The following is a 72,089-nucleotide window of genomic DNA, read 5'->3' as shown; positions in this document are numbered from 1 at the left end:
AGCGACCCTGTCTACAATGAGATAACTACAGAGCATAGCAGTCACGAGTCTTCCAGTTATTATCAGTATTAATCAACATTATATTCATTATTTCTTTGCTAATCATTTGCTCATTTTTGGCAATAGCTCGTTTGGAGGAATGCAAGCAGTAATACATACAGAACACAATGTAGGGCCACATTGAATACATAAACAAAGGAAGAAGAGTAATCCAATGATCATACACAGAATAGTTAATAGTTTCCAACCCCAGGTGCTAAGCAAAGTCCAGAACCAATTTGAGAATGTCCATGGACCATTTTCAGGATGGATTTCAGCAGCGATTTTGTGCAATTTAGAAATGGCATCATACACAGAAGGTGAATTATCTGGGACGTATACACAGCAACTACTACCGATAATGCGACATGCACCCCCACGATCAGCTAATACTACGTCCAAAACCATTCGGTTCTGGAGCGTTACAATCCTAGTAATTTGGAGTTCCTCAGTCAAGTTCCCTAAGGCAGAGGCAGTTTTGTTAGCAACAGCTTCCACAACACGTGCTAGCCGTCTTATTTTTCTGCTATTTAAGGCAGCACCTACAAATGAAAATAGGCCTAAATTAAAATCTACATATTGCTGCAAAGAGGTGTCAGTCTGGTCAAAGTTATCAATCTCCAATGCTCTCTTTACCCTATTTAATATAAAATCATGATATAACACAAAATCGTTATGATACATTGGCGGGGCAATAAATACAGGGGGTAGTACAAAGGATATGTAACAAGTTCCTAGCCATCCAATGGGAAGACGGTGGTAGCCCTTATTTCCACAAATAAAGTAAGTATTTCGTGAGGCTACAAAGGCAATACCATTCGGTGTGTCAAATGTGAGAGTAGTATTACATTCACTTTTCCCTACCGGTATAGTACCTTTATTTCGTACACATAGGTCAGCCTTGGTATCAATAACTGTAATCACATATAAACTAGACATATTTGCAATTCTTTGATTAGTGAAAATACGAGGTGAAGATATATTGTCCGGTCGATATTCTTCCCACTCAAATTTAGTTCCTTCTGCCTGTGGGTAACCATCTCTGTCGTTGTAACAAACTTTATTAAGCCGGAAAAGTAGTCCACCTTTTGTTGGCCATCTCAAGGTAAAAAGAAGAGTGTACCAAGCATTACAAGAACCATTATGAGAGAACGGAAGAGGAATAAGTGGAATTCCTCCTTTCTTTTGATGTCCAGGCAACATTCCACATACCCAACAGTTCGAAGTGTTCGTCATATTATGGGTATGATGTAGAATTTGAATGAAGCTGTTATTCAAATAAGTCTGTCTATGTCTCTCTTCATGATAAGGCAGAGTGAAATGAAAATGTTCAGATGGGATTGGAGTGGTAGGCAGTAAATATTCTCTCGCCGGAATCAATCGTTCTACGATCCAAGCTATTACTGCTATTACCACTATAGTCGTAACAAAAAGCACGGCACCAAGAATTTTTTTGTTTCTCATCGCAGTAGGTGCCATAGTTTCAAAAACAAAATATTCAAAATAAAGCTAAAAATAAAATGAGTGCTGAGCTCCGAGGTAGCCGCTGGTTTCTTCTCCAAGATTCAAGACGGGTGTCGCTACACTGGACAGAACTGATCCCCCCCCCTTGATATTCTCGGCTTCCGTTTCCACTAACCTCAGAACGGTAACTCAACCAGTCTCGCACAAAACAACTGCTTTTCTTGACCGTAAATTATACTTCGTTGTACCAGAAACAGTGTGGTCCGGGAAGGCTCCCTCCGATTCGCTAGGCGTAGTAGCTGGGCTCTTTTCTGCATCCAAGATATCTCGATAATCTGACAGCATAGCAGGATTCACCAGATCCGGAGAGACACGACGACAATGAGTGGAATGCACCCACCGCTTCTTGTTCGTGACTCGCACGGCCGTCCGAGTTGCCAGCAACACTTGTTCAGGGCCACGCCACCTTGGCTCTAAGCTGCTGGATCTCTCGAACGATCGGATCATCACATGATCCCCAGGACGAAGATCATGAGCCTCTCCAATAGAGTTATCTGGGAGCGCTTCTCGAACCTGCTGATGAATAGAAAGTAAACCATTTGTTAATCGTGCCAAATAATCGTTCATCATTATACAAGGCACATCATGTACTAAGCGAGGCTTAGGGACTCCCCAGATATTCATGGGTCTTCCAAACACCACTTCATAAGGTGTGAGGCCAGATCGGGAATGCGGCACTGATCTAATAGACAGCAATGCTAAGGGCAAGGCGTCCGGCCATTTCAAAGACGTAGATGCCACGATCTTTGCTAGCTTCAGTTTCAAAGTAGCATTATATCTTTCTACCAGACCTGCTGACTGCGGGTGAAATACAGCATGGAACTTCTGCTTACTCCCCAATCCTTTCAGGACGTACTCCACTATTTTCCCAACAAAGTGGGGACCATTATCATTCCACAAAAATTTACAACACCAAATCGCGGGAAGTACTCCTTGAGTAACACCTTAGCTGTTGTCAATGCTGTATTATCCTTCGTGGGGTAGGCCTCGATCCATTTACTGAAGTCACACACCACCACTAAGACATACTTAAGATTGTTACAGCGCTCAAGCTGGATGTAATCCATTTGCAGTTCTTCGAATGGTGCAGTAGGTGGAACGAACCCTCCTTTAGGAGTATAAGTCCCTTTGGCAGGATTGTACTGTAAGCATATCCGACACGTCTGCACTACTCTTTTAGCCCGGCTGGCAATCTCAGGATGCTCCCAATCTCGTATAAGCAATTTAGTAATTGCAAGAGCTCCAACATGTGCCAGCCCATGTGTCATTCGAACCATTGCTTGCAAATAAGCGGCAGGCAATTTCCATTTCTCCATATCCTTGCTACGCCAACAACCCTCATCATCCAACACTCCCTCTGTTGCCCAGGTTGCAAGTTCTGCTTCAGATGCCGATTTCTGTATGTCTAATATTTCCTCTCTGGCATCATGCCATCGCTCAGCCTGTGATTTCACCACATACATAGGAGAGACGTTTTGTAACATTGCAGTCTCTCTCGCTATGCGATCTGCAAAAGAATTTCCTTGTCCTATTTTATCTGTCACCTTCTTATGTGCACTACATTTGACTATCGCCACTTTCTTTGGACATAATAGTGCATTCAAAAGATCACGTACCAACTCTCCATGCATGATGTGTACTCCCTGCGAGGTCAGGAACCCTCGTTCCTTCCAGAGTAGGCCGAAATTGTGCACTACTCCAAAAGCATAACGACTATCAGTGTAGATATTCACACATAATCCAGCACTTAACTCGCATGCTTTCGTTAAAGCTATCAATTCAGCTGCTTGGGCCGATTTTTGCGGTATCCGTGCTGTTTCTACCACTGTTTTAAGTGTCGTGATTGCATAGGCTGAGGAAGTCGTACCATCTGGCAACTTTAAACATGATCCATCAACCCACAGTTCCCCATCTACATCTGGAAGTGGCGTATCCTGTAAGTCGATACGACCCTTTGTTTGTTCTTCAGTCAGACAAACACAATCATGGTGTTCTTCCTTCTGGGTCTCAGCAACAGGATATGGCAATAAAGTAGCAGGGTTCAAAGTGGCACACCTCTTCAGTGTAATATGTGGCGCCAACAGCGTTAGCTCGTATCCTGTTAAACGAGCGCTAGTTAGATGCTGTGTTTTCGTTTGGTTCAATAAAACATCTACCGCATGGGGAACTAACACCAACAATTTGTGTGACAAAACTATTCCCTCACTCTGTCGTATAGCCACTGCTGTTGCTGCAACTGCTCGAAAACACCCAGGTAATCCTCGTGCCACAGGATCAAGTACTGCTGAGAAGTACGCACAAGGTCGCTGTTTATCTCCGTGTGTCTGCACTAAGACTGACAAAGCACACCCATCCTTCTCATGTACATATAATGTAAAGATCTTTGTATAATCTGGTGTACCTAACACTGGTGCAGAACAAAGGGCTTGTCTCAATTGTTCAAAAGCATTCTGACATTCATCTGTCCATTCAAGGGGAGTCAGTGTAGTTTTGGACAACAATGCTAACAAAGGTTTTATAATGTGTGAAAATCCTAATATCCACTGTCTACAAAAGGACGTCAGACCTATGAAAGCATGAACATCTTTCTGAGTGCAAGGGACTGGCGTATCTAATATCACTTGAATTCGATCTGATGTCAATGCACGTCCCTCCTTAGACAAAAGATGACCGAGGTAGGTCACCTTTGGTCTACAATATTGCAACTTCTTCCTCGAAACCTTGTGATTATTCTTGGCAAGAAAAGAAAGTAGGGAAAGAGTACTCTCCTCACATTGTTCCTGCGTGTCTGCTGCTAATAAAATGTCATCAACGGATGTATGACGTTACAACGCATACTTTTACCACGCATGCCTTTACAACGCGGTTTTTACACCGCAAACCTTTACAACGCATAGCGCTTAGAGGTGCTGGATAGTGGTAAGTATAATTTTCTATTCCAACTCCAGTCCCCGTGGACACTAGGGAAGGTGTTGGATAGAAAATTTAACTTATTTCCTATCCTAGAGCGCCCCCCAGCGCAATGCGTTGTAATGGTTTGCGTTGTAATGCCTGCGTTGTAATGGTAGTGCGTTGTAAAAGTTTCGTTGTAAACGTTGTTTACCGTCATCAACATATTGAATAAGAGCCACCCCAGACTGTAGTTCGAAACAATCAAGCTGCCTGGCTATAAATGCTAGGACTCTCTGTGTAACCTTGAGGAACCCGACAAAATCTATATGATTTGTTATTTAATGTGAAGCCGAAAAGATATCGGCTATCGGGATGAATGGGAATCGAGAAGAAAGCATTTTTCAAGTCGATAACAGTGAAGGTAGTGGATGTAGGTGGAATCAAAGTAAGTAAGGTGGTAATGTCTGACACCACCGGATACTGGGGCACTACTATCTTATTAATTTCCCTCAAATCAATAATAAAACGATAGATCTTAGTGTCTGTGTCTTTCTTTAGGATCGGAAGAATTGGACTGTTACAAACATTATAGGGGACTTCCTCCACCACCCCTGCAATAATCAAGTCATTTATGATATGTGTCAAGGCAACTTCACCTTCCCTGGAAATTTTGTACTGTGGTACGCGAGGCAAAGACACTCCCTCCTTTACAGTAATACGTACGGAAGGGATAATCATCTGTCCTACATCAGTATCGGAAGTAGCCCACAGAGTACTTGGAAGAGAGGCTAACGCATCGGCCTCCTGCAGGAGGCACGATCTCTCAACCTCTGGGTAATTCTCATTCAAAAGGACCCGCACCCCTTCAGGGGCGCAGCGTATAGTCGCTCGAATATGTTTAAGCATATCCAGTCCCACAATATTATCTGGTGTGTTTGGAGACAATAAAAATGGACATGGGGCAGTAAACTTATCAATGTGAAATGTAAGGGGTTGAGACAATGGGCTAGGAGAAGGTGTTCCATCGAACCCTATTGATGTAATCATTTCGCCAGACAGGGGAGCCCTTGGAACCAAGTGTTTGGACAGAGCGCTACGAGTAGCTCCCGTATCAACCAGGAATTGATCAGTAGAACCCAAAACATGCGCTGATATATATGGACCCCTTTGATCTACTGGTACTTCAACCGATTCCACACCCCATCCTACGCAATCCTATGCATATGTATTATCCTGAGACTCAGAAGACTCACCCTCAGCTATCTGATACTGATTCCGTCGATCAAAAGTATTATGATCAACCTGACCACGACCCCTAGCTTCAAACCTACCACGATCATTCGCTCCACCCCTCGACCCTGAATAATTATTCCGAGACCTTCCATTCCCTCGACCACGCTGATTACGCTGTTCTCGAAGCACCGGACAATCTGAAGCGCAATGTCCAAACTGTTTACAATATGCACACTGATCCTCGGAAATATCGGAACGAACTGAAGACGTACCATACGATCCACGTCTACCCCTATCATTCCCTCTCGATTGCGTAGCGTAAACCTGAGCCAACATCACCTTCGTCTTCAAATCCTTCGCTTTCTTATCACTACTTTCCTTAGCCTCCACTTCCTGCCGTTCATAATACTGAGCCATAGTCAATAAAGAAGCAGGGGTTTCCGTGGTCCATGAACTTTCACTAGTCTTTAAACGTTTTGCAATCTCCGGTAGGAGATTAGCCACATACTTATCAACGAACAAATGCCTGCCCATGTCCTCTGTTAATAATTGACCACTGTAATCATGAAACGCTTCCTCGAAACGTGAAAAAAAGTCAGAGACCGATTCATCCGGCTTCTGTTTGCAAGAAGCCAACATCGTCCAATCAATTTTCTTAGGGGGAACAAGCGTTTTTAATTTATTCAAAATAGCCACCGGGAGATCTAAAATCAATTGACATGGCTTACATGCGGGTTCTCTATCCAAATCAGCTCGGGCTAATTCCTTCCAATCTGCACCTAAAACCGTTCAATCATCAAACTTACGAATCGCTCTCCACATATCAGCAGGCAATATTAACCCAAAGAAAAGATCAATATCAACTAATGTCATAACACACGAAGAAATAGCGCCTTCCACTCCTTCATAGAAAGATGCTGGATTTTTGCGGGGGTCAGGCAAAGCATTCTTAAGCGCCATAACATCTGTTCTATTCCAAGGAGTATAAACCCAATTATATATAAAATAACCCTTCGCATCCGCAGACAACTTATTATCATCTGTACCTTGCCCTTTAGGAGGGACATACAAAGGCGCAGCTTCTCGCATAGGCATAATATGAACTGAAGCACTCTTATCTGCTCCAAAGATAGGACACTCTTTGGACTCATCCTTCGATCCAGACGCAGTCGAACCCGATGTCTTTTTCGCCGCCCGTAGTCTTAACGTCTCATCCCATAGCTGAACCAAACGCTGGAAAAAACTATCCGCATCTATAAGAATGAAAACACCTTTACGTAAATTATCACGACCAACTGATATATCCTTAGATTCCAACTCAGATGAATATTTTCTAAACCGTTCAACAACTTCGTCTCCAAAATGTTCTAGAAAATACAATCGTTCTTTTTCAGACCACTTACGCTTAAGTTCATTAATCTCTGAAATAGTAATAACATTAACATTAAGTTTACGAGCCAACCCGCGTAATTCCGCAGATCGTTCAACACTAATCCTGGAACGAGTATCCCTCTGATCATCCTCGCCTGAGTCCTCATCCGGGGCCGTAGGCGGAACATACGGAGGCGGGCAATGATCTAGCAATGAAAAATCATCAGATTCATTAGTAAGGACAGGATAAAGAGGACGTCGAATAGGAAACTGACCATTAAGTTGCAAATTACGTTCTCGAGTCTCCCTCTCTTTCTGTTCCTGCAATTCTTTCTCCTGCAACTGTAAAGCTTTGTCACGAGCAGCCTTTCGCTGCTCTTTGTCCGCCAAGGCTTGTTCACGCTTCATTCGTTCATGCACCGCTTTCTCCCACATACGCACACAATCAAACATATCCTGTCTAGACCTGCGCTGAAACAAACACTGCTCCACATATTGAACCTTTCGTAAATCAAACGACCCATGTAGTGGCCATTGCAATTCATGATCAGTTTTCATGTATTTGTGCCATAATGTACTATACATTATAGGGGGAAGGCCGAATTTTATGTACATTTCACGATTAGGTGTCCCCTCTGGGGGAGCCGGCTGAGATTCATTTAATCGATAACTGGTACCGTTTCCAAGACAGCACATTCCTCGAAGTGTGCTGAAAACAGGCATGTCAAATATATCACGAAAAACGCGATATTACATAAAATGGCACTAAATATGTTTTACGCATGGTGTGCCGTTCAAACAAATACAGAGTCAGAGAAATATCTCTACATTACCTGCCTATGTGAGGTGCACTCCACATATAATCCAAATCATAGATCCAAATGTTAGCTAACTCAAACAAATCCAAAAAGCCACAGTAAGTGTCAGTAGACTACCTTACCAATCAAAAGCTTACCAAATATTATCAAATGTCCAGGTTCCAACTGCAAAGTTCCTAAATTGAATCAGCCACACGGGCACTGCACGACAACCCAACCGATCAGGATCTCAGTCGAGGACCGGCGCCACCTGGAAGGTCAGGTCGGAAGGAAAGGAAAAAAAACACCGTGGATGCCAAGACTCGGGTCACTCAGTGGCAGCATACGCGTCCATGGCGAGTTTCCAATCCTGCGTCCCGACCACTCCTTCGGGCATCCGAGTCGTCGATGAGTCCCTTCGTGGTCGCCAATTTGTGGTATTGGGTTTCAACAGATCTACATACTCTGCAAAAAAACTCCTTCTCACCATAGAATAGAAGTTGGCACGGAAACTGAAAATGCAAAAGACAAGTTTATTAGGACCCCATGGGGTGGTGGTACCATCCTACAGCACCCTTCGGTAATGCAAGAAGTATCACACCGGACATCGGTGCGTGGCCTCTTTTCTACATTTTGACAGAAACTGAAAGGGTAGGCGGTATACCTTTCACACATTTTAGGTACATATAAGGGCCTTTCTGGAACACAGCCAACTTGTGGGAGGAGTTTAGCACCACTGGTCAGTTTGGAGAACATTCCTAAGCGGTGACCATTCACTAATAAAAAAGGCTCGAATACACATGCGCGAGCTTGACCATTGCTAAAAATAGCCAGTTGCTGGGCAAACTAAATGGTCATCAGGGAAGAGAAAGGACAAAAGAGCATGCTGACCACGAGGCAGCGCGTTCACTGAAAATGGAAGACAGGAATACAAAATGGCCTCCGCATACATGGTCAAGCTAACAGTGAAAAGTTCGTGTAGCTGAAGCAAATGCTAACCTGATCACTGCCAAATTACGACAATACCTTAGACTATTCACAATTTTTCCTTTAATCTTTTAGTTTATTTTCTATCTTATAGCCCTGTAACTTCACACACCCACACACACCCCCTTCATCTACCCCCTCATCTACTTACACCATCTGGTGGCCATCTTAGACTAGTCTTCCTCATTAACACTGACCATACCTTAGACTATTCGCAATTTTCCTTTTAATCTTTTAGTTTATTTTCTATCTTATATCCCTGTATCTTCACCCACCCACACACACTCTCCTTCATCTACCCCCTCATCTACCTACACCATCTCATTCTCAATTTCTCTTTTTATTTATTATCATTCTTATAGCTCTGTAACTTCACCCACCCACACACACCCCCCCCTCATCTACCCCCTCATCTACCTACACCATCTCTCCCAACATGGAACGCATGGGCAAGCACACATACACAATTAACTACCCACCCAAACTCACCAAAAAAAACGCCAAACACTTCAAACACAACTTCCTGAAGGCCCACCCTGAAACCCCGTTTGTGGACACCTACTTCTCACTAACCAATGGAGCCACGAGCACCGATATCATCTTCTACACTATTCGTAGAGCACAATGTAGGAAAGCGCTCCTCTCCCTTCTCACTATCTCCACCACCAGAAAATCCGCTCATGGTCTAACACTTTCTATCACACCCTCCCAACTCTTCCCAGGCAGAGCCACCATCACTATCTACAACAACGGGATCATCCTATCTCAATCCACAGACAGGAACCTTGACCTACTCCACAACCTGATCCCCACCCTCTTAGAACATATCTCCAACCGTTGTACCTCCACTCCTAACACCCAAGACTACACAACACCTTCCACCTCCTACAATCTATCTAACACTCCTAACCCAGCACAGCATCTGAACGTCACGCACCTCTCCCCTCCCCCCAGGGCTCTAGTCATTCACCCACCCGCGGTAACCTCATCACACCCCTCAATCATAGGCGTAGATCACTCCCCTTCATACATCCTCCACACCCCCATCCCCCCCACCCCCCACTTCACACCTCCTACGAGTCTCGCAGAACCCACCACCTCCCTAAACTTATCTCCCCCTCCCTGCGGCAGGACCATATCCCACTCTATCACCCCCCCCCCACTCTCACTCCCCATTACCCCACTCTCCCAACTAGGTTCTCAGAACACACCACCTCCCTTACCTTATCCCCTCCCCCTCTCTCCCCCCATTCACAGCCCCCACTACCTTATCTGCACTCCCACCGTCTCCAGCTTACACTCATCCCCCAACTCACCTTTGATGACTCCCACCAATACCCCCACCTATGCCATCAACCTACCCCCTACCTCATCCACACCCTGCACCCCTAAACTCTCTCACCTTCCGAACGCCATCCCACTTACTATTACCGCAGAGCCCTGCACCAACGCTAGCGCACCCCTCTCCCCCACTCCAGCTCCCTGTTTAACCAGCCCATGGCTCTCATCCCCAACACCATCCCCAATCCAACTCTGGACATGATTATGTCCACCCTCCTCCAACTCAAAGAAGATCTGCACACCATCAAAAACTTCTCTTCATACACCCCAGACACCCCCTACCTACCACCACTTCCTTGCCCAACAAGTCCCCCACCCTCCCCACAGACCCTCTCACTCAATACTCCCCTCATTGGCCCTCTATCCCCACTCGCAATCACACCAACCGCCCGACGCGCCCTTAATCCCCTTTCGGACCACGACATACACACCCTCCTCCGCTCATTTGTCCCAGGTCCCTTAAACCACTCAACCACCACAAACCTCCCCATACCCATGATTCTCTCAAATCCCCTTAGGCCCCCCACACAAAGCAACAGAAGTTCCGTCCCCAATAATCTCAGAAAAGTCACCCTCTCTCTAGAACACTCGACCACCCTTCTCACCCCCAGACTCAAATGCATCCTACTCAACTGCAGATTGGCCCCTAGACATTCCTCCGACATCGCGGATCTCATCATAACAATGGACCTTGACCTAGCCATTCTGACTGAAACCTGGCTAACTGAATCCTCCACACCTATAATGGACATTCTAGTCCCCCCCAACTACCACATCATTAGACTCGACAGGACAGGCAAGACGGGCGGGGGAATCGCATGCATTTTTAAGAGCAACCTCTCTGTTACTAAAGTCACCTCCCCCTCCCTCATCTCCTGTGAACTCATCTGCCTCGATATCACCAGCGAGGGCAAACCTGTATGCTCTTTACATGTCATCTACCACCCGCCCGGGGACAACCTCACCTTCACCCAACAACTCATAGACACGATTTCATCCAATGCCGGACGGCAGAACACTCAAATCTACCTGGGTGACTTCAATCTCCACTGGAACGATCATAATGACGCAGTGGTGAATAGTCTCAAAACTTTCCTTAATGCGCTTGACCTCACCCAAATCTGCAACAGCCCAACACATGACATAGGCTCTATCCTCGACCTTATCATTGCCAAAGAGGACTCTACCCAACTGGGAGCAATCCAACCCTGTGACTGGTCAGACCACCACATTATCACATTCTTCATCAACTAAAAAGTTAAACTTAACCCGGCTCAACCCACCAAATCCAAGATCTGGAAAAGGGACCTGAAGAAACTTAACCCCAAATCCTTGCCTTCTCACACCTGCAGTCTCCTCCTTCCCCCTTCGGGCGCCTCTGATGTACAATCTCTGACCGACCTCTACCTCAACTCTATGACCTCAATAATCAACGAAGCCGCCCCCCTGCAACGGAAGAGAGTCTCCACCAAGAACTCGAACCCATGGTATGATGGTAGACTCAATGATGACAGGCGTACCATGCGAATGGCAGAACGCACCTGGAGGTCAGACCCTTCAGCACTGCACCTTAAAACTCTTAAGAATAAGAGGAATGCCTACTTTAGGAAAATCAAGCGCTCGAAATCTGACTTCTTCAGCCTCCAGCTCGACCAAGCAAAAAACAGACCAGGAAAACTGTTCGAACTTGTCAAAACTCAAACCAAGGAACTACCTCTACAACCAAACAGCACAACAAGCGTTACACCATCCTGTGAAGACTTCTCTGCTTTCTTTAAGCTAAAGACCGATACTATAAGAAGTGATCTCCTCAATGATGTAAGCCGATACTCCAGCCCCACCAGCATAACTAACACTCAACCTAAAAACAACGCAGCATGGTCGTCCTTCGACACCTACTCTGAAGAAGAAATTAACAAACTGCTCGGCACCCTGAAACCCTCTAATCACCTCATAGACCCCTTACCTGCTAATGCGGTAAAGGACTTTACCCCCCTGCTCCTCCCACTCTGGACTAAAATCATTAACAGTTCCCTGCAACAAGGGCTCATCCCGGACTCCCTCAAGGTGGGGCAAGTCACGCCTATACTCAAGAAACCTACAGCTGACCCTGCTGACCTAAACAATTACCGCCCTATTACCAATATCCCCACCCTGGCCAAACTGCTGGAAAAATGCGTACAACTCCAACTGACAAAACACATTGATCGGTTTGACCTCCTCAACCCTCATCAATCAGGCTTCCGAGCAAGACACAGTACGGAAATTGCTATGACGCACATAATTGATGACGCCCTCCAAATCCTTGATCACAACGATTCCTGCCTCCTCATCCTACTTGATCTCTCCTCAGCATTTGACACTGTCAAACATGAGAATCTTCTGGAGCTGTTAAACACCAGAATGGGTTTATCCGGAACTGTTCTCAAATGGTTCACTTCCTTCCTATATAACCGGTCTCAGAAGTTCAAGTTCAACAACGTGTTGTCCTCATCTGTGCCTGTAACATTAGGCGTTCCACAAGGATCTTCCCTATCCCCCACATTGTTCAACCTGGTTATGGAACCACTCACCACCTTGCTTCAAGCATCTAATGTACACTTTCACATGTACGCCGATGACACTCAACTCTACCTCAAACTCCAATCCCTGGAAGACATCAAACTTCTGAACTCCACACTCAGAAACACCCAATCATGGTTGGCCGACAATCACCTCAAACTAAATGCTCTGAAAACTGAGTTCCTTCTGATCGCACCTCCTGCGAAAATCGCCATCTCCCAAACCTGGCTCAAACACCTTACTGCACTCAATGTCCAACCCACCATCGTGGACTCCACGAAATCCTTAGGCATCACACTTGACGCCAATCTCAACATGCAGCAGCACATTAGCAAAGCAACTAAAGGAGCTAATTTTCAAATCAACACTTTGAGGAAACTTAAACCCTTCCTCCCAGCTAAGGACTTCCAAACTGCTGTAAAAGCCCTTGTCATCCCACGCATAGACTACGGATATGTGGCTCTCAGCGGACTCCCCCTATCAACAACCGCACCCCTAAGAGCCTCCTTGAATGCTGCAGCGAGACTTATCACTGGATCAAGGAAACATTCGCACATATCCCCTGACTAAAATCACTGAACTGGCTGCCGTTTGAAGCCAGAATACAGCTGAAAATCACCTGCATGACACACTTGGCCGTACACCACAAGTCACCCGACTACCTCACTCAAAAGCTGACTATATCAGGAGGCTCCAGATCCAACAGAAGCACAAAAAATCTCCTCCTGAAACCTCGAAGATTCCGGAAGGAAAAAACATACAAACGCTCCTTCTCGGGAATGGCACCCAGGATCTGGAATGCACTCCCTCCTGAAACCAGACTTATCTCCTCCACGGCATTTTTTAAGAAAGAGGTAAAAGCCATCCTTATGGCTAAATTCACCTGAACTCTATATTTACTGGATTGAAGACTTAGCTCAGTTTTTTTTGTATTATTGGTTATTCTGATTATCTTTTTGTATTATGTTTTTATCTGATTGCTATCCTACTTTGTATTATGTTTTTAACTGATTGCTATCCTTTTTGTATTATGCTTTTTATCTGATTGCTATCCTATCTGGCTATTCACTTACTACCGACTACTATACTGTACCCAATAGTTTGTTTAATCACCCTTTTCTTTCCCTTAGCCCTTATTTTCTGTAAAGCGCTCTGATATCTGCAAAGATCTTGTTCGCGCTATATAAAACTTTGAAAATAAATAAAAAATAAATAAATAAATACAAGAGAAACTAGAGTGTGAAGAGGAGAAAAACGTGAACTCACTACCAGTAGGATTATGTAATCTCCATGCATCCACAAGATGATGAGATGAGCACATATTGAGCATATGCTTGTGCTCCCAAGGAGGTCAAAATTTAAAGGCAGAGTTTCTATCCAAAATAGGATCAAGGGGGGGATTAAAATCCTCTCCAACAATTGTTCTTGTATTCTATGGAATATCAGTGATATTTTTATTAAGAGTTCGCCAGAAGAGTGGATCATCAGTATTTTCGGCATATAAATTCATAATATATAGATCATCTGAAACATTAGTCAGACAAGTAAGTAACCATCTGCCACTAGTACCATGTTCAGCTGTAACTATGAACAAACCAGAGCTTCTAGGGATAAGGTTAATAACCCATTTCCTCTTCCCAGATGCCTCAGAACATGTAACATCAAGTACCCAATCTTTCCTCAAAAGAAGAGCCTATTTAAAGCCTATCTTATTTTCTTGAAGTAGAAACCTATCACCAGATAAACTCTTACTATAGTCCAAAATCTTAGCCCTCTTAATAGGGTGATTCAACCCCCTAACATCAAGGGAAACTACATTTAAGCCAGACATAGATATGTATGGAACAATAAGAGTGAATGCATCTGCTAAAAGAGAAAAGATAAGAAATAGAATAAAAAGTAGGATAAACAGGCCAAACAGAAAATAGAGTAAAAGGTAGAATAAAGCGAAGAAAAGAGAATAGAATATAAAATATAGGATACTTACCTATTTCAAAGAGATTATGGAAAGAAAAGTTAATAACAAGTCAAAAGAGTAAATAGAAACATACAATCGTACAGATTTATAGGGATGCCATCCCAAATAGGGCTAAATACAAAACAAAGAATTGCATAGTTCTGTTATCCAAAAATAATTTGAACAAGACAGTAATAACACATAAATACCAACCTATACATATTACAAATCCATCCATAAAATGTATACAAATAAGATCTAAGAAGGTACATATTATATATGTTATAAGAGACTTATAACGCGCACAACTACTCAGGAGTATCCTGGCGCGATATAACATAAATGGCCCACTGTAAAGCTGTGAGATAAAAATATTATGAACCATACCATTCAATTAGAACAAACAATATAAAATAATTAAATGAAGAGTCTGTCATAAAATATCATTTCATAAATTAAACATCATGACTATAGCATAAAACAATTCTGTAATTATCATGTCATTGGTGATCAATGATGTCATGAAATAGTATATCCCATGTAAATAGATTACCACCTAAAAAAACACTGAACAGAGAAAAGGCAGAACAAGAAGTAGAATACAAAGTTGAATAAGCAATAGAATAAGGTATTAAATACCTATCAATAGCAAAGGATTTAGAAAGGAGGAAACAATAGAAAGAATAGAAATGAGTAAGATAATAAATATATACAAACAGTAATTCAATTATAACAATATACCTGCAAAGGAATATATGAAGTCGGTCGACCAGCATTGGACAGAACAAAACTAGGGTTATAATCTTAAGTAGAACTAAATACAGTACAAAGAGTTGAATTGTCCAGCAGTGTCACAGTGCTCAAGAGAAAGCAGCCATCTCCACTGCGCGTCAAGCCACACCTCCCACAAATGTCTATATTAACTTAGAACCACCTTCAACATTTGGTGAGAAGGGAGTCCCGCCGTAAAATGTCAGTGCTCACGATCGCCAAACCTATTGTTCCTGGCCTCATTCACAGCTGGTAGAATCACAGGATATCTGGCCTTAGAGTTTTAGCTAGCTCCATTACTGGACTGCCAGGTCAGAGTGGCAATTGCACCAGGGGCGGCTCTAGGCTCATGGTGGCCCTGGGCAGGGAGCGTAGGTAGGGGGCCCTGGAAGAGGGGGCCCGGGGCGGAGCTCAGGAAGGTACCAGCGGGCCAGCAGTGGGTAGGGAAAAAAAGAAGCCAATCAGGAACCAGGAGCAACGCAGGCACGGAGGCCAGTGAAGAGGTAGGGGGGGTTGGAATCAGGGTGTTTGGAACTGGAACAGAGCCGGAGGCCGCCAAATCCCTGCCAGGGGCCGCCACGCAAATATGTATCCATCCTCAGAGGATTATTATATTGAGGATATATATTGGCATGGTGGCCCCCTAGGGTTTGGAGGCCCTGTGCAGGTGCACAGCTTGCACATGCCTAAGGCCGCCCCTGGTTGCGCCTCCCTCCTCCCCATTTAGAGTGGGGCACCTGTCACTGTATTCCCCTGTCCAGATCTACCATGCCAAGCACAGAAGATCCAAGAAGTGATTACAAACAATGGTATGGAAACATTTAGAAGGGAACACAAACTCTTTGCACATCAAAATCACTGCGGAATTTGTTTTAATAAACAAAATAGAATGCTGAGCTGTTCCAAACCAATAGGGGAGAGGATGTGGCCTTGCGGCTAGAGCCGGAACCGGGTTCGAGTCTCGGCAGGGTCACTCAACATCCTGTGATTCTGGGCAAATCACTTAATCTCCCCATGCCTTAAAATGAATGTATCCATCTGTAATGCAACTGTTGCTCATGTAAAGCACTCTGATACCTTCGGTTCAAGTTCGTGCTATATAAAACTCTGAAAAAAATATTTATACTGCATCCGCTAGGCATTGTACTCTATCGTCTGTGCATTTGCCACAGTGACAATAAGCACGAGGATAGTGGGATGTGGGTTAGTCTGTTTGAAAAGAATAACTCAAGCTTCTTCAACCACTTCACAAGTGTCTTTAAAAACACCAGCATTTTGCCGAGCTACTTAGTAAAATCCTCTTTCTCAAGGAATAACTGAAAAATAATGTTAGCTGATAAAAGGTAGCATTCGTTCACTTTCAGTAAGATATATATTTTCTTTTTCGAAAAATCCCCGGAAAAGTTGATTCCATTACTCAAAGAATAATTGCATTTTACATACTGTCTGGATTAATCGGTAATGAAAAGCACCACCCAGCAGTCTTGGGCTTAATTTTCAAGATGACCGCACTGGTCTCACATAAAGTGTTACACTCCTTTATATTAGTTACAGTGCATATACGTACAGCAATAAACTGAAAACCACCACGGAATATCAGTTTTAATATTTTTTACTCTTAAATGAGCACGAAATATTAGTTTTACTATTGTTTTCTCTTAAATGAGACACTTTTATCACTGTTATATAATGTACATAAAATGTGCCGTTACAAATACAATCTAAGAGGAGTCCATTTAGCACACGTGTTTGCTGCCACAAAATTAAATGTTGAGCTTGTAGTTATGCATCTGCACCATTCTGTCATGTAAATTATTGCTTTGCTGACACTCTCACTATATTTTCTCTTCCAAAATGATTTAGTGACGATTCTATTTCTAAATTCTACATACATTTTAAAAAATTGTTCTAAAAATAGCGAGCTGTCTGCTTGTATCTTTTTTAATAATAGCCACCCTCTGCTAAAAATGGTGGCTTCATTTTAGAAACTTGCATGGAAAATTCGATGTATTTATCTGACATTGTCATGCATTTTCACATTTAGAATTAGGTAGTTTGCACCTGCCCAGTCAAGGACCACCCCATGCGCCAGAACAGGCCCTCCATCAACCGATGGTCTCACATTATGATATAATTGTAGCTGGTAGTGTACCTTCTTGTGCTCCGCCCTACAAGTAAGTGCACATCTTCAGGGACTCACTCAAGGTCAAGATAATAGCCTCATCTACCACTCAGTGTTATAAACAAATATGTATCAGTTTATACCCTCTAGTCCACTTGCAATGTAGTGACGTCCTTCCAATATCTATCATAATAAATTTGATAAAATATACAACATTTCTTTTTTAGGAGGACCAAATAAATAGCTGGAAGGGGTGCTTGGTTTGCAAATGGTTGATGAGTAATACTTAAGAGCTTGTCAGCCCCAATTATTTCCACTCCCACTTCCTGCACTAATGTTTGGTTTGAAGTTGGACAGGGTCCATAAAGTCAACCATGCAGCTATGGAATACTACAATAGGACATCACCTTTGTCAGCAAAGGTGGGAAGGTAATAGCTCGGGCAAACCATACGGTGAGGTGTCATTTCTTTAACTGAACTTTCTATCTTGATCGTAGCCGCTTCTTTTTTCCTGGAAGACTCCATTTGCGCACACTGAGAATGAAAAGATTACCCCTACTGTGTAGGCTTTATGTGTTTGTAAGGTCAATAGACGTCAATGCCGATGTGAGATAAACTTTCAAAAACCTTCAAATGCATTGTCATGTGGACTGTGAAACCCGGCATGGCGACCATTATTGAGCCGAGATTGATGCTTGCTGTGCCTCTATTTATATTACACGCCTAGAAAGAAGAAAAAAGTAACTTGTATTTCCTTTTTTACTGGGATACTTGAAAATTGCCTTTTTTAGAAAGATGGCTTAGGACTTCCAAGGTGTTATTGATACATTAGTTCTCCTGGGGCCATATAGTAGAAACGTTTCACCTGTGCAAAAAACAAAACAAAACTCGTAAATCCATCAGCAGCATTTTTTCTGCTTGAGTACTTAGGATAGAAGAAGAGGTATTTGTACTGTGTTTACCAAATAGGGAGAGGATATAGGATCATTTCTCCAGTCCTTTACAACGGAAGTTGGACGATATCCCAAAATAGGATTATTTCCTTTTTTATTAAGCAAGCAGGAAAATATTGTATGCTCTATGGCCCTGTTCAGGAAAGCATTTTTGAATATGTAAAGTAGTGCTCCAACAGTATTAAGGGGCCTTTTAGGAAGGCGGACGGACCTGCGCCAGTCCGCCACCCCCGAGGTGGAGGGACCGTCCGCAGGGGCAGCGGCGGTCCCTCCGGTGCAATTAGGATGTGACCGCCACCCTAGCGGTCACATCCCGTATCTTTAACCTTGTGGCGGGTGTTGCTTCAAGCAGCACCCGCCGCAAGGTTAAAAAATGCATGCCTTACATTTACATGCACAAAGCAGCAGGCACAGCGCGGTGCCTGCCGCTTTGTGCATGTAAATGCTGGGGGGTACCATAGGTACCCCCCATGTGCATCCCCCACCCCTGACACCCTGGGGGCCTACAACGGGCCCCCAAACACAAAAGACCACATGCTTTTCCACGGCGGAAAAGCCGCCGTGGAAAAGCATGTTTCAATGCACATCGTAATTTGGCTGACGGTGTCTTGCAGACACCGCCACCAAATAGCCCTCCACACCCCGCGGTTCAGCAGCGGACGGACCTGCTGTCCGCCGCTGTTCCCACCACAATCCCACCACCATCCTAATCTGACGGTGGGTGTTTTCTGTGGCCGCGGCTGTGTATCCGCATCCTCCAGGCCGGCGGTGGCTTCCGCCGGCCCGGGGGATGCGGATTCACCGCCATCCTAATCGGCCCCTAAGTTAGGTACCCACAAATGCTACAGACAAACCTCCAGCAGGGGAGCGCCACCTATGCTTGTCCCATCACATAGATGCATAGTTCTCTGCCATAAAAAAAGAAAACTCCACGCATGCAGGTCTCTATTTTAAGTGTAAATTAAGTCTGCGCGGGGAACTCCGCTCAGGGAGTTTGCAGAGTTTTCCACACTCTGTGGTATGGGGAGCTCACGGAGTTCCGGAAAACTCTGCTTCGCATAGTGGAGTGGAGTTTTTTTCCTTGCTCATGTTCGTCAGCGTCAATTAGGCGAGCCCGAGTGAGAAAAATCCCACTTCTGGCGAGATTTCTCAACGCAGGCGCACAAATTTCTCAAATTTGCGAGTGGTCACGTATGCTCGCGACCGCTCGCATTGAGAAACCATCCGTTCGCGTTGAAAGTTGCTGCTCGAGTACAAATCTACTCAAGCAGCAGAAAGGAAGCAGCGCCCACTTGCGCTGTGCATGGTGCCATTCATGATGATTGCACAGTGTGGCCAAGCACCTGGCACTAAAAATCACAGCAAACAGCATTTATTTAATGTACTAAGCAGCTCGCTGAACTCAGCGTAGCACGGCAAGATATTTTTTGCACTCCGCGAACTCGCCCAGGCTTGGAAGGGGCAAGGAAGAGAGGTAGAAAATGTGGAATACATACTACTAAAAGGGTGCAGTTTAGTGAAAATGAGGAAGAATTTAGGAGAGACATACAAATACTAAACACACACAAAACAGTAAGACATATGCTATTCACCGAAGTTACACCTCCAAACACAGTAGTACTTTTGAAAAATATGCTCGAATCTACTCCAGTCAAACCTAAGAGTTGAATTTTTCAAATATATATATATATATATATATATATATATATATATATATATATCTCGAGCTCCGTGGTTCCAAAAAACCAATAGAAAAGCACTCGCAGCAGGTTAAACTTCGTTTTCAAGTTTTATTGCGCAAAATAATCTCAAAACATATATATATATATATATATATATATATATATATATATATATTACGTTTCACAAGTTGCCTTTCTTGGAATGCACTCTCCAGCCGGACTTTTCAAAGCGCAGGGACACTCTTAGACGAAAGACAAATAAAATCATCCTGCATGCCTCACCTGACGCGTTTCAGAGATAGACTCATTCATCAGAGGCCACATGCTCTGCAGTGTTTGTTTCAAACTCCTCCAACTGATTATCCCCTCTTTAAGTAACATGCCCATCCGGGCTTTTGTAATGTTGCATCACGGGAGTTAGAGTTCTCTTTAAACCCATGTGGGTCAGAAACACAAAACACTTTTAATTTGTAAGCAGCATACCTTCTTTTATTCAGCAAAATGTTCGGTCATCATGGAATGTCCCCAAATATAAAGCATATCCTGCTGTTCCACCGTAGCGCTAAACTTTCTCAGGCCACAGGAATTGCCATGAATTTCACGCAAAGGTGCACTCCCCGACCTGGCCTGGCCGTTTTAAATTACGTTTCACAAGTTGCCTTTCTTGGAATGCACTCTCCAGCCGGACTTTTCAAAGCGCAGGGACACTCTTTGACGAAAGACAAATAAAATCATCCTGCATGCCTCGCCTGACGCGTTTCAGAGATAGACTCTTTCATCAGAGGCCACATGCTCTGCAGTGTTTGTTTCAAACTCCTCCAACTGATTATCCCCTCTTTAAGTAACATGCCCATCCGGGCTTTTGTAATGTTGCATCACGGGAGTTAGAGTTCTCTTTAAACCCATGTGGGTCAGAAACACAAAACACTTTTAATTTGTAAGCAGCATACCTTCTTTTATTCAGCAAAATGTTCAGTCTATATATATATATGGCAGCTCAGTAACCAATTTCCCTCCGTGGAAATGACAAAAGCACTCCGGGTAAGTGGCAACGTTTTTATTTCGCCAGCAACAGCAGCAGTGATACAGACACACGCGTTTCAGACAGCAAGTCCTTCCTCAGTGTCAATTAGCATGCTGCGCGCGGCTCTTTTTGTGCGTCTTCAACAAATCATTAAATGAAGACGGACTACATTTTAAAAAAATATATCCTTCGTGCATTTCAGAGCACTGGTAAAACGTGGCAGCCATTTTTATATGATACAAGACACATGATACAATGTGGTATTGTGTATTATGGTTCGATCCCCCATATGTAACACACCCCCATAACAATTGGCCGATTGCTACTGCCAGTCAATTCTGCAATCTCGCCGTGTATCGGCATATCACTGGCATAAATTACCATCAGGCGCTCAGAACACCCAACATATCTACAGTGCATGATACAGAATTCAAAATTTGAAAATTAAAGGGCGCAGATGAACCAGGCGATCGGTTCACGTGTCCATATTGCATTTTACTTCTATGCCATCAGAATACAAATTGATATGCAAATGTATAATTAAGTACACAAGAACACTAACCGCCATTGCCGGTATCCTTCCCAATCTAGCCGTGTATCGGCACATCACCGGTTTAGTTCAAAGCGCTCTTCAAAAATATCACCAATATCAAAAAACTTCCTATATCTGTGCCAGTAATAGGATAAAACCATTCTACGTTCAATCAAACCAGAAAGAAAACCAGAGATGACACTCCTACAATAATAATGATGAAACTATGCTAGCGATTAAGTACAAAATGGGAAAATAATAGTCAATAGAATCATACAATGAGATGATTAAAAAATCTAGGAGAAAAATCTCAGAGAGAAGTTGCATACATTCATGACCAATTAAAGGAGACATAATGAGTCACATTTACCGGATTGTCAGCATTTAACAGGAAACATAAGATGACTTTCCCTAGAAATTCATTTACCCAGGTGGACTATCAATTCTTCCCCAGTGTTCATCCCTAGCGGGTTTTTTGTCTGTAGATCGATAATATAGCGAGACTCTAATCTACGGAGACTCAACAGTCTGTCCCCCCCTCTAGGGTTAAGCGGTACATGATCAATACCGAAGTATTGTAACAGCTCCCTGTTACTTTCATGCACCTTGGCAAAATGCCGAGCCACAGGATAAGTTGTATCCTTATTGGCAATGGCTCGTTGGTGTTCCAGTATCCGCAGTTTTACATTGTTAATGGTACTCCCAATGTATTTGAGTCCGCATGGACAGCTTAAGCAGTATACTACATAGGGTGTCGTACACGTGATACATTTGCTAATGGTCTTAGGTTTTACTAGACCTGGGATCTTATATGTTAATACACGTCTGCTGTTATCGCATGCTCAACATTTACCACCAGGAAAAAAAACCCTCATATCTTTGAGGGTACCGCTAGTTTTGGGTTTTATGGGCATCAGGTGACTTTGTGCAAGGCTATCTTTGATAGATTTCAGCTTCCTGAATGTAATCAGTGGTTTCGCTGGGACATCGTTTCCCATTACAGGATCGGTACGCAGTATATGCCAGTTTCTTGTGATCATTTTTCTGAGTATATTCGCCTCATCCGAGTAGGTGGTAATCATGCAAAATTTGTTAGTAATTTCAGATTGCCCGATTCTTTTTGGGGCTTGCTCAAGGAGATGTTTTCTGGGGATTCTCAGTACCTTTTTAAGAGTAATATCTAAGAGTGATTGCTCATATCCCCTGATCAGAAACCTGGCAATGCAGTCTTTGGCTGCTAGAGTAAAATCTGTTTCTAATGAGCAGTTGCGTCTCAGTCTCAACAATTCACCGTAAGGAATACTGCGGATCAGACTAGGGGGGTGGCTACTTCCGGCATGTAGAATACTATTGCCGGCCGTCGGCTTCCTATAGAGAGCTGTTTCCAAACCACCCTTGCTGACAAAGACCCTCAGGTCAAGATAATGTACCTCAGTCATACTAATGTCTGAAGTGAATTTCAGGTTCATTTGGTTATTGTTGAGATCCACAATAAATTCCTCCGCTTGTGTGGTGGAGCCCCTCCACACTAAGAAGAGGTCATCGATATATCGACGCCAAACTACGATGTACTCAGCCCATTTCAAGTTGATACCCGCTAGGGCCACCTGATCCTCCCACCAGCCTACGAAAAGGTTGGCGTAGCTGGGGGCGAAGCAGGTCCCCATCGCAGTCCAAGAGATTTGCCTAAAGAAGTCATTTTGGAACAGAAAGATGTTATTTCTGAGGCAAAAGTCTAAAAGCTCGACCAGCATCTTACTATGTTCTGTATACTTTGCTGGTCTTTTTTCTAGGAAATACCTCACAGCCTCCACACCTTGAGTGAGTTGTATACTTGTGTAGAGACTGGCGATGTCTAGGGTAATGAGTACATACGTTGGGTCCCAAACAATTTGATCAATCTGTCCTATAAAATCCTTGGTATCCTTTACATACGATTTTAGATCAACAACAAAACAAGAAAGAAATGAGTCAATGTAAATAGACAGATTCTCGGTGAGTCCCCCCTTAGAAGAGACAATCGGTCTCCCTGGTGGATGTCGAAGGTCTTTATGTACCTTCGGTAATTGTTAAAACGTGGGAATTATAGGTTCAGGATTCCTCAAAAAGAGAAATTCGTTCATATCCAACATGAGTTTGTTGCGCCATTTGTTCAGGAGGTCATGATAAGCCTTGATGCTTTCAGAATACTCTTCTTTATTAGTTTTTGAATAATTGATCGGGTCCTCGAGCTGGCTAAGGGACTCATCACAATATTTATCTCTTGTTAATAGTACAACATTCCCCCCTTTATCCGAGGGTTTAACAACAACCCCCTCATTTTTGCTCAGATTAGACAGGGCAGTAGTTTGTGCAATAGTAAGATTGTTCTTTCTTTTAGAATTCTTGTTGGATGAAAGTCTGAACCTCATCAGATCTTGAACGACAGTATCCGTAAAGGTATCTATGGCATCGTAAGGCATCTGGGGATTGAACTGGGAGGGTGCCTTGAAATCCGTGAGCGGTGATTGCTGTTCAATGTCCTGGGCCCTCGCTATTCCCGTGGCCCCTTCGGAAATCCCTTGACTTTGCCCAGTTCTTAAATCCTCTAGTGCCTGTGCCACATAAATATCCTTAGTAGTAAGTACATCAGTCGGATACATCGTTGTTTTCTTTCTTGTTTTCCTCGTTTCACCAATAGAGGGTTTCATTTTGTGGAATTTGTGCAATTTCATTTTACGGGCTAACTTGAAGAGATCAATTCGAGTTTGGGTATACTCGAGTTTGTTATTGGGGCAAAAACTAAGACCCAGTTGCAAGGTATCCTCTTCATCGTTTGATGGGTCAAATTGACAATAGTAGTCAAATTAGCATTAGGCTCTACCATCTATTGCCCCTCTTCTTGCGGGTATTTTGGGCCACAGGTTTGCCCCTTCCTCTTCCTCTGCCAGCCACCTCGTTGGGTTCTTCTTCGCTTTCGGGTGGTTTGGTTTTGCCCCCTCTCAGCCAGGTCTGGCGAATGAGGTTGAATTCCAAGTGAAAAGGATTCCTCCTCCCTTCACTTGTTGGCACTGATCTCTCATCACCCGATTGTTCTTCCTCCATGGCTGATGATTCTGATGTGGCTGGCTCAACAACCGGTGCTGCACCTTTCTTCTTATTTAGGGCTTTTCGGGGACCATCAAATTTCTTTGAGAAGGTAAGTATCCTTCCCTGAGCATAGTCCCGCTCATCCCTCTCAAATTTCTCTTGCTTCCGCTGTTGGATTTTCAATTCGTATTTAATTAGTCGTTTTTTCATATCTTCCCGCAACTGTGATTGTTTGATGGAATCAGTCTCTTTAGCTATTTCGTTTTCCAGGGAGGCTATTTCGTCCATTACTTTTGCTCTATCGCTCCATGCAAATTTCACGAGCAGATCAAGCATGGCTTTACATGATGCAGCAGTCAAGTCATCCCATTGCTCCGATAACATAGGATCAGGGCTTTCATAGGCGTGTACCGTGTATATACGAAGCTCCCTAGGCACTCTATCCACATCCATGTAGTTTTGTAGTGAGGTGGCCTCCCACCATTTTCTTATCTCTCTCTCGCTGCATCGTTCCAGTTTGAAGAACAAATTCTGTAGAGAGCTACGTGACGAGCTCACTCCACCTCCGGTATCAGGCACTGTCGCAAAGTTGGGTGCTCGTTTCTTAAAAACGTCAAGTGCTGCTTCGCAGCATTCCTCCTCATCACACATGGCGGCTGTCACTGAAACCACCGGAGAAGCCTCCCCGGAACAATATTGTATGCTCTATGACCCTGTTCAGGAAAGCATTTTTGACTATGTAAAGTAGTGCTCCAACAGTATTAAGGGGCCTTTTAGGATGGCGGACGGACCTGCGCCCGTCCGCCACCCCGAGGTGGAGGGACCGTCCGCAGGGGCAGCGGCGGTCCCTCCGGTGCAATTAGGATGTGACCGCCACCCTAGCGGTCACATCCCGTATCTTTAACCTTGTGGCGGGTGTTGCTTCAAGCAGCACCCGCCGCAAGGTTAAAAAATGCATGCCTTACATTTACATGCACAAAGCAGCAGGCACCGCGCGGTGCCTGCCGCTTTGTGCATGTAAATGTGAGTACTCTCCTACTGAACGCACACGCTTTGCATTTTCCACAAGGGAAAAAACCCTTTGCTTCATGTAGGGTACCTTTGGTGTTAATTATGGGGTCCATGTGACTATGTACCAATTGGTCCCTTATAGATCTAGCTTTCTTGAATGTTATCTGGGGCCTGGGGGGTATGTCCGAACCGATATTGTGATCTGTCTTCAGGACATGCCAGTGTTTTTTCATGACAGATCTAAGCCGACCAGCATCCTGTGAGAATGCAGTTATCAATCTGAATTTACCCTGATCAATAGGGGCTTTGACTTTCTTCTCAAACAATTTTTCCCTGGTCAGTGAATCTACTCTCTGCAGGGCATTGTCTAGCAGTTCAGACTTATACCCTCTAGCAAGGAACGTCATTTTACTGTCACTTACTGCCTTACGGAAGTCACTATCCAATGTGCAATTGCGTTTTAGTCTTAAAAATTCCCCGTACGGAATACTTTTAATAAGACTCTTCGGATGGCTGCTTGAAGCATGTAGGGTGCTATTACCCGCCGTGGGTTTTCTATACAATGATGTTTTTATAGTGTTATTAGAAATCTCAACATTCAGATCCAGGTAACTCGCTGCCACAGAGCTCACCTGTCCTGTGAATTTTAGATTACACACATTGTCATTCAGTACAGTGATGTAGTTTTCTGCCTCTACAACAGACCCATCCCGTATCAGGAACAGGTCGTCAATGTACCTGTACCATGCAACAATCTTCTCAGACCAGACTTTGTTTTTTGGGGCCCAGGCTACCTGCTCCTCCCACCAGCCCACGAATAAATTTGCGTAGCTGGGGGCGAAGCAGGAGCCCATCCCCGTCCCTGAGATCTGTCTAAACATTTCGTCCTCAAAAAGAAAAATGTTGTTAAGAAGACAAAAATCAATTAGCTCCAATAGCATCTGATTATGTATAGCATTCTTCAACGGTATCTTTCCCAAAAAATATTCCACTGCTAGAAGACCTTGTGTACGATCTATGCATGTGTATAAACTCGTGATATCAAGAGTTACAAAGCAGTATGATGATTGCCATTCAATTTGTTTAACATGTTCAATGAAATCAGCAGTGTCTCTGATGTAAGAACTCAAAGTAAGAACTGAATCAAACAAGAAATAGTCAAAAAATTTGGATAGACTTTCAGTTAACCCCCCCATAGAGGAAACTATGGGTCGTCCCGGTGGTCTATTCATGTGTTTATGTATCTTAGGTAGACAATAAAACGTGGGCAGGACAGGGTTAGTCGTTTTCAGGAAAAGATATTCCTCCACATCAAGCATATGTTTATCATGCCAGTTTTTTCAATAGGCAGTTTAGATTTTCAATACTTTCCAAGTACGCTTTTTTAGTTGTTGGCTCATAGCAGTGTACATCGCCTAATTGACGCATGGCCTCCTCAATATATTGTTCCCTTGAAAGAAGAACAATATTCCCCCCTTGTCTGAGGGTTTGCAGACAATAGAGTGGTCATCCCCTAGATCTTTTAGGGCTTTCCTCTCTGCCTTTGTTACATTGTCAAACCTTCTTGGCGACGATTTCTTTACTCGGAAATTCCTCAGCTCCCTGATATTTAAATCCGAGAAGATATCAATCGCATCTGCAGGTAACTGTGGAAGAAACTTACTTGAAGGCTTCAATCCACTGTGCGGTGCATCTTGTACAATGTCAACATTCAGTAATCTCTGTGACAACATCGTGGGTTCCACTGGTTCTCCTCCACTACTCTCCTTGCGGAGATTCTCCAAAAGTTCACATGCTGTGAGATCATTCACATTGAGAAGATCAGTGTCTTGATTAGTAATCCTCATTAGTCTGTTTTCTTTTGGAGTAGGTTTAATTTTGTAAAACTTGTGTAGTTTCATTTTCCGAATGAATTTAAAAAAAAAAAAGTCTATTCTAGTTTGGGTGTACTCAATTACATCATTAGGGCAGAAAGTAAGTCCTAACTTCAAGACCGATTCTTCATTGGAAGTCAAAGTTCTATTAGAGAGATTCACTATAGTCAGGAGATCTTGATTAGTTACCATCTGCCCCCTCTCTTGCTCCTTGTCACTCTGGCGTTTTGATTTTGTTTCGCTCTCCCTCTTCCTCTTCCGACCACCTCTTCTGGGATTTCTCCTGTTTCCGGGGGTTTGTTTTTCCCTCCCCTTAGCCAGTTCTGTCGGATGAGATTGAACTCCTGTTGAAAAGGAGTTTTTTGTGCTGAAGCAGAGGGGCCCGCCACTTCATCTCCTGATTGCTCTCCTTCTGTGGCTTCTGACTCAGAAGTTTCTACCCTTTGAGCAGTTGTCGCTTGAGATGTATGGCTTTTACTTGCCATCTCCTTGCGTGTCTGTTCATACTTTTTCGCGAACGTTAGGACCCTGCCCATCGCATAGTCCCTTTCATCGCGATCAAAGTTTTCTTGTTTGCAAATTTTAATTTTGGTCTCGTACTTCTCCAACCTTTTCTTCATTGCTTGTCTAAGTTGCTCTTGCTGATCTTTCTCTGTATTGGCAAGCAGCTCTTCCTCCAGAGCTTCGATTTCCTTCAAGGTACGATCTCTGTCACTCCATGCAAACTGTATCAAGATTTCCAGCATGCCTTTGCACGATAATTTGATGTGTGCCGCCCAAGCTTCTAATAGAAGCGGGTCCGGATTTTCGTACGCTGGAACTTTAAAGATGCGCAAGCCTCTGGGGACCCTTTGTACCTCGATATAGCTTTGTAACAAGGTACCCTCCCACCATTTGCGCACCTCCCTCTCGTACAGTCTCTCGAGTTTCATATATTGGTTGGCCAAAGTACTCTTAACCATAACATTGTCTCTCACAGGTTGCGTGATATCTGGATTTTTGTTTTTAAACATATCCACCGCCGCTTCTCTGCGTTCCGTTACATTAAACATTTTGATCCGTTTGATAAGGCGTTTACAGGTGAAGCTCCGAGCCCGGGCTCCAATCAACTGTCCCACACTTTCAGAATTCTACTCTTCCCTCGTTCAGCCAGCCGCCTCTGTATGCTGCGCTATATCATTATGTTCGAAAATTCCCACAGTATCTAACATTGTTATATCAGAAAAATCTCTTCATATTTCATCACTGCATCAGGGTTCACTACTGTACTTGAAGTTGTTATGGCTTCAACTTATACACATCAAAATTCATAAATGTACGGACAGATCCTCTCCACTGTTAAGTCCACCCGGTGCCTTCGATTGCATATCTACTATATGTCTGGACTCCAATCTCCTTAGATTTAATAGCCTATCCCCCCCTCTGGGAGTGTCGGGTACTTGATCAAGACAAAAATACTGAAAGAGATTCCTGTCACTCTGATGTTTAATCGCAAAATGTCTCGCGACAGGGTATGCAAAGTCTTTCTTAGCTATGGTCCGCATGTGCTCCAATATCCTCAGTTTTACGGGGTTAATGGTGCTCCCCACGTAGTTTAACTTACACGGACACCTCAGGCAATATACTGCATAATTGGTGTGACAAGACAGAAATTTGGTTATTCTTTTTCCTCCCTTCACTCCATTAACATGGTAAGTGAGTACTCTCCTACTGAACGCACACGCTTTGCATTTTCCACAAGGGAAAAAACCCTTTGCTTCATGTAGGGTACCTTTGGTGTTAATTATGGGGTCCATGTGACTATGTACCAATTGGTCCCTTATAGATCTAGCTTTCTTGAATGTTATCTGGGGCCTGGGGGGTATGTCCGAACCGATAATGTGATCTGTCTTCAGGACATGCCAGTGTTTTTTCATGACAGATCTAAGCCAACCAGCATCCTGTGAGAATGCAGTTATCAATCTGAATTTACCCTGATCTGTCAGGAGTTGATCTGATGCGCCTACACAATGTTCTATGTGCGGACTACGTCTCCCAGCATGCTTAGGAAAGTAGGGGAGGAGCTTAACTTATTTAGGTCAGCAAGAGTGCACAGGAAGTGCGCGTAATCCTGTCCCTACCGTGGAGTCAAGCTGCTTGGTTGTTTCCTATTCTGCTCTGTTCGTTGTACTCATGGTTGCTGGGGCAATCTCTTCATTCCTGTTTGGATTTCTGTTCTCTGCTGAGAGCCGCGATGCTCTCTTTCGTCGCCGCCCGGCTGGGCCTTCTGTTTGATCAGCACTACCTGTCTGGAATGAGTTCAGTCTTCTCGCGCTGCGGTAAGCGCTGGGGATTCTTAGACTTGTCACGTTGCGCCTTCTCGGCGCTCAGTAAGATCACTTCTTCCCGCGCTGACGTAAGCGCTGGGGAGCACCAGTACTTTGTGCAAAGTCCGTGCTCTGTATAGCGCTAGGAAGACTTTCGCCTCCCGCTCTGACGTAAGCGCTGGGGAGCACCCGTACTCTGTGTATAGTCCGCGCGCTGGATAGCGCAAGGGGAACATTTTCGCTTTTCGCGCTGACGTAAGCACCAGGGAGATCCTACTCTCGTTATGGATTCGCGCTGAGGTAAGCGCTGACCATTTGGGAGCCTGTTGACTCATATGCTTTGTAAGGAAGCCGTCTTCCTATTGACTTTGGGTTTATTATTTTTCTTGCTCATCATTTGGATTCCAGGAACTCATCCCAGTCTGGCCTTTTGGATGCTGTGCTCCTTATTCGGATCTTGTTTGATTGCTGTCCCTATCTTGCTGTGTGGGGGTGGCTTCCTGAGTTTTGTGGGTATGTATGAATGCAACACCGGAGATTATTGGCTGCTTGTGTGTGTGAAAGGGAAGTTAATCTTTCATGCCTTTCTGTTGTAGATACATCGTGTATTTGGAGAGGGGTATCTCTGTAGATGACCACAAGTTGATATCCTGGGGAGCAAGGTGTTCAGCAGCTAGATCCCAGGTACTAGTTCCGCTCTAGTGAGACCTTACGAGAGTAGAAGGATTAGTGTGTTGTATTTACACTGTGTTCTTTTTGTTACCGGTCTCCCTCTCCCAGCGGCCCCTTCCCTACACCCTTTTTTCCCTCACCTGATTGCCTCATTACTCTGTGTCACGTCCAGAGTTGGGGACGTCGGGAGGTGGACCCCTTTTGTGCATCATACCGAATCCAGGAAGCGGATGTGGATTTGACATGATCGAGAGGGGCTTTGACTTTCTTCTCAAACAATTTTTCCCTGGTCAGTGAATCTACTCTCTGCAGGGCATTGTCGAGCAGTTCAGACTTATACCCTCCAGCAAGGAACCTCATTTTACTGTCACTTACTGCCTTACGGAAGTCACTATTCAATGTGCAATTGCGTTTTAGTCTTAAAAATTCCCCGTACGGAATACTTTTTATAAGACTCTTCGGATGGCTGCTTGAAGCATGTAGGGTGCTATTACCCGCCGTGGGTTTTCTATACAACGATGTTTTTATAGTGTTATTAGAAATCTCAACATTCAGATCCAGGTAACTCGCTGCCACAGAGCTCACCTGTCCTGTGAATTTTAGATTACACACATTGTCATTGAGTACAGTGATGTAGTTTTCTGCCTCTACAACAGACCCATCCCATATCAGTAACAGGTCGTTATTGTACCTGTACCATGCGACAATCTTCTCAGACCAGACTTTGTTTTTTGGGGCCCAGGCTACCAGCTCCTCCCACCAGCCCACGAATAAATTTGCGTAGCTGGGGGCGAAGCAGGAGCCCATCGCCGTCCCTGAGATCTTTCTAAACATTTTGTCCTCAAAAAGAAAAATGTTGTTAAGAAGACAAAAATCAATTAGCTCCAATAGCATCTGATTATGTATAGCATGCTTCAACGGTTTCTTTCCCAAAAAGTATTTCACTGCTAGAAGACCTTGTGTACGATCTATGCATGTGTATAAACTCGTGATATCAAGAGTTACAAAGCAGTATGAGGATTGCCATTTAATTTGTTCAACATGTTCAATGAAATCAGCAGTGTCTCTGATGTAAGAACTCAAAGTAAGAACTGAATCAAACAAGAAATAGTCCAAAAATGTGGATAGACTTTCAGTTAACCCCCCCATAGAGGAAACTATGGGTCGTCCCGGTGGTCTATTCATGTGTTTATGTATCTTAGGTAGATAATAAAACGTGGGAAGGACAGGGTTAGTCGTTTTCAGGAAAAGATGTTCCTCCACATCAAGCATATGTTTATCATGCCATTTTTTCAATAGGCAGTGTAGATTTTCAATACTTTCCAAGTACACTTTTTTAGTTGTTGGCTCATAGCAGTGTACATCGCCTAATTGACGCATGGCCTCCTCAATATATTGTTCCCTTGAAAGAATAACAATATTCCCCCCCTTCTCTGAGGGTTTGCAGACAATAGAGTGGTCATCCCCTAGATCTTTTAGGGCTTTCCTCTGTGCCTTTGTTACATTGTCAAACCTTCTTGGCGACGATTTCTTTACTCGGAAATTCCTCAGCTCCCTGATATTTAAATCCGAGAAGATATCAATCGCATCTGCAGGTAACTGTGGAAGAAACTTACTTGAAGGCTTCAATCCACTGTGCGGTGCATCTTGTACAATGTCAACATTCAATAATCTCTGTGACAACGTCATGGGTTCCACTGGTTCTCCTCCACTACTCTCCTTGCGGAGATTCTCCAAAAGTTCACATGCTGTGAGATCATTCACATTGAGAAGATCAGTGTCTTTATTAGTAATCCTCATTAGTCTGTTTTCTTTGGGAGTAGGTTTAATTTTGTAAAACTTGTGTAGTTTCATTTTCCGAATGAATTTAAAAAAGTCTATTCTAGTTTGGGTTCATCGGAAGTCAAATTTCTATTAGAGAGATTCACTATAGTCAGGAGATCTTGATTAGTTACCATCTTCCCCCTCTCTTGCTCCTTGTCACTCTGGCATTTTGATTTTGTTTCGCTCTCCCTCTTCCTCTTCCGACCACCTCTTCTGGTTTTTCTCCTGTTTCCGGGGGTTTCTTTTTCCCTCTCCTTAGCCAGTTCTGTCGGATGAGATTGAACTCCTGTTGAAAAGGAGTTTTTTGTGCTGAAGCAGAGGGGACCGCCACTTCATCTCCTGATTGCTCTCCTTCTGTGGCTTCTGACTCAGAAGTTTCTACCCTTTGAGCAGTTGTCACTTGAGATGTATGGCTTTTACTTGCCATCTCCTTGCGTGTCTGTTCATATTTTTTCACGAACGTTAGGACCCTGCCCATCGCATAGTCCCTTTCGTCGCAATCAAATTTTTCTTGTTTGCGAATTTAATTTTGGTCTCGTACTTCTCCAACCTTTTCTTCATTGCTTGTCTAAGTTGCTCTTGCTGATCTTTCTCTGTATTGGCAAGCAGCTCTTCCTCCAGAGCTTCGATTTCCTTCAAGGTACGATCTCTGTCACTCAATGCAAACTGTATCAAGATTTCCAGCATGCCTTTGCACGATAATTTGATGTGTGCCGCCCAAGCTTCTGATAGAAGCGGGTCTGGATTTTTGAACGCTGGAACTGTAAAGATGCGCAAGCCTCTGGGGACCCTTTGTACCTCGATATAGCTTTGTAACGAGGTACCCTCCCACCATTTGCGCACCTCCCTCTCGTACAGTCTCTCGAGTTTCATATATTGGTTGGCCAAAGTACTCTTAACCATAACATTGTCTCTCACAGGTTGCGTGATATCTGGATTTTTGTTTTTAAACATATCCACCGCCGCTTCTCTGCGTTCCGTTACATTAAACATTTTGATCCGTTTGATAAGGCGTTTACAGGTGAAGCTCCGAGCCCGGGCTCCAATCAACTGTCCCACACTTTCAGAATTCTACTCTTCCCTCGTTCAGCCAGCCGCCTCTGTATGCTGCGCTATAACGGGAGAGGTCGAATAAGTAATTCCGTTCGTCTTACCCCATATCCGACCAAACTCCAGCGCTTCAGAAGTCTTCAATGTCCGGTGATATTACTCATCGAATTGATCCATTCGGCGGTGGCGGTGCTCTCGTTCACAAGAATCAACGCTCCAAGATACGCCAAAAACGAGTCACTACAACAAACAGGTGCCGTTCCACGGTGGCGTGTCCGTGAAATAAATACAGGCTCCATGTTTTAACATGTCTGAGTCGCAATATTCATGCGCAACTTAGACCTGGTAATGCGGCATAAATGTGTATGCTTTGTAATGCATCTAGCACTTACAAGATGGCGCCCATGAATATTCAGAGTGCGCGTAGTCCCTCATTTGTGTCATTGGACTGTGAGTTACTTAAAAAATGTTGGCGCGCAAAACGCGATTGTTTGACACGGAAGAAGGGAGTTTCTCCCGAAACGCGTCTGTCTAAGGCGTAAATAAACCCACTTTTTGGCTACTGTTCCCGTGAGTGCTGTGTGTATTTCTCAGAAAGGAGAGAAAACTTTGGAGCCTGTATATATATATATATATATATATATATATATATATATATATATATATATATATATATATAGTATATATATTTTCCTATATTCCAAACATCCAGCATGAAATTTACCAATGTGCCAACAAGTGTTTCGTCTACCCGTAGACTTTTTCAAGGCTGTTAGTGCGAAAAACTGTTATATGAATTATAATTCCAGTCACAGTTGACTCCTATCGGGAAACTTATCAAGGTTTCCTAACATATTTAAAACAGCACTGACTCCAAACATAGGGAGCTTCGTGTGGATCATCCAACTCTGGGGTAGTGGAACTTATCAGCGCTACCACTCATATTTTAACCATTAGTGACTCCATACATAGGGAGTTTTCTTTGGATCATCCAACCTTTGAGATGCTCACACTGATAACGGTGACAAGACTAATTGTGAAATGAGAACATATTCAGCCACTTGAGCAGCTTTTGAATATGTGGAAACACTCACCATCAATAGCTTGTGAATGCATGTGTATTTATAGATAGAAGTCAACTGTGACTGGAATTATAATTCGTATAACAACAGTTTTTCACGCCAATCGCATTGAAAAAGTTTACTGGTAGACGAAACATGTGTTGGCACATTGTCAAATTTCATGCTGGATGTTTGGAATATAAGAATAAAATTGCCAAATTGAAGAAACTCTTGTTCTTGTGGAGTCTGTATGCTGCTTGATCGCTTTGACTGACATTATTTGCTGAAGAATTGAATATGTAACATTGGACATCAGGAGTCATTTCACTTATCCAGTACCCTAGTGGATTGTTAATATCAAAGGGTGTGTATATTACTGCTCTATTACTTTGGGTTTGCATATGCATTTGTTTTTCTCTTGTCTGACTAGCATATTTTGGTAGTAGGTGCACTTGAGCCAAGCTAGCACCCCATATTATAACTATTATGCTAAACAAATTATTTTTAGCACACTCTATTACAGTATAAGGCGATACATTTGTTCCATTTCTTGATTGTGCGTTTCTTTCTCATTTATTTATTGGGAACCATTACTACCAATTATATATTCACTGCAAAAACCATAGGTTATAGACCATATATAGTTAGGAATTAGCATTTACAAAACCTTATTTTACTCACACAAAACCATTGAAATTCCATATATAGTTAGTTGCACTAACTATATATCGCGCACCCGCAATCCACTGCTGATGATGTCACATATTACATCATTCATGACATGGTCAGTGACATCACTGATGACATCACTGATGACATCTCAAATGACATCACTGATGACATCTCAAATGACATCACTGATGACATCACTGAAAACAACATCCAGTAATTTTATGTTTCTGTAAAGTTTAAATATGTCTTACATATTGAAGAATGAGTGGATGTATAAGTGTCTGGATGAAAGATTTAGTAGGTGCAGGACTGACTGTATGAGTGAGTGATTAAATATGTCTCACTGAGTGCATGGGTTAGTGACTAAACTGTCTTAATTTGTGCATCATTATGTCTGTTGTTCTGTAAACTGCTGCATGTGTTGATCAGTAGCTATATGAGTAACTATATGGGTTATTGATTGATTGCCCAAGTATTTGTATGGGAGACTGAGTGTGTGTGTGGCTGGCTGGGAGGTGTGTGACTCTGTGCAGATCAATGTGTACTTGTATCAGTGATTGTATAAGAGAGTAAGTATGTGTGTAGTATATGTTTGAAAATGTAAGGTGTTCTATGTTTAACTGTATAGATGAGAAAATGGAAATGTGATTGATTCTTTACAGGACTGACTAGGTGTGTGAGTAACTCCATGGATGAGTGGCAGAGTGTGAGTGTCTGTATAGGTGTATGAGTGCATATGATAGTGTTGTAAAGATGAGTGATTGTATGTATGAATGATTGTATGGGTGAATGAGTGAATGTGTGTGTAGACGTAGGAATCAGTGAGCGCGTATGTAGTAACATAGTATTGGTGTGTCAAAGGTTTCAAAAATTATACTCTGTATTTAACACTGGGTGTAACAGAGGTTATATTAAAGTGTGAGGAGATGCATTGTATTGTCACATGAATGATATCATCAGTGATGTGATCATTGATGTCAAATGAGATGTCATCAGTGATGTCATTTGAGATGTCATCAGTGATGTCATCAGTGATGTCACTGACCATGTCATGAATGATGTAATGTGTGACATCATCAGCAGTAGATTGCGGGTGCGCGATATATAGTTAGTGCAACTAACTATATATGGAATTTCAATGGTTTTGTGTGAGTAAAATAAGGTTTTGTAAATGCTAATTCCTAACTATATATGGTCTATAACCTATGGTTTTTTCAGTGAGTTTTCAAGGTTTTGTAAATGCTAATTCCTAACTATATATGGTCTATAACCTATGTTTTTTTCAGTGAATTTCAATGGTTTTTTAATAGCAAATATCAAAAGCTTTAAAATATATTCTTCTTTAAATCGAAAAATATATTTTATATGTTTTTAATACAATTTTTTTATATATATTTTTTTTTATAATTTTTTTTGTTTCGCTTCCGGTCCGCGAACCGGGTAGCTTCCCGTTAGCTTAATTTGCTGCCGCGACCCGGTCCGCGAACCGGTAAACGTTCCGTTTGCGCAACTGCCGTGTTAGAAAACAACATCGTAACGCGTCGCGTAACCGCGACGTATCGCGTTGTCGCGTAATGCGTCTTATGACACGCCGCGTTAGCGCACCCGGAAGTGCTCCGGTGCGCGAAGCGAGGCGCGAAGCGCAGCTTCCCGGAAGCGATCCCGGACGCGGCGCGGAGCGCGTAACGTAAGCATAACAGGTCATGTGACTTGTTAATAACACTTTTCATTGGTTCATTTCACTTTTGGTTTCCTAATGATGTAAGGCTAGGTCATTTGACCTAAAAATAACACTTTTCATTGGTTTAGAACTATTTTTTTCCCAAATGATGAAAACCCCTCCTTGTTTCCTCACTCTGACTTTCATCTTTGTGAGAGGAAGACCTTTTTTCATCACTTAGCAATGGCAAGTGTTGTAGCTTCAGCTGGTGCACCCCCACCACCACCACCACCTTTTAGGAAGAGAGGACCACCTCCTCAGGTTATGGTTGAGCAAGAGGAGGAAGAAGAGGAAGAAGAGGAAGAGGAAGAAGAGAGGCATTTTTTGCGAGAAGAGCCTAGGAGGTCCCGTGTCAAAGTGAATTTTATTTGGCAATTTTTTAAATATGCCCAGGGCCAAAAAAAAGTGAATGCTCGGTATGTAACTTGCCTTGTTTGCAAAAAAGACCTGTCCGGAGGGACAGATAAAAAATATAGTTATGGCAATTATACGATGCATCGCCATATGGACAGGTGGCACCCTATCAACTATAGTGCTGCGCAGCTACGTGACCTGCACGATAACCCCCGTCCTGTGGCCAGTACATCACATCAAGAGGCACTGACGGGACCAGAGACGAGGGAGACGGTCCCAAATATTCAGCTGAAGTTTAGGGAAGTGAAATTTGTATGCATTTATTGCGAAAAATTGATTTGCTACTGGGAGAGTAGCGTAAATTTAATAAATGCTGCAATTGACAATCACAACTGTCCAAAACGCCCCAGAAAATAAATTATCTTTTTTTTTTGCTCCTGTTGAGCCCTTCATAATGAATCATTTTTGTTCCCCCCCCAAAAAAAACAAAAAAAATATAAAACCGTTCAAAAAATACAAAAAAAGTAAAAAAATGTTCAGAAAAATTATAAAAAAATATAAAACAACAAAAACAATTAAAAAAAAAGTTATTTTCAGAACTACCTCCCCTTTATAAAAAATTGCTAGAATGTTTAGCACTCTGGTAACCTCTATTTCTTTTGGTTCGCTTTCCGGTTCGCGCGCCGGTACGCGAACCGGAAGCGAACCAGAATTCTTTTTTTTTTTTTAAAGAAACGAAAGTATAAGAGAAGGAAACAGAGAGTAATGTTAAAAGAAAGACAGCTAGAGGGAGTAACACAGAGATACTGTTTAATAGATCTATTTACCGAAGAAAAGATGTAAGTGGGTATAATTGTGAAAAACAAAATAGATAAGGAAGTGAAAGAAAAAAAGGAGAGTAGAAGAATAATAAACAAGAGTTTCTTAGAGAATGTGAGTGAATGTTCAAATTAAGAAGAAAAACAGTAAAGGATGTGGAATGAGAGGTAGGGATAGAACCGGACTAAAAGAACAATCCTGAGGGAAAGTGTTAAGAAAAAAGAGAGCAAAAGTAAATATGAATAAAACAAGATGTATGATAGTGACTAAGGTTAAAACATGTGGAATAACAGAGAGAAAAAACAGAAAGCAGGAAAGAAGAAGTGACAGAAAAGGAATGATTGAAACAGCAAAGAAATGTAAATAACATAGGGGCATATTATCAACACAGGCAATAAAATTATCGCTGCTTTTATCGGCAGAAAACTACTGCTAAAGCCGCTTCTGCGGCAGAAAACTTCCGCTAAAGCCGCTTTTGCAGCAGTTTTCTGCCGATAAAAGCAGCGATAATTTTATCGCCTGTGTTGATAATATGCCCCTTAGTGTGTTTGAACTACAGGGAGAAAGCATAATGAACAAGTAGTGAAAGAGTGATGAGTCAGAGATAGTGAGAGTAATAGAGACGGAATGAGTGAACAGGAGTGAGGAACTATGAGAACAGAGGGACTGAGAAAAGGAGTGGAAGGAGTAGAGTAAGTAAGTAATAGAAAAAGGAATGAGGGAATTAGCAAAGGCAGGAAACTGACGGTTAAAGAAATGAAGCAGTGGAAGTAATAGAAGTTAATTGTGATAGAAATGTAACGAAAAGAGTACAAAACACTTACCTTATAATTGTCATTAACTTAGTCACTTGTTATTTTTATACTTTCAATCTGTGAAAGAAACAACAAAAATTTGAAAAATATTAAAACATGTATTTAAAAATTAGAAGTGACAAGGGAAAAGATTGACAATCATACAATTTTACAAAGAAATAAAGTTAGAGATAAACATGCAGAAAAAAAGAGAAAGAAACGGTGATAGACAGTCAGAGACAAAAAGAAATTTAAATAGAGTAAATTACTTAGAGAAAAAAAGAAGATACTTTCAGTGACAGAAAAGAAGGATAGAAGAGTAAACTAAATTGAAGTTGTGTAAGCTACTAAAAGAAAGTGAGTAAGGTAAACTATATAAGAAAAGGGTGAATAAGGAAAAGAGAGTGAGAGAGAGAAGAGACAGAGGAAGTGAAGGAAAGAGTGTCAGATACAGACTGAGTGGGGCATCTACACAATGTGATTCGTAATGTTAGGAAACACAGGTAATGTATTTGAAAAACGTGCAATTTTTTTTGCTCAATCCACAATCACATCACTTGTGTTTCCTTTGCTTAGGTATCTCATTGTGCAGAAGTAGTCTAGCATATGAATGAGTACGCAGAAGGTGAGCACTGTATGCAACAACTTTGACACTTACAGAAGCCTCAGCTTCTCTATGCCCCCTACACAGTCCTAAATATATAAATTTTAAACTGACGGTATCTTGTTGCAGATGAAGTGAGGCCAATCTTGCAACATGGTGCATCTTTTGCACTGCTGCTGCGTCACAAAAGTGACGCAATGGCGGCGCAAAAGAGGCGCACGGCCATCATAAATCTGCCCCTAACATTTTAAATGATTGTTTCAGGATGCCGATAAGGTGTGGCCTATCCAGAGATTTGTTTGAGGTGAGGCCTACTCAGGGTTGCAGATGAAATTTAGGCTTATTGAAGAGTACAGAGGAGATAATACATGTGCAGGCCTACCAATGAAGTGAGTCATGTCCACTGCACTCTTGAACAAAGGCCACACATCCTCTGTGTCCCTGGACAGGCCTAAACCTCATCTGCACAATGTGATTCGTAATGTTAGGAAACACAGGTGATATAATTGAAAAACGTGTAAATATTTTTGCTCATTTCACAATCACATCACCTGTATTTCCTCAGCTTAGGTATCTCATTGTGCAGATTTAGTCTAGCATATCCAAGAGTACGCAGAAGGTGAGGACTGTATGCAACAGAGCAATGTACATTACTCACCTCCCTTGACACTTACAGAAGCCTCAGTTTCTCCATGCCTCCTACACAGTTCTAAATGTATATCATAAATACAAAAAGGTACAGAAATAATTATACATGTTAAATGGTTTATTTTTGCTGTTCTCAGAATATATCAAATTTAACTAAAAACAGTGAGTTGAAGGTATTCATCATATAACAGCGGGGAAAAAAAACACAATCAAAATGATTGTGTTTAAAAAACCCATATAACATAACCAATCAGAAATCAGAACTCCTGAAAAGTAACTTACTTTCCATGACGTCGAAGGATGTCCTATGAACAGCTTATACTCTGTTATGCTGTTATTATTTTCTGCCCGCCACTTTCTGAAAGAAAAGCTCCATCGTATTGACAAATATGTTACATACAATAAATGACTTCTCGCTCTCTACCGCACTTCTCCTCAAGGCCAAATCGTGTAAGAGCCATTTATAACTCTTGGAATTCTTCTAAGCAAATTCCGTCATTTTCTTTTTCCGCAACTTTCAGAAAGAAAACGTCCAAGATCACTTTCACAATCCTGTACTAGTAATATCTCACCCTTCTTGCTCACTCATGTTCCACATTAACTTTTCACTCTGTACTACACTTATCCTCAAGGCCAAATAGTGTAGGAGCCATTAGAACCTCTTGAAATTCCTCAGAGCAAATCCCGAGATTCCTACCCTAAAATTTTGGTTGTAAAAACACCAGGTAAGAATTTTTAAGGTCAAAATGCAATTTTTAAAAAAAAGTTAAAACAGAATCATTGCAGAATGACCAGCCGTGTCTAGACTTCAAATAAGCTGTGTAATGTCCTGATGTTGTTGAAGGACCGTCATGATATATAATTGCTGCAGTTACAAAAGTCCTTCCTGATATTGACAACTGCGAAGCCACAACATTTTTAATTAAAGTTGTCAATTTTGTTCCATAAGGCCTACATCGTTGGAACATTAAAATGACATACTGGCCATATGTTCGTATAAATAATGTGGAGAACATTGCAGACTTACATTGGCTACACTCCACGTTGTGATCAGCTGCTTTTACTAGCTTACTAAAGGACACTGATTTACTGTCTGGCAAAGTTAAATATATAAATCTTTCAGACTCTACACTAGTAGTACTTGATACCCTCCAGTTCCCGCAGTCATGCTGCCATTGATAAGAAAGGCCAAACAGATGATCTACATCTACACCTTCATCTTGCAATACATCAAGCATATACATTAAAAACTCCTGACAATCTTGCTGAATATTTTGAGAGAATTGCATTTGACCTGAACATTTGTCTAACAGATTTCGAATTTCAGACACACTTTCTATTTTTGTTCTATCAGTGCTACATTTCTCTAACACAGAATTCAACAAACTGCAAAATCTTTGATCCGAATTGACCACAATCTCTTCTTTTAAAGTTTCTAGAGAAAAGACAACATTAACCATTACATTAGCATAGCAGTTGACACCAGAACTATTTTCAAATTGAAAACCAACAACATCTTCAACAGAATCCATTTTTTTCTGCTTATAATTTCAGGTTCATCGGCTTTTCGTCTTTTTGCTACAACCTCCCTACTATTGGTCACATTTCTTCGTTTCCGGCCTACCACACGTTTCTCAAACAAAGGATATTGAGGCAAATGTGGCGCATACTCTCTTCTTAACCTATTGTATTCCTTAACACAATCTAGATCCGCACAAATGTTTGTGACATCACACTCAATCAAGTACAATCCCGATAAACTTCTGACTCGTGACAATGCCACATATGCCATACCCTCCTTGAACACAGAACTGCCAATATTCACCAATGCACTGTCTACACTTAAACCTTGTGATTTATGGATTGTCACCGCATATGCCAAGCAAACAGGAAACTGCTTACGGCGAACATATAAGTCTTTTACAAGCAAAAACCTAGCAGAGCAACGACCAATTAGCTGTACTTCCTCAATGCCATCAAATTTAATTTTTAAAAATTCAATTCCATCTCTATTTCTGTATTTCTCAAAATCAACAACATTACCCATTGATCCATTTACCAGACCTCTTTCAACATGTAAATTCCTACTTAAAATTATACGGCAATTTAAGCACACATTCAGAGTCTTTTCAAAACCTGCAGTTTTAGATATAGTCTTCTCTAATGAATCCAATTTTGATTTCAAATTCTCAGACAAAAAAATTGTTGATCCCATATGCTCTACTCTGTCAATAGCTTCCAGTTTCACAATCTCTTGGTTTTCTAAATGCAACATGTTGTTGTTGAAGATGGCACATTTTGCAAGAGTTGGCATCAAACATATTCCAGATTTCTTCTCAGTAATTTTCCGAAAAATATTCTCAGGCACAACGTCTTCTTCTGGATACAAATTTGACAGTAATCGTGCATGTAAAGCTTCTTTCCCATGCTCGGTCACTTTTCCGATTCTAACATCTTGTAGAATATTCTTATAATCTTCATCCTTCGCTTGACGCATATTTTCACGCAGTTCAGCATAATTGAAGGTTAACCATATATTGACGTTGCCAATGCTCCCTAGGCACTTCCTGGTATCTTCATGCGTGAGCATTTTGAACACAGGTTGTCCTTTCACTGGTGTCAGCTGCAGAAGATCACCGAAAACAATGATGTGTTTGCCACCAAATAACACATCATACTCTGTTTTGAGAACTTCTTGCATTCTCAAATGCACAAAGGCAAGCATGACATTGGAAACCATGCTTACTTCGTCAATGATAAGAAGTTTCATTTTCCTCAAGACTCTTGAAACTTCACAACAAGCATCTCCAGATAACTTGTGGTATTGTAATTTGTTATCATGCTCCACTGGCAGCATCAGTAGACGATGCAAAGTAATACCTTTAATGTTATGTGCTGCCAGTCCAGTTGGAGCGGTGACAACACAAGACAGCGATGACTCAGTCCTTTTCTGCAAATAACATGAAATTGCTTTAATGAGGAAACTTTTTCCAGTTCCCGCTTCTCCACTCACGTACAGTCGGACAGGCTTCAACGACGTACATGAGCACTCTTTCTTCTCATGACTTAATCCATGATCAATTTGGTTGGTAACTTCATCATATATTTTCCTCTGCTCAACGTTGAGTTGTCTTTCCAAGTCTTCTAAGTTAACCGCATCCTCCTGAGCATGTGCCATGGCTCTTTCCACTTCAATCATGGCAGTGGCAGCTTCATTTTCGATAACTGGTCCTCCTAGTGGATCCTGACTCAATGAAACAGAACTCTGACTGTCCTGAGAACTGTCTCTAGCAATCTCGGCTGCAATCATTGCTTCCTGCTCGATTTCCGCATTCAACATTTCTAGATATTTGGGAAAAACAGGACATTCTATGGTCTCCTTGGCGGCATTGGAAGAGTCTTCGTAACAGAGGAAATCTCCAAGCAGTTCCTCTTCTGCACGCCAAGGCTTGAAAAGTTGCAAAAGAGCTAAATAGAAAAACTCTTTTCTTTCAGGAGATTCGCCACTCAATTTTCGATGGTTTACCAATTGGCATTTTCTTTGCTTGACCAGAAATCCCTCACTTCCAATTACAGCATACACTCCTTTATCAATATCTTCTTTGATGTTCCTCTTGAATATGTAATTTTGTAGAACCTCATACAGACAAACATTCTCTAGGTGACTGCTTCTATTTGGATAATATGTATCCAACATGTTGGTCTTCAAAATATCGGTACTGTTTGGCTCCTTTTCCGCCAAATACTCAATTTCTCGCACAGGATTCAGAACTCGATTACGTGTTGCAGCAAGACCAAGACTCGCCCAAATTATACTCCTAGATTTGGCATAGAGACTTGCTGAAGATAACCGGTCAGAACATTCGTAAGCTCCGATTTCTCGATGCGACAACATCTTCAGACTGAAACTGTACAACTTCTTACTGAGGCCTTTTTCATGGGAAATGTCCTCCCACATATCCTTCAATTGTCTTTTCTTTTTTGGTGATGTAAGATGTCACATACCGAGCCACAGCCATACAGTTGTCAGCCACAAACTGTATATCCATGTTAGCATTCCACATGGACAAAATCACTGGGTTGTAGTCGTTGATGTACTTGGACTCTTCGTACCTTTTCAAATTGTATGTATTTTTGGGTGATTTCCTCGTCACATTATGTCGCAGCGAAGACATCAAACTGTTCACTCTTCCTTTAGAAATCACCGGTCGTGGAAAGCCGAAACGACATTTTGTGTAGAACTTGTCCTTGTTTCTGAATTTACGACGACAGTACTTTCCGCAATGATGGCTTTGGAAGCGTAAAACTTGTTCTCTTATGCTTTTGTTCTATGAAACTCATCACTAAGTCATCCGGATCTGTTCCAAATTTGGGTGCATCTTTGATCCATAGCAGCATATGTATATGAGGAGCACCTCTTGCTTGGTACTCCTTTCTCCAGAAGAAATCCAACACCTCTCCAAGAGGTGGATTTTTCTTGTTCATGATGAAAGCCATCATAGCTTCAAACCTATGATTGAAGTACCTGCATACATAGACTGGATCCAAAGAGCACAATTCTCCGGGTGTCTTGAATTCGATATTTTCAATGTTTCCATTTGCCTCTCGTAGAAATTCAAGTAAGTCTTCCCATCCATACTCGGCACAGCTGAGAGTGAGGAACCATGTGGGAGTTCCTAAGTTCCTCAGCATACATTTTAAATCACCATGACGACGGTACCAGTACTCATTAGTACCACGCTGACACGCCATGAGATTAATCAGGTGAGAATCCAAAATACTGTCTTGCACATTGACTTTATTCATAAAGTCCCTTGCCGAGATATTTTGCATCTGTACACCACTTTTCAAGATGTGGTTCACTGCATATGACAGTCCAGACAGATCGCTTTCAAACAGCAGATGAAACAAATAGGGAATGCATTGACGAAACCTAGGATCTTCTGCATACAATCGTAAAGTACGGTATTCAGAAGCAGGAATTTGATCAGGTCGCTCATCATATCTTCCTCCTTCACCTGTTGGAAATAGCTGTGGGAAACACCGAGCTTCCAAACTTTCCTCCCAAACACTAATGGGACTCCCTTTGGCTTGTTTCATTTGAAACAACTCAATAGCATTCCCCATGACTTCCTTAGAATGCAAAGGATGAACACTATAATGTTCATATATTCCTTCATTTTTAGAGGCTTCTACTTTCTCAATTTGACCAGCACACAAATCGCTATCCTCTTCTTCACTTACTTCCTCTTCTGCAACATATACATTCTTTTTTCTTCAAATACAATGTTGCCTTTTTGACTTTCCTAACATCCACTAAATCTTGCCATATTTTCTTACTCTTTGTCGGAACCCCATTAACTAAGATAACCAGAGGTTCCTCTTCCACTTTCTCTACTCCAATTGTATTAATGTTTTTCTTCAAATCTAGAGGCAAATAAACAACTCTTCCCTTTAACCACTTGGCTGCTAAGGGGTGTGTGCGAGGTCCATTGACTTTCCATTGAAATCAATGGAAAGTCCATGACGAGTTACCCTTGTCATTAGCGCTGAAGGGGTTAATCCTCTCTATAAATCTGATGGAGGCAATTTCCCTGTCTTTGGCTCCATTCGTACAATAGCCTGAAAGGGATGGACACTTTGAATCAAAATAGATTCATAAGTATTTAAATCCTTCAATTCAGAAGGAATCTTAACCAATTCCAGATTATTATGAACCGCTCTAGCAGGCATCCGGTTTTGATTTAATTTGTTACAATAATAAGTACACACACGTTGATCCAATCCCAAATCAAAACAATTTTCTACCATCAAGTATGTTGCGAAATCCTTCCATTCACTATTATTTTCCCTTTCACTTTTCGCATATAAATCCACTAACATAGTCTGATTCTTATAATAAGTGCGTCGACAACACACACAAGTGAAATGAGGCCCTCACTTGATTTCACCTGAAACGTGGCAATTTCCTTCTGAAAATTATCTGTACTGGAAACCTGTACACTCTCTTCCACATTACCTTCTTCTTCTGGGTCAATTTCAACATTCTCCTCTTTACTTGCAAAGTAACAAAACTCAATTTCTGCACAAATATTCTTCACATCTACTTCTGAACCATGCAAAAGAGCAGTGCATAATTGTTTAAGCATAATTGCTGGACTCTTAGCATAATACAACATTCTAACTAAATTCCTCACTTTATTATGATGCACTGCTAGCATCCTGAAATGATGAAAAACACTCTGGCATACTCTCCTGGAAAGACAAGCCAATGAATGACCATGCAAACCTGTCACTTCTCTCACTCTGCAAGGATCTAATTCTTGCAACAACTTCATTTTCTGTTTTAAACTTTTCTTATTAAATGTCCGTACAAAATCACAAAGCAAATTGATGGAATCCTGTCGCACACTGCAAATACTACTACACTTCCAGGTATACACTGGTCCCTTAGGACGTCTTCCTAAAACCTCATTACCTAACACCTCTTCTGCCTCTGTTGTCACAAGTTTTTCTTTTTCAACTGGACAACCATCTTTCACCTCATATGCTCGACCACTGGTGTCAACTGCATGCACCAAATCATTATCCTGGAAATAACTCTCCTCATTAAAAAATGCCTCACAACTTGAACTATGCATCCATTCTCCAGAAAAAACTTCACAAAAATTACTACGATTAACTGTTCTTTTCCATCTACTATTTGATTTGAAATCATAAATTGCCTTGTTTAGTTTCCTAATTCTATTGATTATCAAAATAAATAACTTTCGCTTAATTTCGAAAGCCTGATCAATAATTTTCTCTACATCTTTCTTTCTCTTATAAAAAGCCACTTTCTGTTGACTTTTCTTAATATTTTTTAACAAATTGCCAATTATCCTATTGCGGAACATTCGTCTACGAATGTCCTTAAACTGATTTTTCCTTCTACTACCATGCACAGAGTTATCTCCTGCTCTAGCAGTAACATTTTTGAGTGGCCTTTCCTTCCCATTTAAATTGGCTCTCTTTTTCTGGACTAAAACATGTTCTGTACTGATACTTTTTTGTCTGCAAATGTTTCTTAAAAAAGATTTTGTTGTCTTACCCGGAGCTTTCTTGGTGACTTGACAAGTTTTTATTGTAGAGGACTGCTGCAAGCATTTAGTAAGCTGCTGTGTTTGACGTTTTGTAGCCTTTTTCCTCCTGTCCTTCGAAGGCATCGTATAATTTTGAAATGATCTGCAGTTGAATCTGTGGTAAAATATAATAAAAATGTTATTAACCACAATTACCAAACAGTAAATCAATAACAGTCGTCAAAAAATTAACAGACTAGTTGTCAATTCTACATACAATAATTTTTAGTGCATTAGCAAATTTAAAACTCACAAATAGTAGCAAAGAAATGGAATGCTTCTACATTTGACCTGTGCTCTTTTATATATGAATCTGAACTAATTTTATTAGCATATTTCACTATTTTAATAAAGACACTTCACACAATCTGTTTTTGAAGTTGTATTTAATTTTAAATGAAACGGTTTACATGGTTACTTTTCATTTCGAGTAACTTAAATTTATTTTTAAAAGTCTTTATAGGTTAATAGGCTCGAGCAGGTCAGCTGCCCATCCTATGTCATACAATTCTGACAAATCAGCATCCTCATCATATTCTTCCTCATCCACAGGATATAAATCATCCAAGGGATCTACTTCCACTGACGTTTCAATAACAAGTTCAATGATAAGATCGAGATCAACAGATTGCTCATTATCACTCATGCTTGATGTTGTCGTGATCTTTAAAAAAAGAGAACAACAATGAGATGTTGCAGAGTAAGAGACAAATCTCAGAGACTACAATAGTAAAATTGTTTAACAAGAGTAACATTTTGCACATATTATTTAACCATGTCCAGCGATGCTGAGGAGGTGAGGCCTATGTCCAAGTTTTCAGTGAACAGGACTCATCTCTTCTTAACCTTGGATAAGCCTCACCAACACTGTGTCCCCTGCTAATACTTAAATTTAAAGGAGCAGATTTATGTTAACTGGCGCATCCCCAGGGATGCACCAGTTAAGGTGCGCCACTGCTCTGCCACCCATGATGTGCCGCATTTACAATGCAGAGCACCATTGAGCAAAAACAGCACAGATGCGTCACGCATCTGTTCCACAAAAACGGCACAGGGGCAAGCCACACATTGCATGGTGCATCACTCTTTATGCCTGTTTCAAACAGGCGTAAGGATTTGATTCAGCAATGCCATAAAGGTGACTCAGTGAAATCTTCTTAATTTTACTGTGTTAGTTTTACAGGGCTTTCATGCAAATGACTGCCCACCCTACAACAAAACACTCACATGAAACCTGACGCAGGTTTCATGTGGCACAGGACTTTACAGCATGACACATCTGCCTAGATGCATCAAGTTGTAAATATGTCGCAACATAGCACATCTTTTGCACCGCCGCTGAGTCACAAAAGTGACGCAGAGCGGCGCAAAAGAAACACACGGCTATCATAAATCTGTCCCTAACATTTTAAATGATTGATTCAGGATGACAATAAGGTGTGGACTATCCAGAGGTTTGTTTGAGGTGAGGCCTACTCAGGGTTGCAGATGAAATTTACACTTGTTGAAGAGTACAGAGGAGATAATAGATGTGCAGGCCTACCAATGAAGTGAGTCATGTCCACTGCACTCTTGAACAAAGGCCAGACCTCTTCTGTGTCCCTGGACAGGCCTAAACCTCATCTGCACAATGTGATTCATAATGTTAGGAAACACAGGTGATGTAATTGAAAAATGTGGAATTTCTTTTCCTCATTTCACAATCACATCACCTGTGTTTCCTTTGCTTAGGTATCTCATTGTGCAGATGGAGTCTAGCATATCAAAGAGTACGCAGAAGTTGAGCACTGTATGCAACAATTTTGACATTTACAGAAGATTCAGCTTCTCCATGCCCCCTACACAGTCCTAAATGTTTACAGTTTAAACTGACGGTATCTTGTTGGAGATGAAGTGAGGCCTATCTTGCAACATGGTGCATCTTTTGCATCACTGCCGCATCACAAAAGTGACGCAACAGCGGCACAAAAGAGGCGCACGGCCATCATAAATCTGCCCCTAACATTTTAAATGATTGATTCAGGATGACGATAAGGTGTGGACTATCCAGAGGTTTGTTTGAGGTGAGGCCTACTCAGGGTTGCAGATGAAATTTAGGCTTGTTGAAGAGTACAGAGGAGATAATACATGTGCAGGCCTACCAATGAAGTGAGTCATGTCCACTGCACTCTTCAACAAAGGCCAGACCTCTTCTGTGTCCCTGGACAGGCCTAAACCTCATCTGCACAATGTGATTCGTAATGTTAGGAAACACAGGTGATGTAATTGAAAAATGTGGAATTTCTTTTGCTCATTTCACAATCACATCACCTGTGTTTCCTCAGCTTAGTTATCTCATTGTGCAGATGTAGTCTAGCATATCAAAGAGTACACAGAAGATGAGGACTGTATACAACAGAGCAATGTACATTACTCACCTCCCTTGACACTTACAGAAGCCTCAGTTTAATATTTCCCAGTTCAATATGTATTTAAAGAAGCAGACACCAATATGACCTTCTCATAAATGTGAAAAGTGTTTTAAAAAAAAAAAAAAAGATTTTCTGGTCATAATTTGAAAACACAACACAGGTCCTATGTAGAAGCACACCCTATCAGTACTTAAATTAGCCAAGCACACATGGGGGCGTATTTACAAGGACCTTGCACCACGGGGAAATGTCTTAAATTAAAATGGGAAAAATAACATCAAAGGGACTCAAAGGCCTTGTAAATATGCCCCAAGCAACCTATGAAACTCTAGCAGTACATATCAAGAAACCTAATTGATTTCAAAAAACGTTTTTAAACACATCATGTTAAGCAATTATATACCTACATTCATGGGGAAGTGACTTAAAATGCCCTAAGACACATGAAAGCGTTTTTTTAAGGCCCTTGCACCATTTTAGCGTCACTTTTAACATGGCTATGTAACTCAAAGAATCAAAATCTAAATTTGCCAAGCACACATGGGGGCGTATTTACAAGGACCTTGCACCACAGGGAAATGTCTTAAATTAAAATGGGAAAAATAACATCAAAGGGACTCAAAGGCCTTGTAAATATGCCCCAAGCAACCTATGAAACTCTAGCAGTACATATCAAGAAACCTAATTGATTTCAAAAAACGTTTTTAAACACATCATGTTAAGCAATTATATACCTACATTCATGGGGAAGTGACTTAAAATGCCCTAAGACACATGAAAGCGTTTTTTTAAGGCCCTTGCACCATTTTAGCGTCACTTTTAACATGGCTATGTAACTCAAAAAATCAAAATCTAAATTTGCCAAGCACACATGGGGGCGTATTTACAAGGACCTTGCACCACGGGGAAATGTCTTACATTAAAATGGGAAAAATAACATCAAAGGGACTCAAAGGCCTTGTAAATATGCCCCAAGCAACCTATGAAACTCTAGCAGTACATATCAAGAAACCTAATTGATTTCAAAAAACATTTTTAAACACATCATGTTAAGCAATTATATACCTACATTCATGGGGAAGTGACTTAAAATGCCCTAAGACACATGAAAGCGTTTTTTAACCGCATGCGTGCTTGGGGAATTCAGCTGGCACGCTGAGAATTTGTAAATCCCATTATTCATGACGAGCTGGGCTCGTCATGAGCGTGCGAGGAGGCTACCTCATGACGAGCCCAGCTCGTCATGAGCGTCGAAGGGGTTAAGGCCCTTGCACCATTTTAGCGTCACTTTTAACATGGCTATGTAACTCAAAGAATCAAAATCTAAATTTGCCAAGCACACATGGGGGCGTATTTACAAGGACCTTGCACCACGGGGAAATGTCTTAAATTAAAATGGGAAAAATAACATCAAAGGGACTCAAAGGCCTTGTAAATATGCCCCAAGCAACCTATGAAACTCTAGCAGTACATATCAAGAAACCTAATTGATTTCAAAAAACGTTTTTAAACACATCATGTTAAGCAATTATATACCTACATTCATGGGGAAGTGACTTAAAATGCCCTAAGACACATGAAAGCGTTTTTTAAGGCCCTTGCACCATTTTAGCGTCACTTTTAACATGGCTATGTAACTCAAAGAATCAAAATCTAAATTTGCCAAGCACACATGGGGGCGTATTTACAAGGACCTTGCACTACGGGGAAATGTCTTAAATTAAAATGGGAAAAAAAACATCAAAGGAACTCAAAGGCCTTGTAAATATGCCCCAAGCAACCTATGAAACTCTAGCAGTACATATCAAGAAACTTAATTGATTTCAAAAAACGTTTTTAAACACATCATGTTAAGCAATTATATACCTACATTCATGGGGAAGTGACTTTTAACATGGCTATGTAACTCAAAGAAACCAAATCTATTTGTAAAACACTTGACACAAAGCAACATTTTAAATACACAACTTTCTTTATAATTTTCTCCTTAAAGCATACTAATCTCTATTTAAATTAAATGAATCTTTTCTCACCTTAGCAAATACTTTTTGAGTTTTAAAACAGTTTCAGACACACACCAATTTGGCTTTAGCAGAGCAAAGGGTATGCACTCCAGAGGCTGCAACCAACAAAGGCAGAGAAATGCTGTAATTCATCACACATATCTCTCATGTCACCCAATCAAAACTCTTCCCTCACTTTTTTTAAATCAACACCCTTCCCCCCTCTGCCCTTTCTGCCTTTTTTCCATAGCAACCACCTCCTGAAAGACCTCTGATGTTTGCAAGTTCACACAACAATGTTTCAATTGAACTCTGAACTCTCAGTACACCTGCGTATCCAGTGCAATCTTTCACAAAATGATTTTTTCTTGACCATTCAAATTACATCTTTCAAAGAACTGATCCATGCACCCTAACTTTCTGTTTTCAGCAATCAAAATCCACCAATCACTGCTATTGAATCATTAGCACACAAACTCCACAGTTTTTTTCATTACAAACTCCTACTGTTTTAACTGTCATTTCATTTCCACACTTCATCTGACTGCAGCAGAACCTCCTCTCACCATGTTTTCTGTCTGGATTGTTGGACATAGTTACATCCACTGGGCTGAAAGGTATGCTGATAACAGAAATTTACACAACCTCAATTTACAAAATGTGGAAATTAAATGGATTGGCCACAGAGGATTGAGATGTCACCAATTGATACCATTGGTGAAAACCTTTTTGCATTTGCCAAAACCTGACCTTTTAATTGTGCACTGTGGAGGAAATGACTTGGGCACTTTGACTGGGGTAGGTCTGGAAATGCTTTTAAAGGACACCTTTGACCAATTGATGGCACTTTTTCCTCAAACTGCCTTGGTATATTCAAATATATGCCAAAGACAGAAATGGAGGTAGTCGAACCAATTTTGTCCACAAATTGAGAAATCGAGGAAGCATGTAAATAAATCTGTTTCAGCTTACATGAGAGACCATGGAATGGGCTCCATGTACAACAATAACTTGCGTTACTACATGCAAGATATCTACAGAGGAGATGGAGTTCACTTCTCAGATGAGGGGAACAGAGTTTTCATCCTGAATTTAAGACTATGTATTGGTACCTACTTATAAGTACCTAAATCTACCACAGACCCAAAAGCTCTTTTCAGAGCTACCTTAACTATGATTACTCTTTTAAAATTTCAAATGTACCTTTTTTTACTAATTTTCACTTTTGATCGCTTCCCGGTTCGCTACCCGGTTCGCGTACCGGCAGTTAACCTCGCGAAAAATTCAATTTTTTTTCTTTTTCAACATATATGAGCCTCCTCAGCCACCCTTAGAAAACCTAGGGGGTCAGGATACGTCTCCTGTGCCCCCTTATACCCTTTCCCAACATTCTTTATCCTCCATTTTGTGTCTAAATTCATCCGAAACACAAGATGGCAGACTCCCGTTACGCTATCGGTTAGCTTCCCGGTCCGCGAACCGGGGCGCGCCTCTACCGCGAAAAAACTGAATTTTTTTATTTTTTTTTATTTTTTACCCCGCGGGAACTTTTATTGCCCCCTCATCAATCCTAGGGGGTCAGGAGGGGTCTACCTTGCCCCCTTTCATTAATTTCCCCTTTCGTTTCTCTTCACCTCTTGTCTCTCGATCCTACCGAGAGACCAGATGGCGGCCGCTCCGGACTGTTTAGAATGTTGACAGTCACCGGAGAGCCAATCTGCTTCGCTTCACGAAGTTCCGTTACGCGTCAGGTACGCGATCCGGGGCGCTAACCGGAGCGCTGTTACAGCTATATATATTTTTTTAAACATTAATTTATCAAAATCCACTGGAGCACATATATTGAGACCTAGCAAAGGCACATCGGGCTAACAGTCCCTACAATTTTGCCAAGTTTCGGGGAAATCCATTCAGCCGTTCGAGCTAAAAGTGAGTCCAACTGCCCTATGGAAAATTGCATGGGAAAAACGCGTTTTGGGACCCCCCTTTTTTCTCGGCCCCCCCTTGACGAAACCTCCCCAAATTTTAAGGGGCTGCTCAGCAAAGAAATGTTCCACCCTGATCTACCGACCCCCGGGACCACGCACACAATTCAGCGAGGACATCGCCGACTTCGTCAGCCCGCACGCCCTCCCCTCCGCCGACTACATCCTCCTGGGGGACCTCAACTTCCACCTGGAGAACAACAACGACCGCAACACCAGCTCCCTGCTCGACAACCTCGCCAATCTTGGACTCAAGCAGCTGGTGTCCACCCCCACCCACCTCGCCGGACACACACTCGACGCAGTCTTCTCCTCCAGCCCAGACATCGACTTCAGCCACGCCACAGAGCTTCAATGGACGGACCACAGCTGCGTCCACTTCACCTTCAAGAGAACGACGACCCACCACCACCAGCAACAGACCGCCCGCAGAAGCTGGAACAAGATCACAGCAGACCAGCTCGCCACCTCCCTGAGCCAGCACCCTCCTGCCAGCTCAGCGAACCCCAGCCAGGCTGCCGACAACCTCACGAAGTGGATCAGCATCTGCGCGGACGAGCTCGCCCCGCTAAGGACCCCGCCCAGCAGACCCGGCAGCAAGAAAGCCCCGTGGTTCACCGACGAACTCAAGAGCTCCAAGAAGAACTGCCGAGCCCTCGAGAAAGTCTGGAGAAGGGAACCTACACCGGACAACAGGACCACCTTCAAGCTGGCCACCTGTAAGCACCACCAGCTGATCCACGCCGCCAAGAAAACTGCATTCAAGGACCGACTGGACAACAACGCACACAACTGCAAGGAACTCTTCAACATCGTGAAAGAGCTATCCAACCCCAGCGCAGGAAACAACGACATCACCCCATCGCAAGACCTCTGCAACTCCCTCGCTTCATACTTCCACAACAAGATCGCGGACATACACAACAGCTTCAGCAACCAACCAACGCACACCAGGACCGAACAACCACCCCCCACCGCCACCCTCCACGCCTGGACCCCGATCAACACCGAAGACACCATCCAAACGATGAACTCCATCCACTCCGGATCACCGACCGACCCCTGCCCTCACTACGTCTTCAACAAGGCCGACGCTGTCATCGCACCCCACCTGCGAGACATCATCAACACATCCTTCGACACCGCCACCTTCCCTGAGAGCTGGAAGCACGCCGAACTCAGCGCTCTACTCAAGAAACCCACAGCGGACCCCACCGAACTCAAGAATTACCGCCCCATCTCGCTCCTCCCGTTTCCAGCCAAAGTCATCGAGAAGACCGTCAACAAGCAGATGGTCGCCTTCCTCGAGACGAATGGATCCCTCGACCCCTCACAGTCCGGCTTCCGAGCCAATCACAGCACAGAGACCGCCCTCATCGCCGCCACCGATGACATCCGAGCCATGATGGACAACGGAGAAACAGCGGCCCTCATCCTCCTAGACCTCTCCGCGGCATTCAACACTGTCTGCCACCGCACCCTAGTACAGCGCCTCAGCAACGTCGGAATCCAGGACAAGGCGCTGGAATGGATCATCTCCTTCCTCGACGGAAGAACACAGAGAGTCCGCCTCCCACCGTACAAGTCAGAGGCATCCGAAGTCATCTGCGGCGTCCCTCAAGGATCCTCTCTGAGCCCCACCCTCTTCAACGTCTACATGAGCCCCCTCGCGGCCATCGCACGCCAACACAACCTCAGCATAATCTCCTACGCCGACGACACCCAGCTGATCCTCTCCCTGACCAACGACCCAGCCGCCGCCAGAGCCGACCTGCACGAAGGGATGAAAGAGGTAGCCGAGTGGATGACGACCAGCCGCCTGAAACTGAACTCCGACAAGACGGAGGTCCTCATCCTGGGCTCTTCACCCTCCGCCTGGGACAACTCCTGGTGGCCTCCCGCCCTGGGCACCGCACCCAAACCAACAGACCATGCACGCAACCTGGGCTTCATCCTGGACTCCTCCCTCTCCATGACCAGGCAAGTCAACAACGTCTCCTCGGCGTGATTCAACATCCTACGCATGCTACGGAAGATCTTCTGGTGGATCCCCACCGAGACCAGGAAGACCGTCACCCAGGCCCTCGTCACTAGCCGACTGGACTACGGCAACGCCCTCTACGCCGGTACCACCGCCAAGCTCCAGAAGAGACTCCAGCGGATCCAGAACGCCTCTGCCAGACTCATCCTCGACATCCCACGAACCAGTCACATCTCCGGACACCTGAGAGACCTTCACTGGCTCCCCGTCAACAAAAGAATCACCTTCCGCCTCCTCACCCACGCACACAAAGCCCTACACGACCAAGGCCCGAGCTATCTCAACAGCCGAATCAACTTCTACGCTCCCAAACGCCACCTCCGATCAGCCAACCACGCCCTCGCCGCCGTCCCCCGCATCCGAAGAGCGACTACAGGAGGAAGGTCCTCCTCCTACCTGGCCGCCAAAACCTGGAACTCCCTCCCGACCGACCTGCGCCTGACCCAAGACCACCTCTCCTTCAGGAAGAAGCTGAAGACCTGGCTGTTCGAGCAGTAGCGGCACCCCCCCTCCCCCAGCGCCTTGAGACCCTACGGGTGTGTAGTGCGCTCTATAAATGCCATTGATTGATTCCATTTTCCTGAAAATTTCAGCCAATTCCGTCCTCAAACGCCAACGTTATTCGACATAGAATTTTCAAAAATCCCATAGGAAAAAAATCCTAACTATATATACCTACTGGCGACCGCCAGTAGGTTATATATATATATATATATATATATAACCTACTGGCTGTTCGAGCAGTAGCGGCACCCCCCCTCCCCCAGCGCCTTGAGACCCTACGGGTGTGTAGTGCGCTCTATAAATGCCATTGATTGATTCCATTTTCCTGAAAATTTCAGCCAATTCCGTCCTCAAACGCCAACGTTATTCGACATAGAATTTTCAAAAATCCCATAGGAAAAAAATCCTAACTATATATACCTACTGGCGACCGCCAGTAGGTATATATAGTTAGGATTTTTTTCCTATGGGATTTTTGAAAATTCTATGTCGAATAACGTTGGCGTTTGAGGACGGAATTGGCTGAAATTTTCAGGAAAATGGAATCAATCAATGGCATTTATAGAGCGCACTACACACCCGTAGGGTCTCAAGGCGCTGGGGGAGGGGGGGTGCCGCTACTGCTCGAACAGCCAGTAGGTTATATATATATATATATATATATATATATAACCTACTGGCGGTCGCCAGTAGGTATATATAGTTAGGATTTTTTTCCTATGGGATTTTTGAAAATTCTATGTTGAATAACTTTGGCGTTTGAGGACGGAATTGGCTGAAATTTTCAGGAAAATGGCACATTTTGTTTCTGAGCAGCCCTTGAAAATTTGGGGGGGGTTCGTCAAGGGGGGCCGAGAAAAAAGGGGGGTCCCAAAACATGTTTTTAACATTGAGTTTTCCATAGGGCGGTTGGACTCACTTTTAGCTCGAACGGCTGAATGGATTTCCACGAAACTTGGCAAAATTGTAGGGACTGGTAGCCCGATGTGCCTTTTGTAGGTCTCAATATATGTGCTTCAGTGGATTTTGAGAAATTAACGTTCAAAAAAAGATATATATCTGTAACAGCGGACAGGGCAGCGCTCCAGTTCGCGTACTTTTCGCGCAACGGAGCTTTGTGAAGCGAAGCTGATTGGTTCTCCGGCGTCTGTAAACATTCCAAACAGTCCGTAGCGGCCGCCATCTTGTCTCTCGGTAGGATCGAGAGACAAGAGGAGGCCAAAGCGAAGGGGCAAATGACCATAAGGGGGCATAGTAGATCCTCGCTGACCCCCTAGGTTTGATGTGGAGGTTTTAAAAGGGCCCCGCGGGGCAAAAAAAAATAATAATAATAATAATCGAACGGCTGAATGGATTTGCACGAAACTTGGTAAAATATTAGGGACTGGTAGCCCGATGTGCCTTTGCTAGGTCTCAATATATGTGCTCCAGTGGATTTTGAGAAATTAACGTTCAAAAAAAGATATATATCTGTAACAGCGCTCCGCTTCGCGTAACGGAGGTTTGCGAAGCTGATTGGTTCTCCGGCGTCTGTAAACATTCCAAACAGTCCGTAGCGGCCGCCATCTTGTCTCTCGGTAGGATCGAGAGACAAGAGGAGGCCAAAGCGAAGGGGCAAATGACCATAAGGGGACATAGTAGATCCTCCTTGACCTCTTAGGTTTGATGTGGAGGTTTTAAAAGGTCCCCGCGAGGCAAAAAAAAAAAAATAATAATAATCGAACGGCTGAATGGATTTGCACGAAACTTGGCAAAATTGTAGGGACTGGAAGTCCGATGTGCCTTTGCTAGGTCTCAATATATGTGCTCCAGTGGATTTTGAGAAATTAACGTTCAAAAAAAGATATATATCTGTAACAGCGCTCCGCTTCGCGGAGATAAAATTATATCTGTATTACCTAGCTGTTGCTAACACCAGTTAGCGACGGCTAGTAGGAGATAGCGACCATCTTGGGCCCCACTTTGCATGTGAGTGATATTTATCACTAATGACATGCAAAGTGGGCATGCCAAGATGTTAGCGACTGGAAACAGTCGCTAACATCGCTATCTCCTATTATCAACTTTTGGAAATATTCGCGATAAGCGCGAATATCTCCAAAAGCTAGCACCTGCCCTGAGCAGTTCTAAGGCATGTTATCCAATGGGAGGTGGATAACATGGCTAAGAGCATTAGCTCGGTAATGCATGAATATCGCTGAGTTTTCAGCGATATTAATGCATTGCGGTCGTTTTTATCGTATTTGCGATAAACCTTGATAATAGCAAGGTTTATCTGCGATAATTTCTGACGATGCTTAGCGGTAAAAAAATCGTTGCTAAGCATCGTTAGGGATAAATATCGCTTAACTTTGGTAATATGCCCCAACGTCTGTTAACGTTCGATTCGAAGGAAATCAGGAAGTGTTGAAAAACATTGTCTGCGCCATCTTGCCTTTTTTCAAATGCCACACTTTTGTCGTGCACAGCAGTCATTTTAGATGCCTTGACCAGACCCACTCTGTGCACGCTGTCGATCCTTAGCATGACTACCCACCCTCGCAAGCATCTCCCCCAGGCAGTGGTCACCCCCGCTCTCTGTCTTATGCATGGGTAATAAACCACCCCCCATCTGCGCTGCTCTTCCCTGAGAATCACACCCTGTGCCCGCCCGACACCTCCCTTTCGCCCTATTCACTACCGCACCCTCTGACACTCCTTTTCCTCTGTGTCCGATTGTCCAGCCCGGTCCTAGGGTTTCAGCTAGCCCTGCAGATGTAGTTTATGGCCCCAGCTGTAAAGAATCACCCCTCTTCAAAGGAGTTATAGTAGATCAAGGCCCACACTCGATGAGATCCGTCACAGCAGACGCGTTCCTATTATCTGAAAACCATCCTGTATTGTGATTGGGGAGGGGACCGAGCCTGAAGCGGAAGATTCCAGGGATGACTCTTTGTACATCAAAGTTTTTACAATTATGTGTCACATTAAAAATATATAGCACTCCAACAAAGTAGTAAGATTATAAAACTTTAATAACTTATAAATATATACAAGAAAACAAAAACAGTAATAACATATAAACATTTTTAGGGAAAAACAACGAAGTAGCGGTCGGCTGTGCGAATAGTCCCAACGCAGCACAACGTCCAGATTTCTGGCGTGGGGCGTCGCGGGGGGTGGGTCATCAGTAGCAAACTGTTGTGCGAATAGTTCCAAGGCAGCAGAACGATGGCACCAAGGTGATGTCCAGTAAGTTGCCGCACTGGTTTTGGTATCCTACAATGCTGCTCCGAATAACGGCGTGGGGCGCCCCGGGGGAGGCGGCGTGAACGGGCCTCTCCAGGTGGAGTGTCATCTGTTGTAGTGGGGCGCCCCTTTACCGTTTCAGTTGCCATTCCGTCCGTTTTTGGTCCACTGTGTCAAAAGCCGCAATTCAGCTGAGTTGCGCCCACTCTTGCGGTGCAGCGATAGGCGGCTGTCACAGGACTCTCAAAATGGCGGCAGGCTGTTTCCTTTTTGGGCCTGGTCCACTGAAATGGCCCTGGGACACCTTGGAAATCGGACGCTTGTCTGCTAGGTCTTGGACCCCATTCTCGAAAGCGTCCCCTCCGCCTTGAGGATTTATCAAAAGTTTTGGGGGCCTCCGACTCCTGTAGGCTTCTGGTGGGGAGCGGTTGCCATGATTGCTCGTGGAATGACCACGACGGAGCTACGAGATGGTGGTGCTCTCATGCTGAAGCCAGCTTCAGTCTGAAACATCCAGAAACAAGGTGGGGCTTTCATCGTTTGGGAAAAAAAAAAGTTTTCATCCAATGAAAAGTGTTGTTTTTAGGTCATATGATCAAGCCTTCCATCATTCGGAAACCAAAAGTAAAATGAACCAATGAAAAGTTTTATAAACAAGTCACATGACCTGTTATGCGGCATAGGGTATAAAATGCGGAGAAAATACGTTGGCACGTGAGGCGGCGTCAGTAGCGGACCGATGTGCGAATAGGCCGAAGGCAATACAACGCGCCAAGATCCGGATGGCACCGAGGTGGTGTCCAGCAAGTTGCAGCACTGGTGTGGCCATCCTACAATGCTGAAAGTCGGCGTGGGGCGCCCCGTTGGTCTGTGAGTTCGCGTCAGTAGCGGACCGATGTGCGAATAGGCCGAAGGCAGCACAACGCGCCAAGATCCGGATGGCACCGAGGTGGTGTCTAGTAAGTTGCCGCACTGGTGTGGCCATCCTACAATGTTGAAAGTCGGCGTGGGGCGCCCCGTTGGCCTGTGAGATGGCGGCAGTAGCGGACCGATGTGTGAATGGGGCCAAAGGCAGCGCAACAATATTTTCGGAATAGAAGACACCACAAGGCGCTGAGATGCCAAGATCCGGATGGCACCGAGGTGGTGTCTAGCAAGTTGTGGCACTGGTGTGGCCATCCTACAATGGTAAAAGTCGGCGTGGGGCGCCCTGTTGGCCTGTGAAATGGTGTCAGTAGCGGACTGATGTGCGAATGGGGCCAAAGGCAGTGCAACAATATTTTCTGACTGACACCACAAGGCGCTGAGATGCCAAGATCCGGATGGCACCGAGGTGATGTCTAAGTTGCGGACCGATGTGCGAATGGGGTCAAAGGCAGCGCAACAATATTTTCTGTATGGAAGATACCACTAGGCGTTGAGATGCCAAGATCCGGATGGCACCGAGGTGATGTCTAGCAAGTTGCTGTACTGGTGTGGTCATCCTACAATGCTGAAAGTCTGCGTGGGGCGCCCCATTAGCCTGTGAGATGGCGTCAGTAGCGGACCGATGTGCGAATAGGCCGAAGGCAGCACAACGCGCCAAGATCCGGATGTCACCGTGGTGGTTTCATAGTTGAGAGGCACTTCATCTGCAGTGGGGCGCCGAGATCCGGATGGCACCGAGGTGATGTCTAGCAAGTTGCTGTACTGGTGTGGTCATCCTACAATGCTGAAAGTCGGCGTGGGGCGCCCCATTAGCCTGTGAGATGGCGTCAGTAGCGGACCGATGTGCGAATGGGGCCAAAGGCAGCGCAACAATATTTTCTGAAGAGAAGACACCAAAAGGCGCTGAGATTCCAAGATCCGGATGGCACCGAGGTGGTGTCTAGGAAGCTATGCAGTTGAGTTGTGTGCGCACTTGCGGCGAATAGGTCGAAGGCAGCATAACAATGTTTTCTGAATATAAGACACCACAAGGCGTTGAGATTCGGTTACCACCGAGGTGATGTCTAGCAAGTTGCCGCACTGGTGTGGCCATCCTACAATACTGCTCCGAATAACGGCGTGGGGTGCCCGAAGGGGGGGGGGGAGGCGGCGTGAACGGGCCTTCCTAGGTGGAGGCTCGTCTGCTGTAGTGGGGCGCCCCTTTACCGTTTCAGTTGCCATTCAGCTGAGTTTCGGCTGCTCTTGATGCTACAGCGACAGGCGGCTGCAACAGGACTCTCAAAATGGCGGCCTGTTCTTTGGATTTGGGCCTGGTCCACTAAAATGGCCCTGGGACACCTTAGAACTCGGACGCTCGATTTTTTTTTCCTTTCCTGTACATGCAAAAAAAGGTAAATGCCCGGTACGTTACACGCTTCATCTGCCACGATGAACTCTCCAGAGGAACCGAAAAAAAATATAGTTATGGTAACTATACCATGCATCGTCATATGGAGAGGTGGCACCAATTAATTATAGTGCTGCATAAAAGAGAGATTTGGAGGAGAACCCTTGACCTGCTAGTACATTCATCAAAGAAGTGGCACTGACAGCATCAGAGGCAAGGGAAACGGTCCCAAATATTTAGAAGAACTTTGGAAAGATTAAAATGACATGTTTAGATTGTGGCAAATTAATTTCATGTGGACAGATGAGTGTTACTCTAATAAATACAGCATATGAACATCATCATAGTCGATGGTTGGTAGAGACATTTTGACTATATCCTGGACCTGCCCGTCCTCGCCCAAAATGGCGCCGGAATAAATGGGACTCGTAACTCCTTGTTGTGTACTGGTTGCAGAACCTTGAAATCACGAGATACGTATGCAGTTTTGAAGCACATGGCGGGCGGGGACGAGAATTGATTGAATATTTCGACATCCCTATTGATATTAAGTTCTGATGTGTTATTGATTACTGTACTATTGAAAGTTCGAATTAACGTCACCGATGGTACTTGCCCGCAAATGTATATCTAGATAATTTTATTGTAACTGGCCCTGTCGTATTTTAATTATAAAATGTACGTCCACCGATTCCGTAACTGTTAGACACCTTAGTTCTTGCAACCTAATGGCCCGCCCGTTACGTTCCTCTACAGTGTAAATGTCTACTCATCATATACGATTACAGTTTGCTCCGTGGCCGGCCCACGTGGTTATAGGCTCGTATTTGTATAATGAAATTTTCACAATAAAGGTTTTTAAAAGAAAACATGGTAGTAGTATATACATTGGTAAAGTTTTTAATAATAGTCACTGTTTTAGAATCAGTAAAAGGCAAGTGAAATAAAGCAGACCAATTACATGAAGGGTAAAAGGTATAATTCGAAGGAACGCAGTAAAGATAAATGGTCAAGGGCTGTTGTGTTTTCTACTCCTGCAACATAAAGTGATCGATAAGAATCTCATATTCAGGCGTATCGGCGACTAAGACAGCAGGTCGACCCTCTTTTGCTCAACGGCTCCGTCATGGGACGAAGAAACGCTCTTTTTCTCGAAAAAAGAATATATTTTACTTGCAGGACAGTTGTAAATTTTCCGGGAAAGTACATTAGCCTGGAACATTATAACATATATTTAAGAAAAAATAATGTTCGGAAGTAATAAAAAGCGTAATTTTTAGGTCATATGACCAAGCCTTTCATCATTAGAATAAGAAAAGTAAAATGAACCAATGAAAAGTTTTATTAACAAGTCACATGACTTGTTATGCTTACGTTACGCGCTGCGCGCCCCGGATGACTTCCGGATGCGCTAACACGGCGCGTCATATGACGCATTACGCGACAACGCAGGTCCAGAATATAGTCAAAATGTCTCCACCAACCAGCGGTTGGAACACAACCCCTTTCAGCAGGCTAAATAGTTCTGTTAAATGACAACAGAAGGGACAGGCAACAAGAACCATCAGTCAAAGAGGGGAGGGCTAGTTCTTCTCTACCGGGTTACATTGGGGCGCTACCGGAACTGATCGAATTGGTAGTCTACAGTGTTTCTGGATATTCAGACTGAAGCTGGGGTTAGCATGAGAGCAGCACCATTTCGTAGCTCCGTCGTGGCCATTCCGCAACCAATCATGGCAGCCGCTCTTTATCTTTATTTTGGGCGGGGTGGGTGGCGGAGCCAAGCTGTTTTGCAGCCATCATTGTGTGGAGTTCAGTTCATCTCACTAGTTTTGTATTTGTCATGAGGGGTTGTTCTTAATGTTTCTATTTTAGCGAGGTCAAAAAGAGATCCCATTAGTGGCCTACTGATTTTGCTCGATTCCTTTTCTTTTTTTTTTTACACGATTTTTCGTTATCTGCGAAGACTAAACAGAGTATTGCGACTCTGTGTTTGTTTGTAAATAGAGAATGAACCAAAGAGAACCAATTCTAAAACAGTAAATACTTGGATAACAATCAATCAAATGGAGAGAGAAGCAGGCACGACGTATCACAACGGGGGCAAAGGCCTGCGTTAACTACCCTTCACTATGTGCAAAGAGAGAGTACTCCTAATAGAAATGAGGGGGGGGGGGCACCATTCAAAGCAGATCAGTGTGCATAAACACGAAAATGTTTTCACTTACCACGTACTTGACATTCGACAGCTTATGATATTTGCTATTAAAAAAACATTGAAATTCACTGAAAAAACCATAGGTTATAGACCATATATAGTTAGGAATTAGCATTTACAAAACCTTGAAAATTCACTGAAAAAACCATAGGTTATAGACCATATATAGTTAGGAATTAGCATTTAAAAAACCTTATTTTACTCACACAAAACCATTGAAATTCCATATATAGTTAGTTGCACTAACTATATATCGCGCACCCGCAATCCACTGCTGATCATGTCACATATTACATCATTCATGACATGGTCAGTGACATCACTGATGACATCACTGATGACATCTCAAATGACATCACTGATGATATCTCTTTTGACATCAATGGTCACATCAATGATGATATCATTAATGTGACAATACAATGCATCTCCTCACACTTTAATATAACCTCTGTTACACCCAGTGTTAAATACAGAGTATAATTTTTGAAACCATTGACACACCAATACTAGTTACTACATACGTACTCTAAGCGTACCTAAGCAAGAAAAAAACTATTAAAAAAAAATATATTTTATATCTATCATATGTATGTGTTTATATGGTGGTTGGTTCTAATGAGACCTTTTCTCTTTATTGGTACTTATAAGAAAGTACTTATGCATAGTCTAAACTTGTTGAGGAGCAGTGTTTTATAGAGTGCTGAACATTTGAACTTTGTTAACAGTTGACTTTTGCATGATCTGTTGGGGGTAGGGTGGACAGTTATGTCAGTTGGAAAGGTTTGAAATGTTGAACCAATAAAAATGTGTGTTTGGTTTTTAATTAATTTGTGAAGGATTTTGATGTGTTATTTACATGTATATATGTGTAAATTGAGAGGGAACATGTGCCATTTCTTGGTTCTGCTGCAAACACTGAAGTAGAGAGATTCTGTATAAGAATATCTGCTGTGTGAGTGGCATTCTTCTTAATCTACAAATCAATATCAAAGGTGACTTGATAAGTTGTAAGGGAATGTATGTGTCACATTTTGTTTTTAGTGTTCTTTGCATTTGGATAAGTATTGTGATGAAATTATTTGGTAAGTTAATTTGTTTAGTGAGTCACCTTTGTGCAATAAAGTGCAGTACTAAAAAATGTAGAATGTGTGCAGTCACTTTTTCAGTTGTAGAGTAGTTAAGAGTGTTGCTTGTTGAGAATTAGGCTTGTGTTCTAAGTCTACAATTTTGCATTCAGTATACATACACTGCTGCATACACATTTGGTAGATTTATAAGCCTCTTTTGTCTTTTTGTTGTTGTATTTCTCTGTGTCTCCTCATATTCCTTCTATATCCTCATTTCTCTTCATACTCCCTGTTCTGTCCTCTTACTCTTCCCTCTCTCCCTTCATACATTCTGGGTCAGATTTGCACGCCCCTTGTGCGTCTTTGTTATTCTATTGGGTGACTTTTTTATGTAATGTTGGCAAAAGTAATGTTGTAAATTGCATATATATTTTCAAAATGAGTCAGGGTTGTTCACTGAAATGTAGTAGTTATATACATGGAATGTGTATAGTCACTTAAACGTTTTACAGTAGTAAATGTGTTTTGGTATAATGCATGGTGGCATATTTTTTTGTCTAATATCACACTGTGCGTCTGTGTACATTAAGGAATTATGGGGCATATTATCAAGGATCGATGGTAAAATTATCACTGTTTTATCGGCAGAAAACTGCCGATAAAACTACGATAATGGGCTTGATAATACGCCCTTGTTAATTCCCATAGAAGCCCAGAGTCTGATGTTAACATGGGCTTCTATGGGAATTAATATGGGCGTATTATCAAGTCTATTATCGAAGTTTTTTCGGCAGTTTTCTGCCGATAAAACTGCGATAATTTTAACACAGGGCCTTGATAATATGCGCCTATATTTGTCCCTTTTTCCATATTTTCCACTGTCTCTTGTTATACTCTCTCCTCTCTTTTCTTACTCCTTCCTCTCTCCTGATACAACTCCCTTTTTCTTATATTCTCCTCTGTCCTCATACTGCCCTTCTTTGTGTTTATATTTCCATGTCTCTCCTCATATTCCTGCTGTCTCCTCATTTTCTTCGCTCTCTCTTCATACTTTATTTTTCTCTTCATACTCCCTGTTCTCTCTTCTTTTTCTTTTCTCTCTCTCTGTATACACTCTGGGCAGATTTACAAGCCCCATGTGCATCTTTGTTGTTTTATTGTGTCACTTTTTTTGATGTAATGTTGGCAAAAATAATGTTGTAAATTGCATATGTATTTTCAAAATGAGTCAGGGTTGTTTACTGAAATGTCGTAGTTATATACATGTAATGTGTACAATCACTTAACCGTTTTACAGTAGTAAATGTGTTTTGGTATAATGCATGGTGTCAAATTTTGTTGTCTAAAATCACACTGTGCAGCTGAGTAGATTAAGGAATTATATTCGCCCCTTATTCCATATTTTCCATCCTCTCTTGTCATACTCCCTCCTCTCTCTTCTTACTCCTTCCTCTCTCCTAATACTACTCCCTTTTTCTTATATTCTCCTCCGACCTCATACTGCCCTTCTTTGTATTTATATTTCCCTGTCATTCCTCATATTCCTGCTGTCTCCTCATTTTCTTCCCTCTCTCTTCATACTTTGTCTTACTTTTCATACTCCCTGTTCTCTCTTCTTTCTTCTCTCTCTGTAAACACTCTAGGCAGATTTACAAGCCCCTTGTGTGTCTTTGTTGTTTTATTGTGTCACTTTTTTTGATGTAATGTTGGCAAAAATAATGTTGTAAATTGCATATGTATTTTCAAAATGAGTTAGGGTTGTTCACTGAAATGTAGTAGTTATATACATGGAATGTGTATAGTCACTTAAACGTTTTACAGTAGTAAATGTGTTTTGGTATAATGCATGGTGTCATATTTTTTGGTCTAATATCACACAGTGCGTCTGTGTACATTAAGGAATTATGGGGCGTATTATCAAGGACCGGTGGTAAAATTACCACCGTTTTATCGGCAGATGAAACGGCGATAATGGGCTTGATAATAGGCTCTAGTTAATTCCTATAGAAGGCCAAGTTCTGATGTTAATATGGGCTTCTATGGTAATTAACAAGGGCGTATTATCAAGACCATTATCCCCATTTTATCGGCAGTTTTCTGTCGATAAAACGGCGATAATTTTAACACCGGGCCTTGATAATATGCCCGTATATTCGCCCATTTTTCCATATTTTCCAAAGTCTCTTGTTATACTCCCTCCTCTCTCTTCTTACTCCTTCCTCTCTCCTGATACTACTCCCTTTTTCTTATATTGTCTTGTGTCCTCATAGTGCCCTTCTTTGTGTTTATATTTCCCTGTCTCTTCTCATATTCCTCCTGTCTCCTCATTTTCTTCCATCTCTCTTCATGCTTCATCTTTCTCTTCATGCTCCCTGTTCTCTCCTCTTTCTCATTTCTCTATAGACTCTGGGCAGATTTACAAGCCCCTTGAGCATCTTTGTTATTCTATTGTGTCACCTTTTTTGATGTAATGTTGGCAAAAGTAATGTAAATTGCATATGTATTTTCAAAATGAGTAAGGGTTGTTCACTGAAATGTAGTGGTTATATACATGGAATGTGTATAGTCACTTAAACGTTTTACAGTAGTAAATGTGTTTTGGTATAATGCACGGTGTCATCTTTTTTTGTCTAATATCACACTGTGGGTCTGTGTACATTAAGGAATTATGGGGCATGTTATCAAGGACCGGTGGTGAAAATATCGCCCTATTATCTGCAGAAAACTGCTGATAAAACTGTGATAATGGGCTTGATAATACGCCCTTGTTAATTCCCATAGAAGCCCATGTTCTGATGTTAACATGGGCTTCTATGGGAATTATTAAGGGCGTATTATCAAGTCCATTATCGCCGTTTTTTCTGCAGTTTTCTGCCGGTAAAATGGCGATAATTTTAACCCCCGGCCTTGATAATAAGCCCCTATATTCGCCCCTTTTTCCATATTTTCCACTGTCTCTTGTTACACTCCCTCCTCTCTTTTCTTACTCCTTCCTCTCTCCTGATACTACTCCCTTTTTCTTATATTTTCCTCTGTCCTCATACTGCCCTTCTTTGTGTTTATATTTCCCTGTCTCTCCTCATATTCCTGCTGTCTCCTCATTTTCTTCGCTCTCTCTTCATATTTTTTTTTTCTCTTCATACTCCCTGTTCTCTCCACTTTTTCTTTTCTCTCTCTCCGTATACATTCTGGGCAGATTTACAAGACCCTTGTGCGTCTTTGTTTTTGTATTGTGTCACTTTTTTTTAATGTAATGTTGGCAAAAATAATGTTGTAAATTGCATATGTATTTTCAACATGAGTCAGGGTTGTTCACTGAAATGTAGTAGTTATATACATGTAATGTGTACAATCACTTAACCGTTTTACAGTAGTAAATGTGTTTTGGTGTAATGCATGGTGTCATAGTTTTTTGTCGAATATCACACTGTGCAGCTGAGTAGATTAAGGATTACATTCGCCCCTTTTTCCATATTTTCCATCCTCTCTTGTCATACTTCCTCCTCTCTCTTCTTACTCCTTCCTCTCTCCTAATACTACTCCCTTTTTCTTATATTCTCCTCTGACCTCATACTGCCCTTCTTTGTGTTTATATTTCCCTGTCATTCCTCATATTCCTGCTGTCTCCTCATTTTCTTCCCTCTCTCTTCATACTTTGTCTTACTTTTCATACTCCCTGTTCTCTCCTCTTTCTTCTCTCGCTGTAAACACTCTAGGCAGATTTACAAGCCCCTTGTGTGTCTTTGTTGTTTTATTGTGTCACTTTTTTTGATGTAATGTTGGCAAAAATAATGTTGTAAATTGCATATGTATTTTCAGGTAAACAGTCATAATATCGATTCCAAAATATAGAATGGACATAATATCGAAGTAAAAATATAGAATGGACAAAATATCGAATGGACACAATATAGTGGTTACAAATATCGAATTTAAGGTAAGTAATATCGATTTTCAAAATATAGAAGTCAAAATATCAAAGTATACAATATAGGCATTAAATATACAGATTTTTTAATAATATCAATTTTTTTAAAGTGTTTTGTATGTTAGTATGTGTGTGAAAAGTGTATATTAATTTTTGTAATGTATGTTTAATGTATTTTAAGTAATTCGTTTTATATTATTTAATTTTTGCGTAATTTAATTCTGTAGCGGGTTGTGGGTTTATAGGGGAATAGGGTGGGAAGTAATTTAATTATATTAAATTAAATATTATTTTTAGCAATTATTATTAATTTTTAATTAAATTTTGTTTTTTAGTTCTGTAGCGGGTTGTGGGTTTATGGGGGAATAGGGTGGGAAGTAATTTAATTGTAATTAATAAAATATTTGTATTTAATTATTGGTATTCATTTTGAATGTATTGTTATTTTTCAATTGGTAATTAATTTTTATTAATTGCCAATTTATTTGTATTAATTGATTACTTGTTAATTATGTTAATTTTCTAAATGTATTTTCTGTAGCGGGTTGTGGGTTTATAGGGGAATAGGGTGGGAAGTATTTTAATTGTAATTAAGTAAATAATTTTTTTCATTTATTGGTATTGATTTTACATTTATTGTTAATTAATTTTTAATTGGTAATTAATTTCTATTAATTGGCAATTAATTTGTATTAATTGGTAATTATTTTGTATTAATAAAATATTTGATAATTATGATAATTGTATTAATGTATTTTCTGTAGTGAGATGTGGGTTTATAGGGGAATAGGGTGGGAAGTAATGTAATTGTAATTAATTACAAAATAAAAATACTTTTTGTGTATTGATAATTAATTTACTGTTAATTTTTAATTGGTATTAATTTTTTATTATTAATTAGTTTTTGTTATTGAAAATTAATTAGTTGTTAAATAATTTTGAATAGGTTATTAATTTTTAATAACTAATATGTAGTTGTATTTCTAATTAATTATTACATAATATTAAATTGGTTATTAATTTCAATTAATGTTTTATTGGTATTGATATTTAATTTATTTTTAATAATATATTAAATCATTACTTTCCCTACTGTTAAACTCACTGGAGTGGGAATAGTAATTTTCACCCTCCCGCTATCCTACGCTTTCCCTACTGTTGCACTCTCTGGAGTGGGAATAATATTTTTTACCCCTACGCTATCCAACGCTTTCCCTACTGTTGCACTCTCTGGAGTGGGAATAGTAATTTTTACCCCTACGCTATCCAAAGCATTCCCTACTGTTGCACTATCTGGAGTGGGAATAGTAATTTTCACACTCCCGCTATCCAACGCTTTCCCTACTGTTGTACTCTCTGGAGTGGAAATAATAATTTTTACCCTTCCAATATCCAACGCTTTCCCTACTGTTGCACTCTCTGGAGTGGGAATAGTAATTTTTACCCCTACGCTATCCAATGCTTTCCCTACTGTTGCACGCTCTGGAGTTGGAATAGTAATTTTTACCCTCCCGCTATCCAAGGCTTTCCCTACTGTTGCACTCTCTGGAGTGGGAATAGTAATTTTTACCCTTATGCTATCCAACGCTTTCCCTACTGTTGCACTCACTGGAGTGGGAATAGTATTTGTTACCCCTACGCTATCCAACGCTTTCCCTACTGTTGCACTCTCTGGAGTGGGAATAGTAATGTTTACCCCTACGCTATCCAACGGTTTCCCTACTGTTGCACTCTCTGGAGTGGGAATAGTATTTTTTACCCCTACACTATCCAACGCTTTCCCTACTGTTGCACTCACTGGAGTGGGAATAGTATTTTTTACCCTCCCGCTATCCAACGCTTTCCCTACTGTTGCACTCTCTGGAGTGGGAATAGTAATTTTTACCCTTACACTATCCAACGCTTTCCCTACTGTTGCACTCACTGGATTGGGAATAGTATTTTTTACCCTTACGCTATCCAACGCTTTCCCTACTGTTGCACTCTCTGGAGTGGGAATAGTAATTTTTACCCCTACGCTATCCAACGCTTTCCCTACTGTTGCACTCTCTGGAGTGGGAATAGTAGTTTTTTACCCCTACGCTATCCAACGCTTTCCCTACTGTTGCACTCACTGGAGTGGGAATAGTATTTTTTACCCCTACGCTATCCAACGCTTTCCCTACTGTTGCACTCACTGGAGTGGTAATATTAAATGTTACCCTCCTGCTATCCTACGGTAAAATATTGTACATTTTTTATTAATAACTTAAATTAGTTATATCTTAATTTTAAGGTTATTTGAGTATTTTTAAGTATGTTTTATTTAATTATATTTATTATTTCATTAATTTTAAATTACTTTTAAGACATTTAAAAAAAATCGATATTTTGACTGACTGTATTTTTTACAGACTATATTTTGGATTCAATATTTTTGTACTTACCTGTTTGTAGATAGGAATTCGATATTTTGGCATTCTATATTTTGGTGACTATATTTTGGTAAGTCTATATTTTGTCATTCTATATTATGTCAGTGATCCGTATTTTCAAAATGAGTCAGGGTTGTTCACTGAAATGTAGTAGTTATATACATGGAATGTGTATAGTCACTTAAACGTTTTACAGTAGTAAATGTGTTTTGGTATAATGTATGGTGTCATATTTTTTGGTCTAATATCACACAGTGCGTCTGTGTACATTAAGGAATTATGGGGCATATTATCAAGGACCGGTGGTAAAATTACCACCGTTTTATCGGCAGATGAAACGGCGATAATGGGCTTGATAATAGGCTCTAGTTAATTCCTATAGAAGGCCATGTTCTGATGTTAATATGGGCTTCTATGGTCATTAACAAGGGCGTATTATCAAGACCATTATCCCCATTTTTTCGGCAGTTTTCTGTCGATAAAACAGCGATAATTTTAACACTGGGCCTTGATAATATGCCCATATATTCGCCCATTTTTCCATATTTTCCACAGTCTCTTGTTATACTCCCTCCTCTCTCTTCTTA

The sequence above is a fragment of the Lissotriton helveticus genome, chromosome 4_1 (genome assembly GCF_964261635.1).
Source record: "Lissotriton helveticus chromosome 4_1, aLisHel1.1, whole genome shotgun sequence".
Classification (NCBI taxonomy): Eukaryota; Metazoa; Chordata; class Amphibia; order Caudata; family Salamandridae; genus Lissotriton; species Lissotriton helveticus.
Note: the sequence above shows the minus strand (reverse complement) of the source record.